The following is a 71,466-nucleotide window of genomic DNA, read 5'->3' as shown; positions in this document are numbered from 1 at the left end:
GATATGTCGTATGCCGACCATGGTGGACTCTGCGAGACTAGCTGGGTGTAGGGTCAGGGATCTGCTGGATTCTGAGGGGAGTCATTGGAGGGTGGGGTTGATCAGGGAGGTGTTTGGTGAGCAGTTGGCGGAGTTGATTTTGGCCTTGCCAATTCCCTCTGGAGGGGTGTCGGATAGGCTGCTTTGGACTCCGACGGGGCGGTCGCGGGTGAGGGCCAGGGATCTTTGTGCGTTGTTCTGCAGGACGCCAGCGCGACAGATCGTGGGAGGGTGGATATGGAGATTACGGATTCACCCACGGGTGGCACTTTTCATCTGGAAGGTGGCTTGGGGATGTCTCCCGACGAGGAGTTTGCTTGCTCGGCGTGGTATGGGGGTATCTCAGTTTTGTGAGACGTGTGGTGATATCGTAGAGGCCATTGAGCATGTTCTCCTACTGTGCCCTAGAGCTCGACAGATATGGCAGTGTTCTTCGGTTCCCTTGATTGATGCGGTAGTCTCGACGCAGGATCTGCTGCGGATGCTGAGAGATTCCATGTGTAGGCCCAGGTTGGCAGCAGAGGGGATTATGAGGGCGTACCTGTCTTATCACATTTGGTTGGATAGGAACGCAGGCATATTTGAGGGGAGGCGGGGGCTTCCGAGGATGGTGGTGGACAGAGCGGCACGACATGCGAGGGAGGTTATGATGACTGCCACTGAGTTTTCTTCTGGGATGGCCAGGGACACCTGGGGTTCTCCTTACGCTGTTTCAGCGCCCCTTTTTGTTACTGTCTCTTGGGTACCCCCACCCCTTGGCTATCTCAAAGTAAACTTCGATGGCAGTAGGTCACTAGACGGTTTGACTGGAGGGGTCGGCTTTGTGATTAGGGATCACGGTGGTAGATTGGTGGTTGCTGGTGGGCGTCGGACACCTGGAATTACAGTTGTTGATGCGGAGCTACGGGCTGCTTGGGAGGGATTATCCTATGCCAGGCAGGTCCTTGGCGCCGAGCGAGTGTTCCTCGAGGGAGACTCTGCGGTGGTGATCGATTGGATCCGGGGGATGGACAGGTACGGCGACGGTCACCCCTCATTCGGGAGACTCGGAGGATGGCTCAGATGATAGTCGGTTTCCAGATTGGTCATGTATTTAGAGAGGCGAACAAGGCCGCAGACTGGGTCGCCTCTTTTGTGGCCCGGCATTCCGGGGATGTTTTGTGGACGTCTACTGTAGACGCTCCTTCTTCTCTGTTGTCTTTTATTTCTATGGACATGGCAGGCTGTACTCATGTTAGATCTATATGAATGAGTAGCCGTTTTTTTACCAAAAAAAAAAAAAAAAAAGAGGAGAGATGGAGAGGGAAAAGTATTCCCTCTTCTTACAAACCGAGCGAGGACGGTTTGAGTCATGTCCGGCACATATAAATAGAGAAAGGAGCACGTGTCATGCACGTGCTTGTTCATTAGAGATGACACCTTGATGAATGGCCATGATCCGTCATAGATTTGATAAATATGCTCCGCAATTTTTTTTTGTATTTTCTTTGTTATTTTTGCATAAATAATATGAAGTACATTTTTAAAAAAAAAAACACATGGATGAAAAGAGAATCATAGATTTCGTTCTAAAATTAAAAAAAGGGCAAGGTCTACCTCGGAGCACAATCTGAATGGTATTATCTATTTTCTACTATCTTATCTATTATATATATATATATATCAAAAATAGAGATTAAACTGTAACAAAATGTTCTATTTACCATATAGATGTCGGTATTAATATGTTCAGCTATTATTAAAGTTTAATGTTTAATAATGTAATATTTATTAATAATGCTAATATTAATACCCTCGGTTACCATTAAAGTTCATTACTTAATATTTAATAAAAATTTAGCTATTAAATCTTTTTGATTATTATAATTTGTTACATTATAATATTGCATTTTAAGAGGGAAAAGGCCATTCTCTATGCATCATAGGGGATTGGTATTAATAATGCTGGTATTAGTGAGAGGAGTTCTTGAGCAGAAGTTCAACTTGTGCAGCATTCTTTGTTCACCATGTGAAGAGTGGTATTGATGATGACAGTTCCTATTTGGCTGTTATTAAAGCTTACACAAAATTGGATATTGATGCCCTCTATTTATAAGCTTTTACATTGCCATATTGTCCTTTAAGAATAACTGTAAAGAGAAAAAAAAAAATCATACTCCAAACTCTTGCATCACACGGGTTATATGCTACCTTAATATACATATATAAAATAAAGGTTTTGCTTGCACAAAGCTCTCGATTTGTCATGTAGATATCCATATTAATAATATTATTATTAATACTTCTTATTTGGATAATAACTAGGGCTCTTATTTAACGGAGTTCATAATAATATGATATCACTAGTCAGAAGCTTATTAGCTTATTAAACCATGTTAAACAACAAACTTTTCACTAATACTACTAAATTAATACAAAATTATTGATACTTTTAATAACCATGTTTGCTTAATATATGTTGATATTAGTAAGAATATTTTTTATTAGTTTTGTACCCTATATATATCCCACACAGGTTGTTTGATTACACTAATGTTTTATTAATGTCTATTACAATTATATGATCATAATTTTACTTAAAACTGAAAGTACAATTACTAATGATTTCACTATATTGTATTTAAAAATCTCCTAGATACAATACTTTTCTATTTCCTATTATATACAATTTCGATCATTATCTTATTATTTTATTATAGATATATACATAAAATGTTAAAATTTTGAATACTGATAGTGTATCGTAATATTAATATCAAATTTTATTTTAGAAAGTAAGTAGGCCCTTACATGTGTTATATTCTTTTCTATTTATTTTATCAGTTCTATTATATTTATTTATTTTATTTTAGAAAATAATTAGGCCATCATTAAAGTTTGTTGCTTAAGATACAACAAATAGTAAGAATATTGTTGTTAATATGCTTGATCATCATTAAAGTTTATTGTTTAATATGGAACAAAAGTTTAGCTATTGAAACCCTCTATTATTGTAATTTATTTTATTGTCATATTACATTTCAAAAATAATTAAAAAAGAGGAAAAAATGTATGCTGCGCAACATGTAAGAGAGTTCATGCATGGAGTCTTAGCTTGTATGTAGTTCTTCATTCGCCATATGAATGTTGGTATTAATGACTAGAGTTTCTACTTGGGATGTTGGAAAATCTTCATATCTACATTACATGCACTCCCTTAAATTTACTTTAAAGATGAAAGCTTTATTTTTTTATAATAAAAAAGGATAAAAGCTTTATGCTTGGTATTACAAATATTCTGAGAGCTAGAGCTTGATAAGCACCAAATAATCTTATTGATATAATTTATTTTATTGTTGTTGATTCATTTGTTTCCTACTACTCCTTAGCGGTTTATTCCCAATTAATGTATTTCAACAATGAAAACAAAACCAGTTGCCTGTCTACATGTTTTGTCCCTGTGGTACAAAACTTCCATATGATTATGCTGCCAAATCAGTGTAGAAGCAGTGACCTCAGTAATGTCATTTGCAGCCATTTTTGCAGTACTTTGTGTGCATATCGATCCCTTTTAGGCATGAACATATATTCAGAAGCAAAACTTTATTTTTTTAATTACTGCTAACATATTTTTTTTCCTTCATAAAATAAACTAGTATCAGGATGCATCTTCCCCTCTAGATTCAACAGTCCCTTGCTCTTCTTCCTCCCCTTTAGCTGTATGATGGATAGACCTTTTTTCTTTCTTTCCGCTACAACGAGCATTCCATACATTACGAGCGCTCTAGGCAACTCTTCTTTTCTAATCCATAGGATGCTTCCGGAGTGGCAGGCCACATAAGAAGCTACTCAATCTGCAATTCTGTTGGCCTCTCTAAATATATGTTTAGCTCAAAAGATCATTCCGTCACTCACCATTATCCAAATATTTCGAAATCGATGGTCTCTTTCTCCCAGCAACAACACCTTCTGGTTGCTGCCAAATTGGATTGGGTTGTACCTTTCACGTGAACTAAAGATTCACTTAATCTTTCTGTAAATCTGCTGTTGGATTGTCCAATAGTTACTTCGAGATATGTGCAGATAGATGAATGGAAATGTTCGGAGTTCCTTGATCTGTGCATGGCGCGATCCGGCGGGCGACGCTACTTGTTTTTTTTTTGCTTAAAACGGGTGCTTCATACAGTGCATGTACGAATACACCCAATAAAGTCAACATATAACACCTCGCGGAGTGTCAGTGGCAGCTCCCCCTCTCCTGACCAAAGGGTGTACCCTGAGTGGTGGGCCGCGTAGGCAGCCACCCAATCGGTCGCCCTATTAGCTTCTCTAAATACATGCTTGACTTAGAAGGCCCCCATCTCTCATCATCATCCTTATGTCGCGGATCAAGAAGTGGTCCGTGCTCTCATCCCTTGACCCCTTTGAATTTATCCGTTAATCATGATCGAGTCGTCTTCCAGAATGATCGAACTGGCTTACAGCACCACCCGCGCATGTTGAAGACCCACCCAGGTAGCTCGCAGCTCTGCCCCTGGAACCGACGTGTCAAATAGCTGGCAGCCACCATCCTAAAGTGCGGGCCCCGTATGATAAAGTCTGCACCGCCCCGCGTACCGCCATTCAACACCGACCCATCGAAATAGTGACCTTGAGGAAGTTCGGGGATGGGGGCTCCCAGGTAAAAGATACCGTCTGAGGAGCTGCCCGGGCAGAGAGAGAACTCCAGGTGTTCCGAGCTATCAAAGGTCTATCTGAGGAGGAGGTGGGCTTAATCTCCATGGTCTGTGCTCGAACAAACTCTGCAACAAATCTTGGTGACACCCTGCGCTCGCCGAAAGTATAAGTATTCCTTGCCAGCAATATCTGATGTGCTGTACAAGCCGATCTGATGGTCTTCTAACAAGTCTGCAAACTGGCCAGCTACTGCCGTATGGAACCCTTGTCACTAATCAGGAACGTCTGACGTTGGGCTCATCAATTGGACGGTGAATATCGATAGATCGGGTGGGCCCCTGGTTGCCGGAGCTGGATAGTTAACTCCAGGGGGCGGATCACGTGGTGAGGGAACAGCGGCGGCCTCTGCGAGCGAACAAAGTAGGGTTAGACCTCGCCGCCCAACCGGAGATATAAGATGGAATCTCTTTACCAAAATTATTGGAGAAAAGGTCGAGAAGAACAGACTTAGAGACGGAGACGAAGCAAGATTCGATTTTTAGGGTTTCTCCTCTCTCGATCGATACCATTGTTGCCATATTTTTCTCCTTTTTTCGGTTGTATTTTGCTTACGATTCTGGTTTGGGAGGTAATGAATCCATTTTTCTGACCTTGGGGAATAGTTTTTCAAAATAAAAGGGTTCTTTCGTAAGATTTGTTGAGGTCCCCAGCTCCGATGCCGTGCTTCTCCCCGTCCCGCCGGAGAGCCCGGTGGGAAGAGAAGGGAGGAATGCCGGGAGTAACATCTTGTCTTATGATCATTGTGGTCTGCTTCAAAGTAACTGTCACAAAGCTTTGACATGGTGTTGCAATGATTTCTGCCGTGATGCCATTATATTTGCAGAAGAGGGGGCTACATGCCTACATCCATGGTGATATATAAAGTCGCAAAGGGACATTGCAGAAGACCTTTTCAGAAGTTTTGCTGCAAAGAAGGGAACATCATTTAATGGAACAAGGTAAAGTATCAACAGCTTGATCAATTCCAGATCATATTCTGTTCTTTGTTTTTGTTAACATCTGATAAGTTGTCATTGAATTCAACTTATCCTTTATTGCTTTTTGTTGATTTGTGAGGACGCTAATTTATGGGAGATAATGCATGTAGCTGTAAATAGTTATGCATGTTCTGAAGTCGTAAACATATCCTGATGAATAGGCAACCATATTTGTATATGGCTCCAAGTATTGCACATGCAGAATTGTATGCTTCAATTGAAAGAAAGGAAGCAAAACCAATTAAGTTTACAGTTAGAATAGTGCTCGGCTCATATGCAACTTATAGATGGACTCGGATCCTGTTGAGGTGATCATTGAACCATAGGAAGCTTTATATGCACTTTGCTGCAGTGCATATAGCTTTGAAAAACTTGTTATGTACATGGTTGAATTCAAAATATTGTTTGTTCTGAAGGGTGCACTTGAGAAGTTATTAGTGCTAGGTACAGGGAAGCTGGCATTGAACTAATATGTATCAAACGATTTGATGACTCCTGTTTAAATCTTGAGGCATTCTGTAAATTATTTAGCTGGTTGTTTGGGTGCTGAGAACAATTGATGGGGACGAATAATCAGATATTGAAAGCCTTTAAGCTGTGACACACTGGACTGATCACCAAAGATATTTTCAAGTCATACTAGATGTGGTGGAGGAAGATTTACAAGAGACAGGACAAGAGGTGCATCAGGATACAGGAAATTGGTAAGATCAAATTCTTTGAAGTATTCTGTGTTTAACAGTTCTAGGTAAAATATAAGTTGCAATTAGTTTGACTGCTGGTATTTTCTTTACTACCTAAAATGTGTTAGAGACATGAAGAAAAAATTGATGTATGATTTTGAAAAGTTGAACTTATGACTACAGGAATCATTATTACACATCCTAAAGTCGTTGAACAATGAAATACTTACTTTTCAGCTAGAGGGTTACAGCTTTATATTCGATCATTTTGGTACTTATCAACGACAGCAATCAACTCATAACAGCTAGGTTAGAGCTAGAATTGTTTTGATTTATGACCATTTTGAAACATGTCAGTAGTCAATACAATGCTGCATGGGCATAGACAATAGAGCTGGACTTGAATGCTTATCCGAGCATTAGTAATGGCCAGATGTGAAAAAATCAGAGATAAGGGACAAGCAAAAACTTATGTTAACAACTAATGTTTAAATTTTTTTAGTATCGTGGAGTTTGAAAATTTTAATTATATAGTATTTGGTAAGGTGTTTGTATACATATCGTGCAAGTTGCAGAGATGATAAAAAATGATGCTACTCAATCCATAAGGGTCAAAAATGTTGCTGGTTGGAATCTATTTTTAAAATAAATAGTTTGAATTATTTGTCATTTTTTATATCAAATCTTCTTATAATAGTTTTTATGTATCTCAGTATCTGTACCCTTAATCTTATAGTCTATGTCCAGTATTTGATAAACATATGCAAGGTATGCTACATGGTATTATCTTTATATATGGTTTCCCAGTAATATATTTTCAATCACAATTTTTGTCTCTATTGTCTTATAGCATGCGTCACGTTTACTTGGTAAGTTAGGAAACCACAATGCATCATCATGGTTGCAACTAAAACTGTTAAAACATGGAAGTATTTCATATAGACTCCGAGATACGTCTCTTCTTTGCATTGGATAACCTTGTACACTTGAAATTTGCATGTATACTCATGCATTACTACTTGATGCAACTATACCCCTACTATTAGTGGCAGCAGAGGCTGTAATGTCTGGAAGATGGTGGTCTTTGTTCAGCAGTAGCTGGGTAGTGAATTAGGACTACTCATTTTTCCTTGACGAAAGCATCTTCATGACTTCATTCCATAGTTTGACATATTAAACAATGATGACTGTACTTATCCCAGTGCATCTTGCATCTGTGTTACAAAGTCAGTCTATCATAATAATGCAAAACCTCTCTTTGAGTTTATATCAATCAGGATGTGTTGGCTAAATTTGCCTTAGTACTACAGCATCTTTTGACTTAATTTGGGAGCATCTGAGGGTTATTCATTGATGTCTCTGCATTTTGCTTAAGGACCTTGGTGCCTATTTTGATATCGCTCCTCGTTTGGGGGCGTAGAAGAATTAGCAAACCTTTCAAACCTCGATATTGATCACATCATACTCCTTCAGCTTCAGGCACTGGCCTAACATTCTTCTATTGAAAGAATAAAGTTTCATGCAACTGCTGAAGGATGCCAGTGAACTGGCAAAATAACTGTCTCATATCAAGAAGCAGTAGCTGTATGTTTTTCGTGTCTAATGGAGATGTTAAAGGGTATAGTATGTGCCCTAATATAACATATAACCAGGGAATAGTGTTTCATTCTATTAATCATTTTGTTTGTTGAATTTCAATTTTGCTGTGAACTTGTACAGGCTTGATAGACTGGTTTTGTGTAAGATTTCTCTTGATTTAAATAATAGATTTGGTCAGATTTTTGTGGTGATGAAGCTCATTGGCAAAGAATATTATTGTGTTTCAATTAAGGAGCCTCCTAGCTCTCTGGATGCAGGGTCTATCTGGTAATGCAAGAATGTAGGATACGCAGGACTTCCGTGTGGATAAGATATCTGGTACTGTTAATTGAAAAGCTTTTCCCAAATTTCTGTTAGTTGCTTCTTGATATTCTATGCTAATGTACCTTCGAACTAGGATGGCGTTACAATTCAATATTTATTTTTCGTTCATGTGTCCTACTGGAAAACGTTTTCCCCCTAAATTTGTTTTATGCTTATGCTGCAAATGGGACAGGCTAAGATTGCAAATTTAGGTCATGTCTCCTGCAAAATCCTGACAATTTTTCCTGGGAAGCCTAATCTGGCAGGTAAGTCTCAATCTTTCCTCCAGAATCTGACAGTGGAGCAAAAATAAAGTTACACATTGTCTATGTAATTTTTTTGTTTGGAGTGTGTGTTATTTGAACAATTCTCTTCTTGTAATTTATTCATTTAGTGTAAAGCTGCTGCTTCATTTTATTATATCCATTTTGGCTTGCTTGTTTGTGGTAACAAGGCAATGCAGGTTGAGACAACACAGATTCAAAGCCTCTCGGCACTGAATCACATTGGCTTGAACAGGCACAAGAACCGAATATTTTGCCGCCACCTATGCTGTAGACCGAGCTGGTGCCACACTTGGTCAAGGAAGTTGGAAGATTTAGTGAGAAATGATACCCTACACAGCATGCACCAATATGGTTGTGCACCACGCCAATCACCCACATCCTTCTTATGGGCTCCATTCATCATGCGCTCCTCTCAGTAATTGGCCCAGAGGAAGAAGATGTGGTGATTGACATGGTGCATGGCCATGTGGTGCATATGGTGTATGATATAATTTCTCGGATTTACTAAAAGAGTCTCATATAAATCTCCTCTCTCTCTCTCTCTCTCTCTGCGCGCGCACGGAGATTTGGAAATCTACTGGTCAGCTGATGGTATGAAGATGGCATTTCAGTTAGGTATTGTTCTTGGATGAGCTGATGTAGCAAAATATGGTAGCGCCATATTAACTGCCTGCATGGTATTTTGGTTTAGAGCAAGGCCTTCTGCCCAAAAAAAATAAAAAAAAGGCTAATCCTGATTATTGGGCACAGAAGGATTTTGAGCTAACAAATGCTGGGTTAGGGAGTCTATATTCAACTTATCCCATGGTAAGAGAAATTTTCTCTTACAAATTGTATCAAAATTTTCTTATGTCACATGGTAAGAGAAATTTTTATGTGCACAAAACATACCCAGCATTTCCCCAGTTAATTTCATGCACTCCCTCTCAGGATGCCTGGATAACATCCTTATTTGTATGGTATTATGAAGATTGCTAAATAGAAAATAATATTAACCGGTAAGAAGTCATAGACATCTTATAATCTTTATGAGATCATAAGTCATCTCTAAATTTTGATATCCTGTATTCCAATGTTGTGGATATTTAGATAACACAAATCATCTTTAGATAAACTAATTTTGGGCGTATGTGGTTGTGGAAAGACATTGATTTGGTATATGATATCTCAAGAACAGTGTAGCTAGCCATCCCAATAGTCCAGTCTTAATATTTAATTTTTGTAAACAAGAAATAAGTATGTATAATCTTATCTTCACTCGAATTTCATTCAAACTATATTTGTGGCAAGAAATATATTTTTTTTATCAATCTTGGCAAGATGAGGGAAACCTCAAATGCTTCCTCCAGTCCTTCTAAAGAACTCAGAAGCAAGAGTTAACATAATTGTGATGTTTATTTTATCATACTTTCCACATAGTTGTCATTATTTATCCTCAACCTCTCTTATAATTATTACTATTATATTTTTTAACCTTTCACAAGCCCTCAAGTTTTGTTTGACTTCAATCCCAAGAAATAAGTTTTAACCCTTCTGCATCCGGTGAGTGGTCCCCCATCCATGGGGCCCAATATGTGTCATGCTTTTATTGATGTTTCCTTTTGGATTTCAATCTTAGTAGACTTTCATTTGAACTCAAATTCTAATAATAATTTGATAAATTATATAAATTAATAAGGGGTAGAAATTTTTTGTGGCCCTCAAGGTTCATTATCTTTTCCTGTGGCCCCTTCTGCTTTCAAATTTGCAATCAAATCGTTCATCTTAGGTTTTTTGATGTAAAACAACCATTAACTAAGAGTTAAAAAATTGTATCACGTGCCGTTAAGTGATAGTTTAAAAATATATAGATTCCAAAAAGGTGCAAGTTGAGAGGTTTGATGTTAAAAAAAATATTCTTCCATCCAACTTGATATACTTTTTTTATCAAGAGTTGACTCAAGAAGAAAGAACGCATTATTTACTATAGATGCATTCACTAGTGATGCGTTTTTACGAGAAATCTTATCTAAAATATAAAAATTAAAATTTTCAATCACCATAAAAATAAAAAATAATTATAAAATTCTAATAATTTGATTGAAAAAGAAAATATTTTGGTTATATATATATATATATATATGTTTTTTTATTCTTCGTCAATTTTTACTTATATCACCGCTCTTTCTATCAAATTTCTCCTTATCTCCCATGATTAGAAGGTATCATTAGAATGAAGGAGAACAAAAACGAGACAACAAAAGAAGTCCAACAAAACCAGACTTTTCATTTTTATCGTATTATCTTCTATAAAAATTTGATAATGTAAAGTTATTTTTAGAAATTAATGAAAAAAATACTATTATCATTTATGAGAGAAGATTTATAAATACAAATAAATAGTTCTTCTAACAGTTATGATGCTCCGGTATCATTTGCCTCTCTATTGCCGCACCTTTCAATAAATAGACTTGCTCTTCTCCGAAAGGGGAAAAAAAACTCTACTTATAAAAACTGAATTGCATCTTAGAAGCCACATAGATTGAAGAAATTTTAATGATTAAAATTATCCGTATATTAATTTCATTGAAATTATCCGTTATTTCAAACTTTTTGGAGTCCGCGCTGGACCCAAACGTTACACCCGTGGGTCACATAACCTCCCGGTAACTTAAGAAACCATCCACGCCTTGACCCCACCCCACCACTACCGATAAAAAAACCAGAACAGCTCGTAGAAGGAGAGGGAACGAATGCAGGACCCCCCCCCCCCCCCCCCCCCCCCAAAAAAAAAGAAAGCAAATCAACACCAAAGCCAACGAAGAAAGCCCTTCAAAACCCTCTCGCCTTTTCTCCTCTCTTCGCTCTCTTCTTCTCCGCTCTTTCCACTTTCCCTCTTTATTGGAGGGATTTGAACCCCCTCTCTCTCCACTAGAAACCCTAACCCTAATTGTTCTGTCTGACTTCTTTATCGCTCTCTTTGCTCCGGTCTACGGGGTTTGTTGGGCGAAATCCCTCATCGTTATCGCCATTAAAGAACTCGCAAGGTCTCTTTGTCTGCTCGAAATGGAAGGGGGCGCGGGGGCGTACAATCCGCGGACGCCGGAGGAGGTCTTCCGGGATTTCCGAGGCCGCCGGGCTGGAATGATTAAAGCTCTCACCACCGGTCCCCCCACCCCTCTCTCACTCTCTCCTTCGATTCTTGGCAGGATTTGGTGTTTTCTTGATTAGCTGATTCTTGTTCTGTATGTTGATTATTGCGAATTTTTGTTTCTTTTTCACGTGTTGCAGACGTTGAGAAGTTCTACCAGCAGTGCGACCCCGGTGAGGTTCCAACTTCTATTTTTGATTCGCTCACGCTAGGGTTTCCGGCTTTTAGGGTTGTGTTGTTCGAGTTGTTCCGTTTTGGCATTTAAAAGGCTTTGCCTGCCTTTTTTTCCCTTTGTATTTGTTTTGTGGAGATTTGTTGGACCGGAAAAGAAAATTAAAGATTTTTTGAAAGCACCGCCAGCATCCCCCTTGGTTGCTTTTGTTCGACGCTTTTTGTTTTTGGATTTCGTTTCGTTTTTGGTGTTCCCATGAATTTCAGAAGGATATTTTTCTATATATTGATGTCTTATGCCTCTGAGTTCTTTACTAGGTAACAGTTGGACAACTTCCAGTATTGTTGATAACTTAGGAGGCTTGCCCTTAAATGGACTACTTTTTTTTTATATAGTTTTAAGCTAAAGACTTCGTTCTTTTTGCGCATCAAGTTTGTTCAAAGCAAACAAATTGAGCGCTCGTTATTTTTTATTCTTTTTGGCAAGCTATTTTTTGCTGTATAATGAACAATTTCATAACTCTTCCCAATTTTTAAGTAATTTGTGAATTCAGAATCTTTTTTTTTGTTGGGGGGTGGGGGGGTGGGGTGGGTGGGCAGGTGGTTGGTTGGTTATACACTAAAAGAAAAGGGTTGTTATATAAATTGTTGAACAAGGTTCAATCTATTGGGTTTCGTGGATAATTATTTGGGATGAATGTTTCATGCTAATGCCATGATAATATTGTGGGTACAGAAAAGGAAAACTTATGCTTATATGGACTTCCAAATGAAACATGGGAAGTAACCTTGCCTGCCGAGGAAGTTCCTCCTGAACTTCCAGAACCAGCATTAGGAATTAATTTTGCTCGAGATGGAATGGATGAGAAGGATTGGTTGTCACTTGTTGCAGTCCACAGTGATTCATGGTTATTGGCTGTTGCCTTCTATTTTGGTGCGCGTTTTGGGTTTGATAAAGAATCCAGGTAATTATTTTGTTTTCATATCTTTTTCTTGTATCTGTTTTGATTGTTTTAAGTTGTTCACTCTTGGAGATAGTACCTTCCTGGTTCTTGCTACATTTATGCATCAATGATTTATGTAAAGGTGCATGAAGTAGGAGAATTTTCTAGTTCTAGGGTACATTCAATAGAGAATTTTAGTAGCTAAACCTAGTTCTCTTGTTTCCAGTACATTGATATGATGCATAAGATCTAGATATTTCAGAATAATTACAAATATTTATCATTTTCCAATAGTTTTCTTGTTTCTTTGTTGATCTGATCATGTTTTCATGTTTTGGATTATGGAATTTTGTATTTGCATTTCTTCATCCTACTTATTTGGATATAGCTGACTTTTGATTAAATGATCTTCATGTTTCATAGAATTGCTTATATATGCAAGTATTACAATAGAGATTGCACTACATTCACCTTGTGCAGCTAATATATTGACTACTGGTTTTGCTACCTACCAATAAGAGACCTTTTTTGGATGAAGTAATAGATATCGTTCATCTAGCTGAAAAAACTTCAGCAGCCAAAACCATGCTTAATTTGATATAGAGTTTTAATTGATACTTTCGTGAGAAATGAACTGTTATAGAAGACCAAAAAAAAAAGATAAGCATCTTGGCAGCCTAGACACCATGCTTAATGTTTTTTTACTGATTTTAAGTAGAAAATGAAGCATTCCTTCATGTGTTCTCTTTGGGTATTCTTGATTTGTTATGTATTTAGTTTTTGATTACATTGTCTTTCCTCTTTGTGGTATACTACTTTTGAAATTTGATTATTTGTAATTATTTGTCATTTTGGTCTGAACTTGCTAAATTGTCTTAACATTGTGTGAAGTTACATTTTTATTGCCTGTTCGCAGCCTCGTTCTCTTTTTATGTTTAGCATATTCAGATGTAGATATTAAATTTCACAACAATTTCTGACCAATAATATATTTGGTTAATTAATTGGCATATTATGAACCACGTGCCAAAGAGGGCTTCATGGTGGAAGTCTAATAATTTGGGTCCCAAAGCATTCTTCTCAGTTATGATTGGGAGCCTACAAATTTTGAATCTAAATTCATTATATATTTAGATTTGAGTTCTGTATATGTTTATATGTTCTTGTACTAAAGATTTAGTTAGATGTTTGAGTCAAAGTAGGAGCCATCTACTTTTTTGATTAGCTGGCAACTGTGATTTGTTGAAGGACTATGACTGGCTTTGTAGAAGGTCTCTTGTTGTTGGAATTATTTGGAGCCTCTTTGAATGTGTCTATTAAGTTTTGCTTTTATGTAGCGTGGCCTCTTGTTTTAGTTACATATTGTGTTTAGAGAGTTCTATAGCCTCATAAATGTTAGGAAGCCTCATTTTAATTTTGGGTTGTTTTTATATATTTTTTGGTAAATTCGGGATAAATATTCTGATAATCCAAGGTCTGGGAATTATATGAAAAGATGGAGTAATTTAGAATCAAGAAATAAGTAAGTTTGGTTAAGTGGTTGATGGGAGAAGGTTTTAGAGAAGGAATAATTAAGGAATTAGACAGCTTTTGCATACAGTGGCTGGATACTACGAAAAATCAGATTGGTTTCCAGTTTAATGGCATGCAAAAAAAGGGCTAGTAGGATGGCTGGATTAGCTGTGAAGTTGTAGACTATGCAGTGAAAAAGGCAAGTTTGCTGTCTTTAAAAGAAGGGAAAATGGTAAAGACAGTAATATCCATGGAATCTGATTGGAAATGTCTATATGACAGAAAATTACAGATTTAAGTTGAAAGGGACTAGGAAAAATTGCAGTTTGAGTGGGATTTGCTTGTCAAGCGATGGGTGAAACTAATACTAATGGTTCTATAATTCTGTGATGCTTAATTGGCATCTGCTGGTGTGCGAGTAGCCATAAGGGAGACAGGGTTCATCCATCAAATCTTTTCTGTAGAGGCTATTTAAGTAATCACTTCTCTTACAATTGTGTCTGTAGAGATGCTCTAGGCATTAACATTTGCCAATCAGATGGGACTCGAATGTGACGGTAACTGTGTGGAAGAAGACCATTTGAAATTGATATAAGCAATGAAATAACGGAGAAACCCTTGGAATCTTCAGTAGTAGGTGAAGGAAATAAGACAGATCAGTGGCAGATGGAAAAATTGCATTTTTTGGACATAATGTTAAGGAGTCCTTGCTTATTGTTTTGTGAGAATCATATGCCTGTTATCCTGATCTACAGGGATGGCTTCTTACTTTTTGGAATAACTTGAAGGAATTCTTCCTTCTAACTCTTAAAAAAAAATGGACCAGATGAGACCGAGAAAGGTTCTCTTCTGAGCAATAAACAGAAACTGGCATTCATTCACTAGCAAGGGAGTATCTTTGTAGAGAAAAAATGATAGACAGATTTCCTTGCATGCAGTAGTTGCTTTAGTGGAATATGGAGATTGATGGATGTTATGGATATCTTAACACATTGGATGTAAAGCAATGGAGCTGTTAAATATGTTGGCTATGGCTGGGTCTTCTAGCAATGACCTTTGGGTTGGAGTATCTATTAATAATTTGTGGCACGTAATGCCTTTCTGTATCCTGTTGGTTTTCAGTCATATGCTTTATATCTCCTTCATTAGCTTCCTTTTTTTTGTGCATTTTGCTTGTCTAGTAGCTTGAAACTTTGCTTAACTTTGATGTGCAAGTGATGGGTGACTTGATCTATGCTGAATAGGGATATCATTTTACTACATCTCTTCAATAATTTATCTTTTATTGACGTCCTGCAAGGTTTTTTCTTCTACTACTTCTAACTTGGAAACTAGTAGGGAAGCATTTTGAACTTACGCGTGAAGAAATTGTTTGACATTTTCATTTGTTGTTGGAATTGATTTTATAGGAAAAATAGTAATTTTCTGTGAGGACTTGGTAACTAGAATTGCCAGTAGTTGATAGCACATTGACATTGGTTAGTTTCACTACTGGTGACTAAAGTTCCTACTTCCTATTGAGTCATGACTAAATTACATCTTCTTTCTTTTCTTTTTTCCTTTGCTTATAAGACCTTATGCTTGATGCAATAGCTTTTGGCTAGGAAATCTCAGTATGTAAATCTTTATGCAATCGCATTTTTTGTTGCCCCTTTAGGCTTAGATTCAATGAGTCATGTTGAACTGTTTATTTGTTTATGCATATGTGCTCTTCTTTCACAGCCAATAATTTCTTCACCTATTAAATGCCTCATTTGATTTTTTTTTTTTCTGTTGTTGATGTATTGAGTATTTAGTTTCTACATGTCACTACTCACCTCATTGATGCTAGCTTGTCTTTAAGAGTCCTCTATCAACATGATCACAGGATGTACTTTTATAAATTTCTTGGCAAATGACACATGAAGTTTGCATGCATGACTATCAACATGATGCTTGTTTGTCTTTAAGAGTCCTCTATCAACATGATCACAGGATGTACTTTTATAAATTTCTTGGCAAATGACGCATGAAGTTTGCATGCATGACTATCAAATATTCTAATATTGACAGGTTTGATGCTTTGTATGTATGGTGTTCATTGTGAAAAAATATTCCTTATGTGTGACAATCTCCATGTTCCGTAAGGATATTTCCAATGTTATGATGCCCCTGATCTCTAGAGATATTGGTCAAGTTTAAGATACTGATCAGGTTTGACGTAATGTGTTTTTGGTATAAATTTCATGTGGCCATTGTATTATTACATATTATAGACACATTTCTTTCAAACTTTCAATCCACACACCTGATATAAATGTTGTTTCGAATCATTGTTTCCAAGAGAAGAACATAAGCCAAATCCGTAATATTGATCCCTTACATATATGTCTTAAATAAATGTTAAAATATCAAGTTCATGTTACCTTCTTTAATCGTATTATATAAAATCTTGCCGTGTCATATCTTTTGTGTGGCATATTTTAGATGTATATACTTGTTATGTTATACTATAAGTTAAAAATATCATTTATGATTGCATGATTTGGATAGACTTGCTAAGTTTCTCTCCTCTTGCTATTGTGTATAAACTATAAAGTGAAAGTACATATAATATATAATGGATGTGTAGTTACCTTTTCATGTAAGTTAATTTAATGGGTTTAGACCATATAATTTCTGTATGCTTCAGTTATGGCTTCTTTTAGATTTATTAAGATGTTAAAATAGGGAGTTTTCATTCTGTGCTTCTAAAGGTTGCATGCTGATCATGAGAGGTTTTTTGTAACTTTATTGTATTAATTCTTGATCTTATTGATAAGTTAGTGAATATGGATTTCTGATGATTTGATTCTGGTGAAGTGGATGGATATGGATTTCTGTAGATTTGATTCTGGAGAAGAGGTTTGACAGCTAATGCTTTAAAAAAAAAACCATGACAGGAAGGTCATCAATTTGTTGATTTTGGGATTTGATATGGGGAAAGGGATGATTATCAGGTGATCATTGGGATAAGTAGGACTTTAAGAAAGAGACTAATATGTCGTTTTTAGGTTTTTTTTAATTTGGATACTTGTAAATTAATAGAGTTTGAACTGTAAAGCAGAAGAAGCCCTAGAAGTTCTGGTAGGGTATGATAGGAGGATGATTAAGGTTTTGAGACATATCTTGGATCAGGTTTTCACTGGCTTTAGGGAAGACTCAAAAAAGTATGTAAAACAAAAAGAATAATATGTAAAACAAAAGAATAGGATTGTGGATATCAGAGGGGTTGCTACTTCTGTCATATCTTGAAAGCCATCACTCAACGGCTCTTATGAGTTATCATTAAGAGAGGAGTAAATCTTCACCTTACTTAGAAAGGTGGAAACCCTTGAGAAATCTGTTTGCAAAATTGATTGTTTCATATGATTCACAATAATGGCCTCATATATGCAGGCCTGCATGGCACCAACCTGTTGGAATCCAATAATAAGTATGTATCCTTTATTTTGAAGAATGAAAAGAAAAAGGTTTGATTGCTTTGGTGACCTCTAGTAAGCTTAGCTGGTGCCTAATCTAGAAAATGTTTTTGGTAGCAGTTTAGATTCCCATGCAACCTTACATGTTGAGGCACTTAAACCACTCTGTAATTGGTCATAATTCTGGGACTTGTAACTGAAATGAACTTTTTGGCATTATACCTAGTCAAAATGGGAGTCATACAATCTAAATAACTTACACGATCATGATCTTATTCCCAATAAGAGTTGCATAATCGCTTGAAAACTCCTGCTGGTTGGCTACTTTATTAACCCTATTAGCCAATGTAAGAAGTACAATAAATAAGAAATTTTACAAAATATGACCTGCTTTTAGATTCTTGAAAACTTGTGCGGGGGTGGAATTATTAGATAGAAATACAGGCATCGATCAAATGATTGAATCATCATGTGATTGATCTTTGTAATTAAATGGATAAGATTCCTCCTTGTAAAATTTTTAGTACTGTGATCTTGGTGAATTACCAATTTCTTTGTTGTATGATCAGGGTAAGGAAAAGGCGCCCTTAAGGTGATAGAACCCATATTGCCTGAGGCACAAGGTGCCCAAAAGGCGCCTGCCTAAAGAAAGTAGCACACCGGTTCATGAAAAGTTAAATAAGTGCACCAGAAGTACCTGCTATTTGTATCCAAAGCAACACAAACATTATTTCAACATCTAAATCATAAGTAACATTGGATATAATGGTCCACATCTTTCAAGACATCACATCAAAAAACCACTTTCCATACCATGCTTTTGAGCGAAAGGTATCAAATATAGATTACCGGAGATCCTAAAATAGCTTAAAAATTCAAATATGACAACAAAATACCACTTCCCAAACCATTTTTGATGTTTTTAAACAAAACATAACCAAAATAAAAAAGTAAACCATAGAGCATCCTAGAGTAACCTTTTATTTATAAGGGCTCTAATAGAAAGAATAGGCAAAAAGGGAAAAGAAGTATAATGCCGGACATTGCATTTGCATCGCCTGGACACCTCTCACTTTGTCCCTTGTGCTCACCTAGGTGTCACCTTACCAAAAATCACCTTGACCAAGGATTGTCGAGGCACTCAAAGGTCTATTTGCCTCCTGCAGCACCTAGGCGATTGCCAAAGTGCCTTTTACGACATTGTTTATGATGTTGCAACTGCTGTACATCTTTTCTAGCAATCTTTGTTTCACTATGATGCACAACGGCTTGGGTTTAGGATAATAGATAATGACATGTGCAATGCACGTGGAGAGCTATGATCAAAATTCTTTTATTTATTTTTGAAAATACATATTTTATGAGAGGGTAAGAGAGGAAGTGGCTGCTGAGATTTGACTTCTAACCCGTATGGGGATTTGGGAGATGCATGCAGTAACTTTTTTTCCCCAAAAATAAAAAATGCCCATTAGGCTTCAGCATGCAGTAACTTTTGTTGCTAACTTGGTCCTCTAAGAAAGAAATTGAAGAGAGAATTTTTCTTCCTCATGCTTATCACTTGAGGAAACCGTGGAATGTCCAACGGACGACTGATGGTTGCTTAAGAGTTCCCAGTATACAGTAAGAAATTTTTGTGATGGAAGGTGTGGAGGGCATTATTTGGAATATGATGATGTAGGAGTTACTGATAATCTCAGTATGGAAGCAATTTGCTTCCTCTATTACCTTCAAAAAAAAAAGACAATTCCAGTATAGCTACTTTGATGGCTGGAGCTATAATTGCTTGAGACAGGCTTTTGAAAATAGATGTTGCAACTGTCTGCGTTGAGCTTTGGCACTAGGGCACTGGATAAGATGCAGCCTACCACAATGTGAGGAAGTTTGGATTGTTGGGATCCTTGTAGCATAATATTTGTGTATGGAAAAGAGTTGGTAAGAGAGATGATGAGATCTTACATACCAGCAGAAGTAGAAGTTAGGAGATGAGACTTTTCCAGTGGATATTAGATACAACTTCATAGTATGCTTATGCAAATTTAGGCTTGGATGAACGCTAGAAGGTTCCAGTGAAAGTCTATGGATTATATTAGAAATGTTGAGGCATTTAAAGTGTTGCAGGGCGCAAGACTTTGGATTCTGCAAAGCAAATAAATCTGCTTTCCTGATCAATCTATCAAAGTTATGGATGATGCTGAGTCTATATAGTAAATCATGGTCAATGAATCTGGTGGTAATGTGGTGCTTAATACAGTCTTTGATTTTTAATGTGTTTGTAGATTTTATGGGGCTGCAGAGGATTGGATTTTTTATTTATTTGATTGTGCATACAGTGAAAGGGTTAGGTTTGAATGAATGTGTGATATGAGAACTAAAAGCTTAATCTAATTAGATTTTAAAACACTGGTGGGGTCGTGGGAGGTTGCAGCGCTCATGACAAACTCTTGTGTGACTTGCCATGCTTAACCCTCTGCTTGTATAAAATCTATCTTCATATCTTATGTGCCTTCTTGAATCTTATGAGAAATCTGACATGCAAACTATATGTCTTCCTTCCAAGCTAAAATTTTATTAGAGGGCTCATTTTCTATTTTAAGATCTTTCATACAATCAATGTTTTGGAAATGTAAAACATTTGATTAACATCTATTCCTTAATATTTGACTAAACATTGTCAGATTTTTCAATACAAAAGGTGGTTATGATGTTGAGAACCAAATTGGCTTTATAAGACTAATATATTTTGTATGCATCCCCCATAAACGTACATATGTACGTTATATGTACATATATATTTGCATGTGTTTGTGTATTTCTGTGCCAGATAAGAAGTCTACACGACTTTTAAGACACATGGTCATGAAATTGGCTTCTTATATGACTTTTTATGGAATGAGGCTTTTGTGTCCTACGTTCCACTGTCCTTATGGTACACTACAGAAACCATTTTTCTTCTATGGATGTCAAATTCCCTAATAGAATTTCTCCATATCATCAAGTCTTCCTCTACACCAAACTATTAAAGATCTTTCTGATAAGTTTTCTTACTTTTTACCTCCATGATTCACATTCCGTATACACAGTTTCCTTCTCAAGGAGTAATCTGCCATTCCTTACCTTTTTATTATCTTCTTTTTCTCCGAAATACCGTGCCCTCAGTCAACCTTTGTCTCTGTTTAATATGCTGATCGCTTTCATCATGCATCCTCTCCAATTGAATCTTGATTTCATTATGGTACTACGAGACAGGATATGGTGGGCTTCTCAAAGAGCTCTTTACTAGAGGGAAGGAGGCAGCTACGTAGTGTCATACTTAGGATTGTTGTAATTTGAAAATGAGATCGCAAGATTCTTATAGGAGCAAAACATGAAAGGACTTTTCAGTAATTTGAAGGATTACTAATTACTCTTTTGCAGAGCATACTTGAAGTGGTGGAGGATTTAAGTGCCTTATTTATCGTTAGTATACCTAAAGGAGAAGGAAGAAGTGATTCCAGATTTGCTGTCTCATTATTTAGGTCATATATTTTTTAGGGCTCAATTCCACCTGTCCGTACAAAAAATGAGGAAAGGAAAAAGGAAAGAGAGAGTTAAGGAAGCAACTGCTTTGTTTTCCTTTCTGTTTCTGTTATTGCTCAAATATTTGGCGCAATAATCCGATGTTTGAGAGTGCTGTCTAAGCACAGGAACCTCGAAGCTTAGCTATGTGATGTAAAATCAAATTTTATATATGTTGCAGAACAGCAAACATTGAAACCTTTCATCTGCCCTTAACCCAAAGTTCTCAATGCCCTAGATGCCCTATAATCCTTCAGTTTCATTTCAAGGGCCACCTAAGTTGCACCACTCTGGACTTCAAGTGCAAGGCCAGGTTAATTGAATTACACATTTCATGGGTTAAAAAATGTTTTGGATGAAATTGTCTATACAGTTCCATCTGCTAATTAGATTGGTAAGTTTCTTGTCTCCTTGACTCCCGCATTTCTGAGATTTATTATAAAGGTGTCTGATCTGACAAATGATGCCCCTTTTTTGTATTTCCCAATTGCTTTTTTGCCCACCTTCATTCTCAATTGCAACATGCTCACAAGATGGGAAAATTAAATCAAAGTTTCCGAGATGTGATATTCATTTTCCTTCCAAAAAAAGATTCTAGGTTGTCTCTAGTTGGAGATTGATAGGTGCAAATTTATGGCATGTTAGGTATCCTTGTACTTTCTACACCCTATCCTCCTTACCATGCTAGTGGACCCACTTCCTATTGTTGCTCCAAGCATAAATCGCCATGTGGATTATACCTTTTAAATCTTGCTATAGTCCTTTTACCTTTTTGTTCATCTTTTATCTTGAAGTAGTCTTCAGCTTCCCACACTGACTTTTATGTTGGCGAACAGCATTTATAATTTCTTGGTCTTCTTATATAATCTAATTCTTTTTTTTATACCCTGTTATTTTGCTTGTCATGTCTTGGTGCATTTTATTTGTTTATATCATTAGGGTGGACTGATGAAATTCTGTTTTAACTGTTGCATCTAATAGTATTGCTTCACGGTATATGAACTACTAGAGGAGTTCTCTGTTACGACTTGCATAGGATATAGTTGGTTTCTAATATATATTAGACTGCTGGACAACTAAGCTATATAGACAGGTATATAGAAGTCTCTATGAAGGTGTTGGATTTTCCCTCCACACTGACCTCCAAACAGCCATTTTGCCCATGGCCTCGCATCATTCTAATTTCTAGGTGTTACTTTTCTTAAAGTCTGACTATTCATAAGCTCATGGAATGAGTGCACAAGGGCTCTGCTGATAGGAGATTTAGATCTCGTATAGAAAGTACTATGCTTGCGTCTAGAAGATAGCATTGTCTGCTGAAGGAAATTCTGTTATACCCAGCTTCATGTGATGATATTAAATAAAAAAACGGTGTATCTATTCTAAACACTTCTACTCCAAATTATGATGGAAACTGCTGGTAGTTGATATATTTTTCTTTCGGGGCTGAAATTACAGGAAGCGACTCTTCCAAATGATAAATGGTCTCCCCACTATATATGAGGTTGTGACAGGAACTGCCAAGAAGCAATCAAAAGAAAAGCCCAACAGCAGCAGCAAGAGCAAGTCTGGCTCAAAGGTGAATATGAATGTCTCGCATCATTGTTGTCCATTTCTCAAAACCATCACAATTTATTTTTCCTCCTTTTTGGCATATTGGTTCTTTATTCTACTTTCAGCCATCACGTCAGTCTGAGCCCCATACAAAGGCCCCAAAGATGCCTCCACCAAAAGACGAGGACGAGAGTGAAGGAGAAGATGAGGAGGATGAAGAAGAGCATGGGAACACGTTGTGTGGTGCATGTGGGGACAACTATGCCAATGATGAATTCTGGATTTGCTGTGACATTTGCGAGAGATGGTTTCATGGCAAGTGTGTCAGGATCACTCCTGCTAGGGCTGAACACATCAAGCAGTACAAATGCCCTGCTTGTAGCAATAAGAGGGCCAGAGCATGATGGAACTGGAAAGCTTGTGGTTGTTTTAGAGATAGGGGCGGTAAAAATACAAAGGGGGGGAACCATTTTGGATGCAGCAGTGAACAAACCTGCGTGCTTGAGTCTTGATCTCAGTTTAGACTTGATTTAGTCATATTGGACATGTTCTTGTTGATAATTGGTGTCTATTTAGTGTCAACAGCCGGTAATTGGTGATGTTTCTTTTATGACCGAACACTTTCTTAGCTAATCTAGTAGAGTGCTTCCTTTGGCAGACCTTTTCTACTGCTTCAGGACCTCTGATTTCTTTCTTGGCTATTTGATCAGTAGTCTTTTGCATGCTTTTTTGGAAGGAAAATCATCAGTTATCAGGAGTTCCAAGGAATGCATCCTAGTCAATGTGGTGGGACAGCCTCCGAGTTGGCCAGCTTAAATCTGTAAAGTTTGTATAAATGATCGCTCCTTTACTATGATTCTTTAAACTATTAGAGTATTTCAAAAGTTGTTTCTTTTCTTCTCATCGTTGAGTACGACTAATCACCTCCAGGTATTGCAAGATTTGTTTACAATGAAATTCATTGTGGACGAATTTTAAGACTGGTTCTATTGCCTTTTAAGCCAGTTTTTATCAGCATGCACAACTTTATGAGGCTTTTCCTTTCATAAGCTTCATGCAAGCCAATAAAATAGGTGACAAATTATGAAAAGCAAATTTGCTACTTAATTAATTGCAAAATGTTCTAGGATGGCATGCGTATGGCACATGATGGAGGAAGGCATCCGGATGCAACTGTGACAGATTGAAATTTTTGAGAATGTAATTTTCGATGTAGGATATAGTATTCGCTTTTGCTTCTCTAGATGTTGACTTCTGTTCGAGTTTTATCAATGCTATGTCGCGGCTGATTAACGATCTATTTAACGTGCATGGAATGTGTTTCTTCAAATTGATTGAAGGTGCTTTTTTCTTTAAAGGTAGAAAGAAGCCACAAGACCACCATCAAAATAATGAGAACCTTGAAAAGTAGGTCTTTAATTCAAAGAGCAATGTATGTATGGTTAGTACTTTTATTGCATATGGCTTTCAAGATTCTCCTCAGATTAGTTACTTTACCCAATTGGTTCCCCTTTCTACATCCCCTCCGCTCACCTGCTCGCTGAGAGTTACTTAGCATGTTTGCAGCATCAGGCCACCCCTCCTTTGCGCAATTATATTGTAATAAATTCTTGCAGTTTTAGAATTTCCAATCCGCCATGAATGCTCCAGTGGTTGCCATCTGAGACGCTGCTGCGCAAGCATTTGTTTGACTCTCGAGCTAATTCGGGTTGGACCAGGTATATTAATTTGGCCTCTTTATCCATCTACTAGACTCAATTACCAACAGGAAATTTAACGATGAAGGAACATCTTTTATTAACCTTTTGAGATCGATTGAGTGGAAGGTTGAACAGAAAAATTGATCCATCTAGCAGTTGTTTGCGTATTCTTGCAGAAATATTCTGCACAAACCGGATCTGCAAGCCTACTTAGCCTGCAATCTTCCAAAGACCATCCATCCTCAGATCACAATCTAAATCTCAGTTCGGTGGACCAAGTCTGCAGGAGGAATCATTACTCCCACAAGATTCAACATGCGCCACATCCAAATAGGCTTCTCGATGTTTGAATTCAGTAGGAAATCCAGTCTAATTCTGTTAGATTATCCGAATAGACTCCGAGTAGGATTTCTTTTTCCCTCGTTTCTTGGATAATGTAGAATTGAGTTTTATTTGTACATGTGGAAGAGACCCAACCCTCAGCATGCTATTTATTTAGATTTTAGAGTCCCCTCTTAAAGCATGGAATATGGCCTCGCATGGCCTAGCCCTGCCAAAATGGTTGGACAAAGCTTTACAGTTGGAGTGTTTTCTGTCCTGGTTCTTACCTTCATCTAATTCTATCATCTGTCCCTGAGTTACCACCAAGAATAATTTAATTAATTTGATGGATGGTCTGGCCCCTGCTCAAGTCACCAAAAGAAGAGATTAGGAACCATTCTTACTTGGGTAGGGCCGAAGTACAATCAAATTCAAGTATGGTTTGAGCCCTTGGAATTAGAATGTTGGCTCGCACAAAGTAGGCTCTTTGCTTCCCGGAAAATTTGTACCACCAGAGGAAATGAGTTCTCGCCAATGGGGCTAAACAATCTGCTAATTGGTGGATGCATGATGGAAGTCAGAAGATGGTTCAGACTTTTGAAACGAAGCTTAACTGATTTCAGCACGAGGTGGGATTTAGTTCATAGATAAGCTTCATTCCAAGCTCTTTTTCCTTTTTTTTTTTAATGAGGCGAATGTATCATATATGCCTAGTATAAATACATCCAATAAAATTGGAAAACAAAATATCGAGCAGTGCAGTAGGAATGGCTAGGGTACAATGCAATATAAATGATTTCAGCATAAGGTGCGATTCTGTTCATAACTAAGCTTCATTCCAAGCTCTTTGATGTGCATCTAGTCAAGGACAATTGTCCCTGTTATCTCTCCTCAAAACAAAGAAGCTTAGATCCCCAATGTCGACCTCCTTGAATCCCTTTAGCTTAAAACCTACTGCTGAAGGCAGTGGCAAATAAGGCTCCTGAAAACAGCCTAGTCTATTAGTACAATGCTTGTTTGAAGAAATGTTTCTACTCTTTGGGTCCTACTTACATCCTTTGTGTGTGAGCCGCCGATTTACCAAAAAAAAAAAAAAAAGTTTCTAGCAGCTCTGGTGGAAACTTTTCCAGCAATTGACACAGACAGCATAACATAAATCTTGATCTCTCCTGGTCTCTCACTAGTCACTTCGCATGACTCATTCTGGTGACTTTATCTTACTATAAAACTGCACCACTCCTTGTTTACATTATTGTCCTCATTAGAAGCATTAACCAACTAGATTAGTAGGTCATTAGCCAAGTTTCAAGTGTCCTCATCTGTTTTAATCAAAAGTTCCCAATTTACAGACAGGTGAAGAAACAAGTTGTACTCACTAACCATCCAAACTGAAGCTAGTAGTTCCTTAGCTATGTTAAAATGAAAATTAATAACAGCAACAATAACAATATCAGTTAAACAAAAGCCACCTTTCCACTCGCAAGACACAATAGCCCATTAACCAAACATGCTAAAGAGGAACAGGAAACCATTTTTAGGTATCCATTTACATAATTTCCTACTCCTCATGAAATAGCCGTGTTTAGACCAAGAATCCAATAAGGTTAATTATAGTAGATGCATGGCTTTCCTGTTGTCGAACTCTCCCCTTCAGTTGGCAAATCATCAGCGACAGTTGCTGACCGGTTGTCAGGCCCCACAAAGGAGAAGGTAGAAGAAGCTTGCGAGTCTTCTTCGTCGAATTCGACCCACACCGTGCTTATCTTTGTTTCTAGTTTTTGAGAAAATAGAGGCAACTTAGTTTCTTGCACTGCGCACTCTTCTTCTCTGCTCCTTCCCGTCAACTTAGCATCCTCAAATGCAACCGAAACTGTTTTATTGTGCTTGGCGGGCAAGAACTCTTCCATTGATGAAATCTGCGCGGCCGTAATAATTCGAACAGAAGGGTAGTCCAAGTTCTTGCCCACTATGGCTCTCTTGCAGTTATCGTAGAATTCATGAAGTTGGGGGGTTTGGCTGCAAGCTTTCTTAAGGATGTCAAGAGCTAAGACTCTTACGGATTCCTCAAGATCAAAGAAGGAGCTCACCACAATCTGTACCCCCTCACAGAAGCTGTCATAGACTCGGAAGCTCTCTCTCAAGATTATGCAGACAGCTGACTGCGTCACACGGCTCATGCATGAAATGTCCACCGGCAAACAGGCCATGACCCGGTCGAGAAACACTTGGCATTTCATCAATCTACGCAAGACCGATTCAGCTGCCTCCTCCTCATAAGACTGGAAGCTGGAGCGTGATGGTCTAACTGGCTCCAGCATACCAGCTTGGTTTATGATCCATCCCAACCTTTCTTCAAGAAACAACGAGTAGTTAAGGAGAAAGGTGTGAGAGAAGTCTGGAGCTCCTGCACACCATGATAAATCCAGTCGGAGGTCTCTGGAAGACCATGAGCTGCGTAAATCTTGCTCGAAGTAGCGGTCACCCCCGCGAAGGAGACGATGGAGTAGAACAAGGGTCTTGAGAGCTTCCACTGGGTCTCGCGCAGTCTCGAGCTTCATAGACATCCTTCTTGCAAGGAAGGTGATCGACCCAGGAGCATTTGAGACTATGAAGAGAATCTCATGTACATACTTCTCATCGATGGGTACGTCGTGGTGGTCGGTGCACCGTACAATGGCAGCCTCTATGTCGGAGAGAATCTTCTGATTAGAGATCACAGCTCTATTACTGGTGCAATGGTCTCTGAGTGACCCGAGAACTGCCCAAAGCTTGTCCTTCACTTTCATCACTATCTTGCCAGTGTCCAGAGGTGGGAAGAAGTTGCAGGAGATTTATACATACATGCACTCATAGGGGAGAGAGAGTTTACAGGGATGGAGAAGGAGAGATTTTGACAGGAAGACTTGGATATCACCCATATATACCACAAAGGCCTTTGATGCTCGCTTGACTCTATGGAGTAAACACTCATGTCGTCCTCACAGGAAATTTGAATGAATTCTTTCTCCTGACGAAGAAATCTATGGTGGTGTCTTATGACTAGAGAAAAGATGGCGCCGAGCCGAAAAGTATCCAATTAGCTATTTGTTATATATTCCTGGGTCAACGCTTTTGTGACCTTGGTGGGAGAATCCCATCCTCTGCGAATAGGATTCCCATGCATCAAACCCTTGCCCGATTGGCAACCTCACAATGGGTTTGACTTATTGCCCTTTCTCTCCCTGGATTCCTACATCAACATCGACAGCATCTTGTAGGGAACGAAAAGAGAATAAACTTGATGTTGTTTAGTTCCCACTTGAATAGAAGTAGAAACAAAGGTGGTCATGGTATTCCATACCACAATATCCTTAACTAGCTCTCTCCCTTTCTCTCTCTCTCTCTCTCTCTCTCTTCCCTCCATCCCTCCCCCTCTCTTCCTCCCTCTCTCTCTCATTGACACACAAACACATGCACACATACGCACACAGACATCTGCCATGGGAGCTTCTATAACACTATGACCCGTAGAACTTGTCAAACTTTATCCCCTGACAGCTTAAGAAGAGCATTTGAGGGGGATACGATCGAGCTTGATAACTAGCTTAGAATGCATCATGTCGACATATTCTAACAAGATGCTTAAGAATAACTAATGCATTTTCTCTTTCTTCTTTTCCATTGTCTCATGGTGCCATAACAAAGTCCATTATATATGGATGGATGAACCAATTGAATTGCGAAAACTGGGACTTCTTTTTTGTTTTTTGTTGAATGGAGCGAAAAGTGGGATATGAATATAAATATTGAACAGTCTGAGCAAATGATTCAATTAAAAAGGTGTTGGGATGAAAAGGAGGAAGTTGTAGGATGCCTGCCATTAAACAACACCTTTGCAGCTTGTGCGGTTGCTCCTCATATTAAGACTGACATGCTCTTCACAATGTGTTATGTGCTAGGTAAAGGATAACGGGTGTTGATTGATATGGAACCTGAAGGAGTCTGAGAGAGATTAAGTTTGTATGAAGGACCGAATGCATTCAACACATTAGTATGCAAGCAAAAACAACTTTTGCACTTATAATGTAGCTTATCGTTCAAGTAAAATTCCTTCTTTTCTTGTCCTCTTGACAGATTCTTCTTCTATGTACTTCACTTGTTTTTCTCCCTGAAGCCTGCTGTCTATCCTTGAGTTGTCAAGTGGAGAATGTGTGAGTTCATGAGAAGTCAAGAAGGACCGTTGAGAAGAGAAAAATATGAAAAATGTAAGAGAAATATCAAAAATAAACTGTAGGGAGGTGCAAGGCGTGCGGACCATGCGGGCGTGTGTTTTGTCCTATATATCGGTTATTCGTTGAGAAATTTTTAGGTACTTATACATGATCAAGAAATTCAAATAATACCTTCCGGCTAGCCTTTTTGAGTGAGGTCTTACGTTGTAACAAATGGTATCAGAACGAACTCGACCCATAGCCCATGTGAACTACAAGAATACGAGTTCATAGATCAAGGAACCCAAATAATACCTTCCGGTTAGGCTTTTTAGATGAGATCTTGAGTTATGACACAAGATATAAGAATAAAAGCCATTGCAACATTAAATTTCCAGTGGATTGCTCCACAAAAAAAAAAAAAAATGAATAGTGATTTGAAATGTCACACTTTCAGTCACCTTTGCTAACCTAAGGGAAAAAAAATTACAGAAAGAAAAATGTGTTTATCCTCAGCCTTTTTAAATCTCCATGGTGATCTTTGATTCATCTCTTGAGGCCAAAAAAGGGACATACTTCTTTTCTTAATAGCTCAAAGGGATTTTGTAAAACTTCAGCTATCTTTGAATCAGATGCTCGAGAAAAGTGGCATCAACCTGAAGTATTATACCCATGAGAAGCTAGGTTGCATCAATTGAGACGTGTAGATGGGTCCTGATGATAGAATTTGTTCTTCCTTGTGGGTAATTGTATATACATCAAGGTAATGGAGAGGGGATATTAAGTGGAATGGAGGATGGTGTTAAAAATGGCTTCAATGCCAATGATGCTCTAGAATTCTCGCATACATAGAAACTTCCTGCTTTTGGTCGTGTCAATCATATTTCTTGTAACTGCTTCGAATGTTCTTGGAGCATTAGACATGACATCTAAACGCATGCTATCCACCAAAAGAGCATAGGACAACGTTCGAGGCTGAGAACGCTCTGAGGGCCCACTCAAATGAGCACTGAGGTGAATCCATAGAAGTTGAGGGACACCCACTTCGTCACTATACCACATCATATTAATATGTTGAAGGTCTCTTTGGGGTTTAAATGTACTAAGAGTCACCAAAGCTAATTGAGTAACAAACATTATATATGCTGGTTGTATAAAGGTTGGGTTGGTCATCTGATGTATTTCAAGAAGGCCCCTAGTAATAGAAAAATAAGCACACTGTCCTTAGATCAATCTCCTTGAGAGTATTTGTGATGTCAAATTGTTAAAAGACATAAGTTTCTTATCATTCAACATAGTGCATCCCCACTATTGGTCCACTTAGCCTATGGTTCACCTCCTTTTTTTCCCCCCCTAAATTACTATAAGTGGATAGACATCAAATAAGATGTCCTAAGAATTTATCACACATGATTGTTTGTGTCACAACCAAGGACCCCATCCAAAATGGCTAGTTGAAAGATATATTTTCAGTTTCTTAGTCTTGCAAAAGTATGCAAAATATCTCTAGCAAATAACCGATATAGGACTAAATATAGGCCCGCATGGATCCTCACATACCCCTTTTTTTAAGCCATGGCGTCTTCGTCAGACTAAGGGTCCAAATCCATTTAAATCTAATCATAAGTAACGTGATCGGCCCATGGCCAACTTTAATGAGTCTGTATTGCAGTGTCCTCTAGTCTACATGGACCATGGGCCGAGTCTGCTCTAATATCATTATCACAAAATCCAAAATCTTACTCTATAAGGCTAGAGTAAGATATTTCTAGCGAACAATCGATGTTCGACTAAACATACATCCGTACAGATCCTCACAGTTTGGCTAGATAAATAATGCAAATCATACTTAAGTTGGCATATGATCACCTGCAAACAGCGGAAATTCAGATGGATAAAACCCATTAACCATATTGCAATTCTATCTTTGAGATACTCACAGCAAAGTTAAGCATCATCAATACTAGATTAGGCTTCATTAGAGGGCCTCACATGCTTCTCCAAAGGCTATTATTGCCTTTTGGATTAAACCCAAAGGCCCTTGTCTTCTTCCCAATTTCCATAGGCGATGGGAGGAATGGGGCCCGCCCCCTCAAGTTTCTATGGACAAGAAGCTGTAGTCTTTGCTGTTGCCCATTTGAAATGCCACCACTAGTCTTGGTTTTGCTCTCACATGGCAGGTGAAATCATGAAGTCAAAGATGTCCCCAATAATTGTACCAAAAAGAAAAAAAAATCCCCAAGACCATAATTGTCTTCTCCCACCTTTAACCTTTATTCAGTCTCATTTCATCCCAATTGCGAAGGTACCATCAATCAAGGAGAAGCAGAGACGGGGGTATTAAAAATGGATGAGTTGAAGGAAGCAGTGGATTAAAGAGCAATTGAGCTCCTTCAAACCAGTGATAGGATGACAGCACCTAGGCTAACCAAGAGAATTTGTTGAAAGTTAGGTTGATAATGGTGCATTTTTAATCACTAACAGGACTTTCTTTTAAACATCCATCTTAATCACTAAAAATAATCATAGTCATAGTTCAACAGTTTGATCTTACTTTGTTAATCAACTGAATGCCGTCAAGATGCTCTCATTCTGAAAAATTATATACTTGCAAGGAATGAAATTTCTGACTGGAAGAACAGGCAAAAGACGGTCTCAATCAAGTTATCCAATTGAAACCGGTTTATTAAGGTCAATTGCCGAGAGATAGTCAATTCGAGATAGGAAAGGAAAGAGATAGAAACTGGTTTGGCAAAAGATGCAAAATACAATACGGTTTTTCATTTCATTCCCAAACAAAAGAAACTTGAAAATCTCAAATAGGCCATTTTCCAAATAAATTTAAACTTGGAACAACTTGAAGACTTTGTTTAATACAACACTAAGCAACCATGCAGTATAATTTGGTAATTAGCGCAAACGTTATCATCTAAAATAGCATGAAAGAATCTTATATAATGATAAGATAGATAGGATGTCTTAAGAGTTGTAGATGGATCCATGACTTCGTTTCATAGACAGCCATCTTTTACGGTTGTATTTGATGGTGATGGTCACATATAACAAAATTAAGGGCCTACAGTTCAGGAACAAATCCTACACAAGTGGGATAGGGATGGATCCGTATCAGGTGGGTCCTTTTTGGGTGATGTTCAAATGGCTAGGGGGAAGTTTGCAAGGGAGTATTTTGCAGTTAGAACCCTATCATCTAGTACTGACAAAAATTTTACCTGAAAAATGGAAAAAGGTGGGGATGGCTCTGCCTTGGTTTGAACATAGGAGAGCACTATATAGTGCTCATTTCAAAATCTCATTCTAATATTTTTGAATTCCTTAAAAATGATTAAGAAGCTAAATATTGCAAAGCTCCCTCTTCTCAGTCTCCTTTTCTCTTTCTCTCTCTCTCTCTCTCTCAAAAAAAAAAAAAATAAAATTGCATATAATCCTACAACACTCACAATGGCATTCACTTAACAGGTTTTTGTGCTTTATATTTGTTTTCATTGTCCATCATACGCAGTAAATTTGTGATTCTGCCAGGCTAATGAGAGGTTCAAAGTTCGGCTTTGGATGGTGGCAACCCCCATGGCCCCACCATGTTTCTGGAGGAAGAAAAAAAGTTTATTTGATGCATGAGGGGGTGTTGTGGAGGGCAGCAGCCCTCTTAGAGGATTATTACTAGATAAATCTCATCAATTATACTCTGATTCTTAACTTGCGAAGGTGAAAATTAATTTTGATATCAAATAGACTTACTCTCACTTATTAATCATATTAAATAGTCTCATATTTTGTAAATATATCTAGAGAATGGCCTGTACAATTGTGCAACGATAACAAGCGTAATTAGGTGATCACCAAAGTCCCTTTGATAAGTCTTTTAACACTATAATAAACACAAATAGTTATTATAAATTATAAAAAAATTAGCCAAATTGTCGATACTTCTTTCTAGCGTCGGCAGGTTAGAGTCGCCATATCCTATTTTTTCTGTAGTGACATGTACCATATTAGAATAACAAGCATATAGTATCACAGAGAATATCTACTTAATGTTTTAATTGTGATTGTTTCCTGTTTTCTGGACTCTAATTATGGGTTAGAGTTTGGACTTTTGAGTGTAAGAATCCTCCAAGGCTCCAATCTTATCTTAAGCATTTTTTGTTTTTGGTGATTTTTTGAAATAGATAATGGTTGTAAGCATACGACAGAGGAAGATTACACTTAATAGTTGGGTGAGAGCAAAATCTCCACTTTCTGTTCTATGTTAGCAACAAAAAAGAAAAAAAATAAGAAAGAAAAGAATGAGAACCTCGCTGAAAATGGGGATGTACCATAGCTCTTCAAAATATCTCCTTTGTATTAAATTACTCATAAATGATACAATTGCAATCATTAATCAAATTCTAATCTCTCGTACTAGTTCTGCATGCTTAATATACTTTTATCTTATTGGTTCTATTGAATTTATAAGTTGCATGGCTTATGACACATATCTGTCCCTTGATTGATAGGATTAGCTTCATGCATCAATTATCTTCATTGAATTAGCTGTGTGTACAAAATAGACCTAGGGTCCAGTGGTTGCACCTCTCCGCCATTGGAAAAAATATTGAGAGCTATTTTCTTCACTATATGAAATGGGTTTAATTCAGCCTTATTTTTGTAAAACAATGAAAAATTTTGTACGTACAAAAAGCTCTTAAAGGTTCACATATGTAACAATCTATGACCACACCTAAAAAGACCAGTCAAAAAATATTATTTGAGTTACTTAGCCTTATATACGTATCTAAGATCTACTCAATGTATAGCCAATATGAGATTAGATACATGTATGCCCGAATCCTTACATACTTCCTCCATTTAAGACATAATATATTTTTCAGGAGCTAGTCCATTTAAATTTTAAATTCCATCATAGATAATATATTTCAATTACAAACACTACAATTAGCTCGTGTTCAGCCTAAGTAGGATGATTATACTCGCCGTTATTCTAAACCTTCAATGTTTTCTTGCTCAATAGTCGATAGAATCATGGTGCATACCATGTAACATTTTTTGTCAGTTGAGGAATCATAACCATCCATCAGCAGACATATCCTTCTTACCCAAAATTGACGGACGGCTACGATCACTCCAAGAATGTATCGGGTCGCTCCTAACTTTTTCTATTTTGTTACCCGCCCACGATGCGCGCTGGCCTTCGTGCGTCTTCGCCGAATAAAGAAGATTTAAACAAATGCGGAAAGAAACACCGAAGGGGGAAATCTCGGCGGGTTTTTGGGGTAAGTTTTTGATTTCGGCGTGTCCGATAGGGGGTACTCAGTGGGGCGCCAGCTCAAACCCTAGAGCTCGTGACAGGATTCTCTGCTGCATCAAATCCCCAAAGATCCCAAGATCTCCTCTCCTTTGATTATTTGATCGCTGGCCATCGAAACCTCCTTTTTCTCCTCGTTTCTTTGCTGCATTCCTTTCTCCGGATCCGGAATTTAGGTACATTTCTTGCTCCAAGATCGCTTTTTTGTCTTCTTGGGTTGGCGACTGAAGTCGCGGTGAGCTAATAGGATTAAATGTTGCTTTTAATGTGCCATCGTAGGTGATTCATGGGTGGATTTTTTGCTGAATCATGAGAAAAAGATCGTTTTTTTTACGGGTCAAAAGATTGGAGATCTTCTTTACGTTAATGCGTGTTTTTGGTGGTGGTGATAGTCATTGGACTACTGAGGATGCTCTGATCCGCAGCTACAATGTCTTCATAATTACCGGTAAGAAATTCTTTTATCCTTAAATCTCGCCTGTGCATTTTTTTTTTTGTTTTAATCATTCTGCTTGTTTGATTGGTTTATGATTTTTCGGGTGGGGGTATAATTTGATGATCAAGTATGAAGCCCGAAAAATCCTGGGTTTTGGATGACTATTTTCTCTTCTCTTTTCTATTTAGATGGAAGCGGGACGCGTGCAGCTTTTGGTTTTTCTTAAGGTAGACTTTGGCACACTCACAGTACAGAGTTTTCTCCTTCACCTCAAGTAGGAGAATTGTTTTAGTTCAAGGATAAGCGTTCCACAAGATATTTTTTGATGTTTCCAGAAAGTTGCATTTGATTTTGCTGCGTTCATGTAGTGCCAGTGTCCTGATGCCCAATCATCTGTGTGATCTTCTGTTTCATTTCGTCCTCAAAAGTCTCATTGGAATGCCACTTGTCTCATTCCTTATAAGCCAATTTATATAATAAAAAAATCATTAATCAAAATAATTCTACCTCATAAACATGTTGTAGGTGTACGCAGGCAATTTTTTCTTTTACATTGCCTTTTGTATTCATTTAGTCTCTTATTTACCCGATTTCATACCAGTATCATTTTATTATCATCATCTCCTTACTATTACTGTTACAATTATGATCTTCCTATCATAGCTGCTGTCATAATAGTTATGCTTCTTTTCATCATCCGTTGCTTTAGCATTTGGAAGGCTGTAATTTCTGATGCCACATTATTACTATTTCTGTTATCATTATTTTATTTATTGTTATTGCTATTAATTTTATATGTATGGTTAGCATGGTTAGTATTGTTTTTTCCAGTTGATAATTATGGTTATAGTCATACTTTTTATTTGTTTCCTAACCTTTATATTTAGTAATAACTCTTCTTAAAGACCTTTTATTCTTGCATATCAAGATCTTCCTTTTTTTTAAATTTGATGCTGTGGCAATATTCTTGATGTTTTAAATCGAAGGATTAAGAAATAGTAGGTCATAAAAGCCTATTATCCAATTTTTAGCTGTTCTAATCAGTTTGTTGTGGAACTTCAATTTGAAAGTTGGCAATCACAATAAATCTTGTTCCTGGACTGCTGCTGCGCTTGGACTTATATGGTGATGATCATGGAGATGCCATTTTCGACTTGATCCTCTTCACTTGGTTGTTAAGGCTATCTGGTAGAGTCATTATATTTGTGAAAGATTGTTCACATAATTCTTTTTATCAGTTAGGAAAGCTAAGAGTGACTAGCAAATCATGCTTCTCAATAATGGTGAATCATTGGCCTTCAAAAACCATTTTGCATTTATTTGTTTCACTGCTGTATTTTCTGTAGACGTTGGAGATATTTTTACTCTTTTATGTTCCCAACATTTGCAGCTGTATGAACTCTTCATGACTTGGAAAATGATTCTATAAGCTATAAACATGTCATATATTCTTCAAGCTACAAAAAAATTTCCAGCCCCTTCTGTGTCTAGAATGTTATAATATCTTCACATATAATGAATTTCCTGAAAATCCTTTTATTACGCTTTTGTGATGGAAAGGTATTGAGAAAGCTTAAGGTAGACGGAGTAACATGATTCCAAGTGTGGTGATGTGGAGAATAATCAAAGAGCCAAAAAGGTTGATTGTGGATTTGAATCCAAGTTGTTCAAACCTTTTAACAAAGACGATCAACAGACTATTACACTATTTTGCCCTTTCACAAAATTATATGAGCATTGTTGGATTGTTTTTAGTATTTTATATATATCGTAGGAAATTCACAACTTGATCCTTATGTCGGATATAGAGAAGTTAGAACTACAAACCTCTTTGGATCAGGAAACATCTTACAACTGGTGTGGACTATGATTGAATTCTTTTGTTAATGTGTTTTTAGAATGTCACAATGTTAAGCTAAGAAAGAAGTTAAACGAAATACGATCCCCATGCCAGTGATGCAGGGGATATGAAACAAGCATTAATGATGACTGTGTTTGAGGTGTATACAGGTATCTGACACTTTCATAGAAATGATTTTGACTTGATTATAGGATGTGATTTAATGGCAAAACCTTGATGTACCGAGTTATTCTAGTGTCTATGGTATTTCTAGAGATGATTTTAAGTTACTTTTCTTGTAGTTGAAGAATACATTCAATTGAATTGAAACCCGTGTCCTTAAAGAATCTATGAAGTGTACGATAATGCTCCTGAAGCAATGAATACGTCCGGTTATGAACTTCACTTCGTATTCATCACATAATAAAACAAGATATAGAGCTCTTGACAAATCTTGAAGTTTTGAACCATTTCACTAGGGGTGCAAGGCCCACCTAGAACAAACCTGACTAAGAAAACACCTAACCAAACCCACCCAACTCCAAAATTTTCAACTTGAATACAATTTGGTTTGGTCAGGTTTACTTGGGTTGAGTTGGGATTGTTCTTGTGGAAATGCAGGTTAAAAGTTTGGTTGGATCTGATGGGAGCCCTACACAAAAAAAGGGTGTGAATTTAGGTTACGTTGGACTGGGAGCCCTATTGTAGAAATTTAGGTTGGATCAGTTGGGTTGGGTTACTCAAGCTTTCAACACAGATCCAACTCAAGCCTGACCAAGGTTATGTACATTTTGGCCAACCCACAACCAAATTGCATGTTGGGTTTGGGTCAACCCAGCATACCTTTCAACCTACCTGTTAAGGAAAACCCATTATCAAATTCTCTCTAAAATCCAGTTTTGACAACGTTCTCAAAACCCATCGAACATCTATTTTCACTCACATTCATAACTGTACTCTGGATATCCTTCAGCACCTTCTCCTTTACGGAGATTATTAGTAGAAGTTAAGGGATAGAGCATGTATATTTCCACCTCATGCTGATATGTGATATTTGGTAGTGAAATTTAACTTCCCACATACCCTTCTTACTCCCACCACCTTAGAGTTTCGAGTGAGAGGGATGGTTTGCACAACCCCACAACAAAAGTAAAGAAAAAGGAAATATGAATGAGCTCAGTCTGAGGCGTGGTATGTTGGTCACTTTCCTTGAAGTAGATTTCGCCGCCTTACAGTGCACTAGGCTTAGATGGCGTTCTACTCCTGAGATACAACAGCCTCTCGCACTGTTCCTTCTGCCTCAATGATTTGCACGGATCAAAGAAGCCTTCGAACCCAGAATCAGTATGCAGCAAGCCCGTTGATTGAAAGAAAAACAGCAAACAGTCATTTTGATATTTTATGTTAAATTAAGTTGGAATATGAATGAGCTCAGTCTGGTTCAGAAGTATTTAGGTTTCATCCATCATATTCAATCCTGTCTAATTTAATTTTGAGTATGTCAAAACCTAATTTTGGTCAATTTGGCACCAGTTTATGTGTAGGATGGTTGATTCAATTCTTCTCCCTTACAGATAGCATGGTTGTAAGGCCAGAAACTACTTTTCCTAGTAAGGGGTCTAAACAGATGTTTGAATCTGTAACATCTGCTTAAATTCAGTATTGGTCAAACATACTCTTCTTAAAACAACTAAGGGAGAGAGAGGGAGAGAGAGGGAGTGACTTGGGATGCGCGCCTAGGGGCGCCAATTTTCGTGCGGCGGGTGGGGACTTCTCCCAAATGCCTGGTGTGAGTGAGGGGGGGCTCCATGCCTGGGGGGTGCACCGGCACTCGTGCCGCCAGTGGAGCATTTCATCAAACAGTGGGTCGCACTGAGAATGGCGGCGCAGGGGATACCTAAACTGGAGAAGACGGAGGCAGGAGTGACAAGGGGGTGCGGCCTCAGCTAAGAGCAGGCGAGAAGGGCCGGTCGTGGGCGGATGTGGCGAAAGGCCCTTCGAAGGTGCCGACCTGGACCAACCATCAGATTTCGCCCGTGGAGCTGGAAGCCCTGAAGCGGCGGTTTACGGACGTGGTGGAGATCCCGCCGGAGAAGATGGAGCTGGCTAGGGCGGCGTGGCGAGACTGCGGTGATCATGCGCAGCCTGGGCCGCCGAGTTTCGGTGAAATGGATCTGCTGGGAGCTGCGGGTGGCCGGAAAACTCGACTACGACGTCGAGGATTTCACGATGGCGGATGAGACTTTCGTCTTCCGATTTCGGAGTGAGAGGGATCGGGAGGCTGCCATGGAGGCCGGACCCTAGCTGGTGGCAGCTCAACTCCTGACTATGGAGCGCTGGCAGCCAAACTTCGTTCCGGGGACCAACCGGCTGAGTCGGACGGTCATTTGGCTATGGCTTCCGAGTCTGCCGATGGAGTACCGGACGAAGGAGCTAATTTGGAATATAGCGGCGAAGGCAGGCCGTCCTCTGGTGCAGGACAAGGTCACCGACCAAGGTCGGAAATTGGGATTCGCCCGTGTCAAGGTCGAGATGGATGCGTGCGAACCGATTCGGCCGGAGACCTTCATCCAGGTTGGTGCTGACCTACACTGGCGGGCTTTTCGTTACGAGAACTTGCCTGGCTTTTGCTACAGGTGCGCTTGGCTGGGGCACGGAGAGGGAGCCTGCCCGTTTTCTTCCACAACCCCGGCGATGTCCGGAGAACCGGGAGATCTTCATACCCAGGTGCCTGGGATGGAGTTCAAGGAGGGGGACGGGTTGGGAAGCCGGCTGCCCTTTGGTCCGTGGCTGACAACTACCAAGCTTTGGCAGCTGAAGGGGAATAAGCTAGGGAAGCAAACCACCGTGTCGAAGGTGGATCATACGCCGGTGTAGGAGCCCTCTAGGTTGGGGCCGAGGTCCCCTAAAGCCACGACGACCCTCCCCGAGTCGCCCACGGACACGGATGGATGGCAGAAGCCAACCAAGTTAGCCAGGAGGAGGTCGCCGGAGAAGGAAGCGGCGGGTGCAGTGGTGATGGACACTGAGTTGACCAAACTCGGAGTGGGGTCGGGGTTGAACTTGGAGTCCGTCGGAGGGTTGGGTCAACTGGGTCGAGCTGAATTGGGGCGGGCCGAGGTGGTCGGGCCGCATCTAGGCCCATTATCGAGCCTACTACCCAATGATGGACCGGGCCAGGTGGGAACGGGCCAGGCTGCTGTTACCGGGCTGGCTCGTGGATAGGGCCCAAGCCCAATGAAGCGGGCTCGTAGCCCAGCCAAGGCAACCAAGGACCCGAGGGCGAGACGCACTGAGCCGACTCAGCTTCCCCGGTCGATGTCGTCGTCTTCCTTCGACGATCCGCGACTACGACGGAGGGAGGAAGGAAGAAGGCACTTCCGGAGCGCCTCTCTGCCGCCGACGAGGGCCCCTAGCTAGCCGGTGATGGGGGGAGCCCCAATAGTTGATGGAGCCGCGGGGACTACGCAAGCGGCGGACGGCACATTTGCGTCGAGCGGACCGACGGTGGTAGATGTGGCCCCACAGTCGCGGGCGGCCGTGGTTGGAGGCGGTGGGAAGCCTCTGGCCACAGGGACGACCCTGGAAGATGCGCCGATGGAGGGGTCCCCGGCACCAATTGTGCAGCGAGGGGTGACATCCGTAGGTCTGCGAAAGGGGGGGAGGCCTGTGACGGGAGCTGTGGAGGATGATCCTAGCTCACTGGCTCCGGCAAATTCTTTCCCTGGTGCATCAGCGACGGTGGTGATGAAGGGCATCCTAGGTAGCTCGGGATAGGGGTCAAACTCTCCCATTCAAACTCACGGGAAGGTGGTGCATCTGCTGCATGCGGCGATTCAGGAGGGTGCAGTGGAGTCTGGGGAAGACACAAGGACAATTATACAGGGACCAATCAGCCCAAGTTGTCAGGGGCGAGCCTCATCCTCATCCCACAGTGTTAAATGAAGATTCTAGCATGGAATTGTAGGGGGGCGGCCAAGCCTTCATTTTTGCGGACGTTCAAGAGATTAGTCCAAATAATTGCCCCGATGTTTGTTTTCTTTGTGAAACACGGATGTCCGGAGAAGGGTTGCGTCGGGTGTTGCGACATTTGGCAGTTGATTGGGAGTCCTTTGTAATAGAGTCTCAGGGCCTGTCTAAAGGTATTGTGATGTTGTGGAGGCGAGGGGTGGCCTCTATAGATGTTTTTTGTAACTGTTCTTAGCAGGTTGTGATGGTCATCTCGGAACCGAATGAACCCCCATGGGTCCTGTGCGGGGTTTATGCTAGCACTGATTACCGGACTAGGAGAGTCCTCTGGGGTGAGCTGACATGATTGTTGACTCAGAGGGTGCCAACTATGGTGGTGGGAGACTTTAATTGCATCCTTAGTCCCAATGAGAAACGAGGAGGCAGAGTCTATTCTGATTCAGTGGACAGGAGGGAGTTTCGGGAGCTTCTGGATGCGACTGGCTTAGTGGACCTTGGCTTCTCCTGACCGAGATTTACCTAGTGTAACAATCAGTCTGGACGAGCGAGAGTGTGGGAGCGGCTTGACAGGGCCATTGCCTCTCTGGATTGGATTCAGCGATTTTTCTCCTACCAGGTTAGTCATCTTGCTTGAATTGCTTCGGATCACTGTCCTATTTTGATTTCTACAGCTTCGAGCTCCAGCCATCATAGCCGATTTCGTTTTGAGAAGCTGTAGTTGTCATATCCCCAATCTTGGGGAGTAGGTCAGAGAGGCTTGGGGCATGCCAGTGCAGGAAGATGCCATGCAGAGGGTGTCGCGAAGATTGGAGCTCACTAAGCGCCGCCTTCGTAGATGGAATCGGGAGGTAGTGGGCAACATATTCCGGAGACTAGAGGAGGTGGAAGGTTTGATTGCGGATCTTCAGGGGAGGAAGGACCGAGAGGGGCAGCTGGAGGAGGATGAGATGGCTGACTTGCGACGTTACTTGGCATCACATCACTCTTTGCTGCATCAACTGGAGACCTTTTGGAGGCAGAAGTTGAGGGCACAGTTAGGGCTGGAAGTGGGCCGGGCCGGGTCGGGCCAAACCCCTACCCGAGCCCGGCCCGAATTTTTTTTCCGGGCTTCGGGCCGGGCCGGGGCCCGAAAAATTTTTAAGGAACAAGGCCCGAGCCCGGCCCGAGCCCATTTGGGCCGGCCCAGTTGGGCCCTAACCTGGGCCGGCCCGTTTGGAATGTTTTGTTACCTTGATGTAGTAGGCCTTCTTTATCTCAGCAGCAGATGCATCAACATTCACACCCAAAGTATCATAATACTCGGTTTCTTTCACCATGGCTTTAAAATCTATCTACCTAACAAGAATCCAGAAAACAGCTTTACTTACCAGTCTCTACCTAACAAGAATCCAGAAAAAAACCATGTGAATATATGCAAATACCTAAAAGTATGAATTACAAACACCCACCTGGAAGGGGGAGTGGAAGAGGGAGAATAAAATCCCGCAATTTTAACAGAAAGCTTTGAATATCAGCTTAAACGTGTTCATATAGATCTTTTCTTTCATCTTTTCTATGCACATAGTACATCAAATAACAATATCACACAAAGATATGTACAGATTCAAACCCCGACACATTAAGAAAAGGAAAGCCTAAAAAATTTCCCAAAAATATCTGAATAAGCTAAAGATAAGCATCCTAAGTGGAATTAAAAAGTAGCCAATGTCAATGCTCGAACATAAATGAAAATCGCTGAATAGCATAAGATAACCCAAAAAATTTAAAAAAAAAAACTTGAGACCTAATGTTAGAAGATACAAACAGTGCGGAATAAATTTACAAATAACATAAAAGAAGAACAAATAAAAAGAAAACGACACGAAGAACAATTCTTGGTTTTCCCCGAACAATGAAAAAGGAAAATAGGGCACGGACAACTTAATTGAATAGGAGAGGAGAAAAACGGAGGGGGAAGACCACATCTCCAAAAAGGATAGGAAAATCGCAACGATTAGAAAATAAAGATCAAATCACGGCTTATTTATGCGATTTGTTTTTTCAAAAATAGAAAGAGGAGACAATACCTCAACAACAGGCAGGCAAATCTTGTGAAGCTTCCCAAATCTTTAGAATTTTTGGATCCTTTTCTCGTTTCCTCCCGAGTCCGTAAACAAGATCTTGACGGGAGCAACCGCGGGGGGGGGGGGGGGGGGGGACTTGGACCCTTGGTTGTGAAGGAGCGGAGGGAGAAGAGGAGGCCGAACATGAGTTTCTGGTCCTGCTGTGCGTCGAGGGTGTGAAGCGGAGAGAAGAGGACACGCCGGAGAGAGTGGGGGTGGGGGGAAAGGGGGTGTATGAGTATGAGGCGTTGGCGGGAGAGAAGAGCACACGCCGGAGCCGACGACGACGAGCCTCCCCCGCTCTCGTCTTGCCTCTGCGCTCGACGAGCCGACGACGACGCCTCCACCGGACCCTAGACGACGACGACGACGAGCCTCCACGCCTCCACCGGACCCTAGACGAAGAAGACGATGGTCGACGAGCTCTGGCGGACTGGCCCTCTGCAAATCGCGCACGGCTAGGGCTAGGGCTGGAGCAGTGGAGGCTCTGGCGGCGGCTCTAGGCGGCGGCTCTGGTGGACGGCTAGGGCTGGAGCCTAGAGACGATGGTCGAGTGTCGACGAGCTCTGGCGGACGGCTAGGGCTGGAGCAGTGGAGTTGGAAGTCGGCACGGGCGCACGGCAACCTTGAATCCTTGATAAAATCCCCAAATCCCGTAACCCCTAAACCGGCTAGTCCCACTCCCAAATGCAATTCGGGCCGTGAATTTGGGCTTGGTTCGGGCTGTCATTGGGCTCGGGCTTGGTCCGGGCCAGGGCCGGGCCAGGGCCGGGCCAATGGAAAACCCGAGCCCGGCCCGAAATAAAATTGGGCTTAAGTTTGCAGCCCGAGCCTGGCCCGAAATTCATTGGGTCGAGCCCATAGCCCGGCCCGCAGGCGGCCCAGCCCGATGGGCTTCGGGCCGGCCCGAGCCCACTTCCAGCCCTAGGCACAGTAGGTCAAAGAGGGGGACCAGAACACTAGCTTCTTTCATCGATCGACGGTCATCAGAAGGCCAAGGAATATGATTCGATTACTGAGAGTTGGGGCGGGCCAGCGGGTGGAGGAGGACACTGCAGTGAGACAGGCGTTGTTTGATTTTTTTAGAACTAGGTGGACGGAGGTAGAGGGGCCCTATGTGCTGGTCAGCTCCCCAGGCCGGCAGTCCGACTTGAGGAGGCAGATAATGTAGCATTGATCCAGCCAGTGTCAGACAGAGAAGTGCAGGAGGCAGTATGGGCTTTGGCGGAGGACAAGGCACCAGGACCGGACGGATTTCCGCCCTTCTTTTTTTTGGAGGTATTGGAGTATCATTCGGAGGTCAGCGGTGGAGGCAGTGCAGCTATACTTCAGTCGGACGGTGATGGCAGATGACTGGCAGGTCACTTATATTACCTTGGTCCCGAAACGTCAGGATGCGTCGGAGCCGGGCCACTATAGGCCCATTAGTTTGTGTATCACTTTGTACAAGGTAGTGGCGAGGCTCATGGTTGGGAGAATGAGGGCTTTGTTGCCCAGCATGATTAGTATGGAGCAAAGGGCGTTTGTGGGGGGCAGGAGTATATCAGATAATATCTTTCTAGCTCAGGAGATGATGAGAGACTTGCAGCGAGCCTCGAGGAGGCGATGTTTGATGGCAGTGAAACTGGATATGGAGCGTGCTTATGACCAGATCCGTTGGGACTTCCTCAGACGTGCATTGGAGAGCTTTGGATTCCATCATATCTGAATTGACTGGGTTCTTGGCTGTGTGTAAGGGCCTAGCTTTTCTATTTTGGTTAATGGTACGCCATCTCCCTTCTTCGAGCCACTATGGGGCTTCGCCAGGGATGTCCTCTGTCCCCATATCTGTTTATTATTTGCTCTGATGTGCTCTCTTATGCCCTATATATAGCTTGCGAGGACCAGGGGTTGGCTGCCTATAGTCCAGCCCCTGGCGCCTGCCCTATTTCTTATTTGTTGTTTGCAGACAATTGCCTGCTGCTTGCCAGGGCGAGAGCGAGGGATGCATGAGCCTTTCAGAGAGTGCTGGCTGAGTACTGTGCGGCGTCCAGGCAAAGGATTAATTTTCAGAAATCATCTATACATTTCAATCCAAGCACGGAGAGGAGGGTGCGACGGGAGATCAGGGCGTTACTGGGGATGCAGGAGCAGGAGGGGGCTCTGGACTATCTTGGAGTCCCCATCACCGGAAGGAGGCTGCGGGTGGCGGAGTGTTCCACATTGGTGCAGAGAGTGCAGAGTAGGCTTAAGGGTTGGAGGGCCTCATCGCTCTCTATGATGGGCAGGTTGACGCTGGTCAGATCAGTGCTTTGTTCCATGCCTGTTTACATTATGGCCCATACTGTTGTGCCGAAGATGGTGTTGGTGGGGATAGAGCGGCTTATGCGTAGCTTCCTGTGGGGCTCCTTGGGGAGGGGTCATGGGACGCATCTGGTGGCCTGGGAGAGAGTTTGTTTGCCTCTGAGTGAGGGTGGTTTGGGGGTACAGTCACTCCTGGCGAGGTGGGCAGTGCAGATTGTTCTGGAGCCACATGGACACTGGAGTCAGATCATGATAGCGAGATATAGTCGGGCAGGCTTAGTGGGCCAGGTTGTGGGCAGCCGGAGGAGCTCTTTCATGTGGCGGGAGGTTGGGAGGTATCTGCCTATGGCCCGAGCACACTCTAGGTGGTTAATTGGCGACGGCCAGACCATTGACGTGATGAAGGACCCATGGGTGGATGCACTTCCGCTGAGCTTGTGGCCGACGATGATTAGTGGTGAGGGGGCTGTGGGACTCCGGGTATGCGATCTCCTCGTGCCAGGGGTTATGGAGTGGAATGATGACAGACTGGGCCAGTTGTTTGGGGAGCACTTAGCGGAGCGGGTGCGGGCTCTTTTCGTCCCGGGATCAGCAGGTCCTGATGTTAGGGTATGGAGCACCACCTGCAGGGCTAGAGTCAGAGTTGGTGATGTTTCTCGGGTTCTTCAGCAGGAGTCCGAGTTGGGCAGGGACTGTGGTTGGGTATGAAGGTTCGGCCTACAATAGAGGATTGCACTATTCCTCTGGAAGGTGGCCTGGGATCGCCTGCTGACTAGCTCGGCGTTGAGCCGACGGAGAGTTAGCATTTCTCCCTTGTGCACGTATTGTAAGGTGGAGGAGTCAGTGGATCATGCACTTTTTCAGTATGTTTGGGCGAGGACTTGGAGGCTGTCAGGGCTCTCGGAGGGTACTTGGAGCCAGAGGGATAGCTTTCTGGAGGTGGTTCGGCGTTGGTCTAGCTCCCCTCAGATGCGTTTTGTGGCTATTAGGGCGTCATGCATAGCTTATCAGGTGTGGATGGCCAGGAACGTCCGAGTTTTTGGCAAGACCAGTCTGTCCCCGCGGTTTGTGATGGAGCGGGCACGGGCACAGGCAGCAGAGTTCTTTCATGCAGATACGGACTATGGACCTTTGACAGCTTGGGACACCTGGAGCCCCCATCCTGCTTCGGCAGCTTCTCATATGGTGTTTTTCACCTGGGATCCCCAACCCCCGAGTTTTCTCAAGATCAATTTTGATGGCTCAGTCCAGGATGGAGGCAGGAGGGGAGGGGCCGGGTTTGTCATCAAAGGCCTGGATTCCAGCACGGTGGCAGCAGAGGGCTGTCAGATCTTCGACATCTCGATCCCAGGGGCTGAGCTGCGAGCGACTTGGATGGGATTGTGGTATGCGCGATGTGTACTTCGGGCGAGTTCCATCCTCTTGAAGGGAGACTCGGCCACAGTGATCAGCTGGGTTCAAAAGGGCCCTCCCAGCGATGGAGGAGTTCATCTTTTGCTCCGTGACATATGGTTGATGGTGAGGGAGGGGGTGCTTTTTCGAGCTATGCATGTATATCGTGAGGCCAACGGAGCAGTGGACTGGGTGGCGGCGTATGTTGCGAGCCACTCAGGAGACACCCTATAGGTTGGTGAGGACGATTTGCCTGGTGCTTTCCGGGATCTTTTGTATGCAGACTCTTCTAGGTGTATTCGTACCCGTATAGTATGAAACGCCTGATTTAGCAAAAAAAAAACATACTCTTCTTTTTTTGGTGGTTTGGGGGGGGGGTGCAGGAGGTTTAAATATTGCTTTAAAGAGACAAATCCAGCATTTCTTTCAAATTCTTCTTTTGAGTTCCTGCATTAGTGCTCTAGTGCATAATGTGCTATAGCCTGGTGGCTGTCCTCCAACTGGACAACGTTCTTGCTTGGAACCTTTGGAGGTTCTTTCCCAAGGTTATGATAAAGGTAATTCTTGCAATCATTTTTTAATTGGTGACACTCCCACAATTTTTCAAAAAAAAAGCCTTTTGTTTCCTCTTCATGCAAATATCAATGTACCGGAACAAAGTTATTGAATTGTATTGTTTGAAATTTATGAACAAAACCTCAATAAGATGACCTCTCTGTAATCTTTTCTGCAGAGATTTTTGTATTTCATTTCTGTAATTTAATTTCTAGGAAATTATTTGCCCAATTTATTTTGGAATATATGAAGTATTAACAAAAAAAAAATGGAGGAAGGAGATGGAGGGGTATGGAAAAGTATAAAGAGTGAAAGAAATGAAATGCAGCGGATGAGAAGATTAATTTCTTTTCATTTTTTTCATTTGCGATAGCAAATTTCAGATAGGTTAAATTAAGGCTTGAGCTTGATTAGGCCAAGCACTTGTCTTCATTGGCTTAACATCTTTATCAGTTCTCTAAGTAATGTTTTCTGAGTGAACAAGAGTTGCAGCTTGACTCATATCGGATGATTTATCAAATGAGTAAGTTTTTAAGAGAGACAATCTACATCTTTGTATTATTTTTCCTAATTTAAATAGCACAAGCCAAACAAACAGATGAAATGATCTATTAAGTATCAAGAGACATCCTCCACTTGTAATGTCATCAGAAGTGCTTGTTATCATAGCTAAAGATTAACTTTGTTACAAACTGAAGGCTTATGAAACTTGGATATCATTGAAGATTTGGATGTAAGGCAAAGTTCAAAGATATGACATGACACCATCCAAAATTTTGGACATGGGATTATGGATATGAGTTCTACAATTTAACACATTGATGCATTAGTATATGAGGTTGCATATGCTTGCTCACATCATCCGTTCAACCAAAATGAGCATGATCCTCTTGGATGCTTTGTCTCTCTTCTCATGCTCTACTTCTATGGAAGAGGCAGACCGTGTACTTTAGTTGAATCCGTCTAATCCTCTTGCATCTAAATTCATCTCTTCCTCTCCCCCAACCCACAGAAAAAGAAACCTCTCCTTGCACTCTTTATTGTAGTCTTTTCGCAAGATTGAACCCTAGGTGATTGGTTCTCTCTCTCTCACCTTCTCTCATGTGGATACAATCTGAAGGATCAGATCCACAAAAAATTGCTGAAGTTATTTAAATTAAAATTTTTGATACAAATTCCAAATTAAATTTGGATCTTATGCACCATAAAAAGATGAGAAAATTATATTTAGGGATCAATTATGATCTAAAAGCCTAGGAAAGACTATATTTATGCACAAACATGCCCCAGACAGGCAAAAACTAGGCTTGGGTCCACCATACATGATCAAGAAGGACAATGCTTAAAATTTCTTTACTCTTCTACAATATCTCAGGGATGCCCTTACCCCTACATATGTAGGCTTTACTCCTAGGATTAAACCAAGTCATGTAGTAAATAAATTTATCCTGAACATTGAACTAAACTTGTGACAAACCAAAACAAGAAAATGGCATCTGTGTCTCCAAAGCTGTCATAGTAATTTCTTTCCATGACAACTTGGTTAGAATGAGCATTTTGGTGCATCCAACATATCTAAAGGATGTCCCGTCGAGGCATACTAAAATCATAGTATTTTGCATGAAATTGGCATTTGAATCTTAAGGCAGGGACCCTTGAAGTTTGGATATAATTAAATCCAAGAAAATAGAGAAAAATAAAATTACTTTGAAGAAGAAGACTCATCTAAGTCTAGATCATATCATTTCTCCTCTCTACATCGTATGATGCTCGTTTTCCTTGTGGTTGCTGTCACTAGTTGGCAACAAGGAATGTCCGGCCATCCATCCTGGCAATTTGCGTAGGCATGGAAGCAAACATTGTAGCTAGGGTGCGAGGGAAAATAGGATTTTGCTTTGATATTGAGGGGGAAAAATATCCTGAATCTAACTTCCAACCTCACAATTTTAGGTTTCTCATGGGTTTGATTTTCCCAAGTGTGGCAAAACTTGGCCTAGACTCTCCAACTTGCCCAAGTCTAGCTGAAAATTTGGTTTGGGTAGGCCTTTTAAAACCCTGGACAAATTCCAGTTACCCTGAACACAATCAGCCAAAGTACAGGTCTTGTTTGGGTCATGTATCAGTTTGATTAAAGGGTACTGGGAACTTAGTTACAATTGTCTTAATCTGGTTTAGGAAGCTAAGTCCCAACTCCTGAGTTATCTATACTAGGTCTCTACCAGCTGATTTTGTTGTTTTGCAAAGATGAGATTGGGCTTTTATTCTAGTAGAATGGATATTTTCTGAGTATTGAGGATGAATATTTTATGTTGTCTTACTTTTCTCTACTTTTGTAGTAGTTTTTTCTTATATAAACAGAATATTATGTTTTAAACTGGGTGGACTTGAACTTGGCTCAAATTAGAGAGGGTTCGGTATGACTTTACAGCATACCAACACATTGAATCTACATATGGTTAAATTTTGCATGTTTGACCCAACTCAAATTTGATATGACCTGAACCTGACCAGGCCCACCGGATTTGCCACCTGTAGTTTTCCTCCTTTGATGCATTCATCTTCCCATGTAAATGTGCCATTTGTCAGAGGTGCTTGATCTTCCTTTTCTCATGACAAGCCTTTTCTTTTCCTTTTTTGTGTGCTTGATCCTCCTTTTCTATTTTCTCCTTGATATTCTTCTTTTAGGTTTCTCCTATGGCAACAGTAAGTTTGTATCTTTGATTTAAAAGTGTCATTTGACCTGATCTTTTACTATTGCCTCAAGGAAATATTGGGAAATTTCAGACAGCACAGATGAGAAATTTTGCTTGTTGAAAAGTGAGAACTTTTTATTGGGTGTGGGCGTATTCGTACACGCATTGTATGAAGAACCCGCCAAAGCAAAAAAGCAAAAAAAAAAAAAAAGTGAGAACTTTTTGCTCTTTTGAAATCTTGAACTCTTCCTAACTTTAAAAAGCGCTTGAATTTTTAAAATTAAGAATCACAACAATTTTTTGGATCTTGTTTGCAAGCCATGTGAAGTTGATGATTTGATTCTAGAAGTCATCATGTAACTTCGTATTATACACTGTATGGTTACAATTGTTGTATAACAGCTTAGTTTGATAGTTTTGGCAAATCTTGTTTCCAGATCGCAAAATTAGAAAAAACAATCTTTAGGCAGTGCCAAGTGACTTTATTAAATTTACAATTTGAGAGCCAATAATCAGTCCTTTTAGTAATTTCTAATTTAATAAATTGTAAGGATTATGTTTTCTCAAGAGATAAACATACATGATACCTAGGAGACTTTCATTTACACCTCAAGGTCTTACAATGCCGAATAGTGAGGGTAATTTTTTATTGGAAGTGGAAATAGTAGTTCAAAGGTGAGTTAATACATCAAAAATTTTTGTAGGATAAGAACATCTTTCTATGTTTTAGACTAAATCTTTTATCTAGAATATTAATTATTTCTGTCATCAATTGATCATTTGGTTGCATGCAAATAACTTTTTTTTTTGTAGTATTTTTCTCCTTTTTGTTTCATATCATCCATATGGGGATTTATGGTCTAAAACTATGCATGTATTCTATGAGTGCATAAATGAATCTTAATCTGAATAAAATTTCTTTTTATCATTCATTCTTTGTAGAATTAGTAAGTTTGTTTTAGTTGCCTTTTACTTGCAGTCTTTTTGTGTATGACTCCTGAAAGATCACTTTTTTTGCCTTTTTTTTCTTTTTAAATTTCAACGTCATAGTTCAGCTATCCGGCATCGCTTGTTCTTTAATAGTACAGAACTATTATCATATGCAGGTTAGCGAGTTCTGGACTGCTACTATGTGTTGGATTTGTAGTCTAAAGTCACGTTCTGGTTTGTGAGAGAAAATGGTGGATATACGTGTTGGTCCAAGTGAACTTCACCTGAAGAAGGAGCTTACTGCACTTCAAAAGGCACGGTATTTACGTGACCCTGAAACTTGTTCATCTTGGAGGTCCCCCTTAAGTTCCAAATTGTTTGCAGTGACTTCTAGTTTGAACAATGAAAATGGGATCAGGAGGAACCTAACAGGAAAAAATAATTGTGGTGCATCACTGGAACCACCTTCAAGAAGTGAAAACAGAAGGAAAAATGTCTACCTTTATAATTGGAGGCATCATTCTAGTAAAGCTAGTGGCAGTGGAATTAAATTGGATGATGATGACAGGCAAGAATCAGTTGAAGGGAGTCCAGAGGACAGCTTGAGCTATCCTTATGATTTAGATTCTAAGAGTGATACTTATCTTCAAGCTCCTGTAAACGTTTATAGGTTTGCAGGAGCAAATTCAGAGACTCCAGTTAGAAGAACTGTGAAACAGGCGAGAAAAAGTTCTATTTCAAAAAAGGGGGTAATTAAGCATTCAGCAGTTTCAAAGCTTCTAGATCTTCCATCCAGCTTGTTAGGAATTCTTGACTCAGTTGAGCAGTCCGATGATACTGAGAACTGCAATTCTGAGGATTTATGGCAGTTAACAAATGGGCTAACACAGAAAACTGGCTACCTGTCTCGCACTGACTCACCTTTGTTCTCTGGATCTGGATGTGGGAATTGGTCATGTTCGTCCAAAATCCGAAGAAGTACTAGAAGGGAAGGTTCATCTCATTCTTATACTCCTGCCTCAACTAGCTCTTACTGCAGACATTATGGAGCTCGAAACCCCAGTACTGTTGGGTCATGGGATGGAAGTGCTGCTTCTTATGATGGGGATGAATTGGACCAACCAGACTTACCAAGGCACCAAGGCTGTGGCATTCCATGCTATTGGCCAAAGAGAGCTAAAGACACAGGCTGTGGAGGTTTTTATTCTCCTTCACTTTCTGATACTTTAAGGCGAAAAGGTAGTAGTATTCTTTGTGGGAGTCAGACATTGTATAATAAGAAGAGATCATCTGGTTCCCACAAGCAAAAATACCTTTCAAAGACTTCCCAAGGTTTGCCACTAATGACTAACAGTTGTGATGGAGGTGGTTCATCCTTAGATACAGCTAGTGATGAACTGTCCACTAACTATGGAGAGCTTGATTTGGAGGCAATGAGCCGGTTGGATGGAAGGAGATGGTCTAGCTGTAAAACCCAAGAGGGAGTGGAATTAGGCCGAACTGAAGAGGCCGAGTTGGACATCACAGAGCAAAGAAGCTTGAGCCAGAAGTATCGGCCAAGGTCTTTTGATGAAGTAATTGGCCAAAATATTGTCGTTCAGTCACTTAATAATGCCATCTTTAGGGGTAGAATAGCCCCTGCTTATCTGTTTCAAGGCCCACGTGGGACAGGAAAAACATCAATTGCAAGAATATTTGCTGCAGCCTTGAACTGCCTATCTACTGAAGATAACAAACCATGTGGCTTCTGTTGTGAGTGCACCACTTTTTCTGGTGGAAGTGGAACAAATTTCAGAGAAGTGGATGCCACCAATAAGAAGGTTATAGACGGAATTAGGTTATTGGTAAAATATTTGGCCATGGCTAAAACATTTTCACGATACAAAGTCTTTGTCATTGATGAATGCCACATGTTATCTTCCAAAATGTGGTCAGCCTTTACGAAATTTCTTGAGGAACCACCACCTCGTGTTGTCTTCATATTCATAACTATCGAGCCAGACAACTTGCCCCAAGCTATTGCATCACGGTGTCAGAAGTACATTTTTTCGAAGGTTAAAGATGCTGATATAATCCTCCGGTTGAGAAAGCTTTCTGCTGCAGAAAACCTTGATATTGAATTGGAGGCTCTAGATTTGATTGCATTAAACTCAGATGGTTCACTTCGGGATGCAGAAACAATGCTAGATCAACTGAGTTTGCTAGGAAGAAAAATAACCACTTCTCTTGTTAACGATCTAGTGAGTTTGCTTCCGAATATCTCTGTTCATTACAGTTTCCTTGCATTTTATCTTTCTGATATTAGTTTTGACAAACTGATACTGATCTGATTTATCGAATGCTGGTGAAGGTGATCATTATCTGGGAAGGTATTAATGACAACAAAACATGGGTTCACTCTGTAGAGTCTAAAACGTACCAAGTGATATTGTTAGAAGATTTCTGAGCATTTGGTTAGCTTTTGATTTCGGGAGTCAATAATCTGAAAACAGGATTAATCTTTGCACTTTTTCCAGGATATGTTTATTTAGCATTTGTGAGTTTCGGTGTTTGTTTTTTGATGAAGTTTTTAAATCTCTATATTAGAATTATCAGTTTTTGGGTTTTGATTTCACTGATGCTGTCAATAATAGCAACTGTCATAGTCAAACAGGCATTATAAATTTTTTAGTGAAACTAAAGATTGTTAAATATTGGCTTGGACTTTTCCTTTATCTTGAATTTTGTAGTAGGATTGACTTCTTTTATATCAGAAGCAACTTATTGTGTAAACTTCCAGGTTGGGGTTGTCTCAGATGAGAAATTACTTGATCTTTTGGAGATAGCCATGTCATCAAACACTGCAGAAACTGTCGAAAGGTCCAGAGAGCTGATGGATTCTGGTGTTGATCCGATGGCCCTGATGTCTCAATTAGCTGGGCTCATAATGGACATTATTGCTGGAACTTACCGGTTGGCCAACTCGCAATGTGGTAGTACAACTCTTGGCAGGCGAAGTTGTGAGTATACAAAGTTCAACTAGTACTCCTTTCTGTCACCTAAATCAGTACCTTTTAGTAAAATGAACACATAGTGAGCTCAATATCTTTATGCATAGTATGTGATACCCTTTATTCTTGAGGCAAACTGCTCAATCAATATGCTAATTTCAAATTGGGCCTTTGTCATTCAAACATGGAGCAGATTCATTTCATAAATGCTGCTCAGATGGTTTCAGGCTGTCAAATTGATGGGTCATGCACATGTAAATCCATATGAAGTTTTCGGAGAAAAGTATCATTTTGGTTTGAATCAAGTCCTGAAGGTGGTGTTATATTCAACATGAACTCAGAAAAATTCATGTTACCTGATTAATATTTCTTGTTACCAATGTACTGTCAACATTTGACTGTATTAATATCAGTTTACTGTGGCATTCTTATATCTTTGCATAAGTTGCAACTTTTTTTTTAATTTAATTTCATTATCATCATTGATTGTACCATTTTGGCATAATTCTTTGGTTTCTCTTCTGTCATTTGCTACTATCAACAAGTGATGCTAAAGTCCTGCAAGATTCATGGATCAGGTTCCCATTCAAGCATGGCTCTATCAGCTAAACACCTCCAGTACAAATCCTATGAGAAGGAAAAAAGACCTTCATTTGTCTTTTTTTTTTCTTTCTGCAGCCCAAAGGCTGGATAATGGACAGGCCCTTAAAAAATGCAAGCTACATGGACCAACAGGTCCGATTCTTGCAGGATTGTTAGCCATATCTAAATAGGCCCCAAATGTTTTGCTTCTGCCCCTTTCACATTTCTTTACAGCAGTACTATTTTCTAAATTTAAAATGTCACATCAACTATATTTGCATGTGTTAATTTTTGTCCACATAAACTGTATCTGATAATGGTGGTGTATGTTGTTCTGCAATTAACTCAGATTGACTCAAAGGTCTGATTCTTATATTCCTTTGCCCCTGGATTATTCTCCAGTAACTGAAGCTGAATTAGAGAGGTTGCAACAAGCATTGAAGATTCTTTCAGATGCCGAAAAGCAGTTAAGGCTTTCAAGCGAACGCTCAACATGGTTCACTGCAGCTCTTCTACAGCTTGGCTCTGGCCATAATTTGGAAACTAATCAATCAAGCAGCATCTGCAAACACAGTGCTAAAAAATTTAATGATAATGCATCTGAAATGGTCAAAGACATCCCACTTTGCAAGAACAAGTCTCATCCTTCACTTATGCCTCAGGAACCAAATGTAGGTTTGATTCCTAGATCGACCAATGGACATCCAAGCCTTAATGGCTCATCATCATCATATAGAATGACAATGAATGAGAACTTAATCTGTGATGTGTTGCCTTCACATAGTAGATTTGTCGATAGAAGCTTACTGGATTCCACACAGACAAATGATGCCCCAGGAAAAAGAGTTGTAAGGTGTGTAAGCCCTGACAAGTTGGCTGAGATTTGGAGAAGGTGCATCCAAAGATGTCATTCGAAGACATTGAGAGAATTACTTGGAGTTCATGGAAAGCTAGTATCAATCACTGAACATGAAGGTAGGCCATAATTTTATCCCAGACTATTATCTGACTAAATAGTTGATTGACATGCTCTAGACCGACATAGGGAAGCTTTCTCTGCTTGACTACTCATTTACTTCTCTTAAGCATTTATTACATGTCTGTGCACTTGTTTGTGATCATATTAGTAAGGATTGAATTAATTGTGCCAGTGGCATTCTGGCCTGGAGCTAGCCAGGTACATATAAAGGTCATGCCTGACATGCTGTTTCATGCTGGTGCTTTGTATGCTTGGCATGCACTAGCATGCACAGGCACTGTAGCATGCCCAATACTGGGATGCAGCTGGTATCATGCCAGTGCAGTGTGCCAGCAAAGCGCTGATACTGTATTTATCATGTGATGCCATGCCGTGGTATGCTGATCAGCTCTGCAATCCTTCCATGTATGTAGATGATGCTTATGTTGTTATGTGGAATGTATGACCTTGGCCACCAGCCAGAAGTCAAGACCAGATTGGTGCTCCTTGGAACTAATAAATAATAGTCCTTTAGTCTGCTTCCATTTAATTAAACTTTTCGCACTTTTGTTTTTGATACCTTGCTACAACTCAGTAAGGGTTCTACTGTGTGGAGATCCTTGAGGCAGTAGCACTCAACAATTGAAATCAGCAGCCAAAATGTACCAAAAAAAAAACAGCAGCTAATTAGCCTGTTGTACATTTTAGGTTCTTGAGGGAAAGCATTAAAATCAAGTAAATGTCAAACTCTTGGTGACTTATATATTTCCATGATTTTCTATTTCTATGGAAGCTTTAGCCTTATATATTATCACACAATGCTCCATAGCTTATGATATATGTGAAATTATATATGTCTAGAGGTGTATGTACGGGCAGATTTCAAGTATTAACATATCTTGAACACTTCTGAAAAAGTTTAGAGATAAAAAATAATTTTATGTAATTTTTGGAACTTCGCATATTTAAGGCAATTAAATTTCATAGCATGTTCCTGAGAATTCTGATATTTCGGGACCTCTGAGATAGCTGTTGCCTGGCTGTTAAATTTTTCTTATGGGCTGCTGCACCCAGCCCTTCAATGTTTATCCTTGACCTCATGCACCATGTCTGCAGGGTTATAAAAATTTTGTTATTGTGTTTCACATAAAACACAAGTTTATCAACGCTTTCCATTTATAGTGGATATTATATTCAAAGCTGTTTCTTTATATTTTGTTACATACCCTTTTTTAAGCTAATATTTTTTGTATCTACAAAAGGCAAATAGCTGGTCAGTCATTCGTATTGCAATGAAGTTGCTTGCATGTAAGTTAATGTGCTACTGCTTTGCAGGCATTTTGGTTGCTTTCATAGCATTTGAGGATAAGAATATAAAACCCAGAGCTGAGAGATTCTTGAGAAGTATCACAAACTCAATGGAGATTGTGCTGAGACAGAATGTAGAGGTCAGATTAGGACTTTTGACTGAAACTTTCATGTCAAACTCTCCAATCAACAACCTGACAGAAGTAATCACAAACCTGGATAAGGAAAGGAAGGTAGAATCTGATATTTTAAACAAATCTTCTGATAAAGATGGACTCAAAGGGAACCCCAACATGACTAGGAAAAATTTGGATCATTCTGATGGAAGGATGCAGAGAACACAAGAGAATAGCTCTCAGGTGGCAGACAAAGACTTGCAAGTGGCAATTTTTCCCACGTTTTCTTCAGAAGGAAATAATGGAGCTAGCAACACCAAAGAGACAGCCCAGGAGTTTTTAATGCAAAGGACACACATGACACCTACTGATGAGCGAAGGTTGGAGAATGCATGGCTTCAAGCTGCAGAAAAGTATAGGCCTGGATTTGCTAGTCTTCCAAAACCTGAGAAGAACCAAGTTCTGCCACAAAATGGTGTCAGTTGTCAGAACCAAAATCAGTCTTCTGCTGCACAAGATATGTCACTAAAACAATGGGAAAATGAATTGAATAATGAGATTAGAACTTTAAAAATCAGCTATACTCAAGGGCACCAAGAGGAACAATTTGTTGGGAGCGTCAATCACTATGCCATTTCTCCTAGTTTGTTACACAGTAACGGCTACAATACCAATTTTGACAGAGAAAACCTGTGAGTTATAATTTCTTTCAATATATTGTTGAAAAAAAAAAAAAAAACTTAAATGCGCACGCGGCCAAAATCTCGGGCCGCGTGCGCGTTTGAGAAAAGGTAACGCCCAGCGGGCGTTACGCATTTGAAAACGGACGCGTTTGAAAACGCGTCCGCAAATGACCAAACGGCCCCTGTAAAAACTCCTATTTAAACCCCTTGATTTCATCTCTTTGAAAGCACGAAAAATTTCAGAAAAATAGTGAAAAAATTCTGGAAAAATTCTTCTCCCTCTTAGCCACTTCCAAATTTTATTTTTATATTTTTATTCAGTTTATTTAGTTCTTTTCATTCCGTTCTTTGCTGGATCTGCAAGTTCGATCGGGTTCGCTTTGACTTCTTCCGAGACGTGCCGAAGAAGAAGTTGTAGGGTCGTCGTATCTCCGAGAAGGATTGCCGGGTGACCCGTACGTGGGGGCAAATACTTCTTTGGGACAGCGTCTACGCGCTTCGACCTGCTTTCAATCAGGCTACTTTCTTCTACCTTTATTTTTAATTTAATATTAGTAGATTGGTAGGATTTGAAATTCTATGATATAAACTTATTAAATGCATAGATTTACTTTGTGCTAGAATAGATTTATTTTGTATTAAAATAGAATTATTTGGATGCCGAATGATATGCATGTATATTATTTCCTTTAAGATTTTTTTTTTATTAATTGAATTTATAGATTTATTTATTTAGTTAGGAGATATATTGCTAACAATCCAAAGAAGTAATTATTTTTGTTAGTAATATATAATTAATTAAATTCTTTATTACAATTGTGGCATATTAGATTTTAATTGCAATAATTGTTTTTGCTAGCACATCATCAATAATAAATTATTCTAAAGAGTTAATAATTTGGTTAACCTCCAAGAGGTTTATTATACCTCCATTTGGACTTCTCAAGGAGTAATTTCCAGATCCCATTCAAACGGGAAATTCGGAAATTGGTTGATACATAATAGTTAATCTATTGAATTGACTTATTAGATCTCAATAAATTATTCTAATAAAGGAATAAATATTTTAATTCGCTGAATTGACATTTTAGATCTTAATTACAATAATTGATTTGCCATAAAATTAGTAATCAATTATTTCAATAAGGCAATAATTCAAATCTAACATATAATTCATTAAATTGATATTTTAGATCTCAATTAAAATAATTGATTTGCTACTACTAAATTAGTAATCAATCATTGCTAATTCGGAAAATTCAAACGAAAAATTTTGAAATTAGTTAATCCACAATATCTAATTTAAATTTGCATTTAGGTTATTTTAAATATTGAATTTGTGTGATTTCTAGTGATTATATCCACTAACTAATAGTGTCTAAGAAAAGCTTGTCAAAAAGGCATACGTGCCTAAGAAAGGCTGGTACTTAAGTGAGCCTAGTGCTCCACCACCGATCTGGAGCTGATCTGGCTATTAGTTTTTTGGATATATCAATTAGACATCCAAAGTTCAATATAAATATTACTGCAATCTTTTGACATAGATTTTTTTGATTTCAATCAGGTTTCTGTCACTATTCTGTAACCCTGATCCTATGGCCTCAAACACTAGTGACCATCTTAGTGCCAAACCTGAAAAATTTGATGGCCATAACTTTAGGAGGTGGCAGAACCAAATGCGGTTCTGGCTCACCACATTAGGGTTAATCTCAGCCATAGGTGAAAGTACGATCGAAGTTGATAACGGGTCCAACCCAACTACCTCTTCCAACACTGAACATTCTGCCTCCACTAGCACACCCTCTAGGACACCTGATGAGATAGATTATCATTGTATCCATAGAATTCTAGGCGCTCTTTCTGAGAGGCTGTATGATATCTATTACACAGCCAAGAGTGCCAAAGAACTCTGGGACACCCTAGATAGCAAATATGGTCTTGATGATGCTGGGGTAAAGAGGTTCAAGGCCTCCGATTTCAATAAGTTTAGGATGGTGGACTCAAAGCCTATGAATGACCAAATTCATGAATTTGAAACCCTGATCCACCAGCTTAGGGCTAATGGAACCAATTTGGATGAATCATTCCAGGTAGCCTGTTTGATAGATAAACTACCTACTTCCTGGTCTGATTTTGCTAAGACCCTGAGCCATACCCAAGGAATTCTCACCCTAACCCAAGTCTTAAACTCCATTAGGATTGAAGAGCAGCATAGGCTCAGAAATAATACCTCTACTGGATCTAAAAATAATGCATATAATGTAGAAGCTCCTCCTAAGAAAAATCAGAACCGACCCTTCCGTAAGAATTTCAAGAAGAAACCCTACAACCCTAGAAACCCTAACCACCACTACAATGGGAAGCCTATTCAATCCCAGGAGCAGAAGAAGAAGAAGAAAGAGGAAGGTGGTGCTCGTTTCTGTTATGTGTGTGGTCGGACCAACCATTTGTCTCCACAGTGCTTCTATAAGAAGACTGCACCTCTTCAATCTAAGAAGAAGGGTCCACACACATCCAGTGCTCAAGTCAACATGGTGACTTCCGGCGCTGGCTCCTCTGAGACAGCTTTCAGGTCTGTTTCCTTCACTCCTGAAGTTAACATGACTTTACAAGCACTAGATTGGTGGATTGATACCGGAGCTGGTATTCATATTTGTTCGGATCGTTCCTGGTTTTCTTCTTACCAGATCTCAAGTGGAGGAGCTGTGATCATGGCAAACAGCTCGGAGGCACGTGTGTTAGGAGTAGGACGTGTGGACTTAAAGCTTACCTCTGGAAAAGTCCTGTCACTGCACGGCGTCCAACATGTTCCAGTTGTTAGGAGAAACCTCATTAGTGGTTCTTTGCTTGTCCAGCAAGGCTTTCGTCTTGTCTTTGAGTCCAATAAGGTTGTAATTTCTCATGGTGTTATGTTTATTGGAAAAGGATTCCTTAGTGAAGGATTGTTCAAATTGAATGTAATAGCTCCTTCAATAAATGAAAATCCTTTGATTATGAATATAGAGCCTCCTTCTATTTGGCATGGTAGATTAGGTCATGTAAATTATAATTCAATTAAGCAACTTATGAACCTAAATCTAATACCAAAAAGTGATCTCAAGAACCATGAGAAATGTCAAACTTGTGTAGAAGCCAAACTCCCTAGGAAGCCTTTTAAATCTGTTAATAGGGATTCTGATCTATTAGAGTTGATTCATAGTGATGTTTGTGACTCTGGTAGAACTTCTAGGGGAGGTAACAGATACTTTGTAACATTTATAGATGATCTATCGAAGTTCTGTTACATCTACCTAATTAAAACCAAGGATGAGGTGCTCAGCAAATTTAAAATTTTTAAGATTGAAGCTGAGAACCAACAGGAAAAGAAAATTAAAATTCTTAGATCAGATCGGGGAGGTGAATATACATCAAATGACATAACTCAATTCTGTGAAGATCATGGAATCATTCATGAAGTGACTGCACCCTATTCTCCCCAATCAAATGGAGTAGCAGAAAGGAAGAATAGGACTTTAATGGATATGGTGAACTCCATGCTTATAAGCTCAGGAGTACCAGAAAATTTGTGGGGGGAAGCTCTTGTTTCAGCCTGTTATATCCTTAATAGAATTCCCTCTAAAAATAATGATCTAACCCCATATGAAGTTTGGAAACATAGAAAACCTAATCTTAGCTATTTAAAAGTGTGGGGGTGCTTGGCAAAAGTAAAAATACCTGATTTTAAGAGAAAGAAAATAGGCCCTAAAACAGTGGATGCCATATTCATAGGTTATGCAGCCAATAGTAATGCCAATAGATTTCTGGTAATAAGTTCAGAAATAAATGATATTAGTAACAACACTATCATAGAAGCCAGAGATGCAACATATTTTGAAGACACCTTTCCACTTAAGACTAGAGTAGATAGCGGTATAGCTAGTAGCTCTAGTAGAATAAGGACAAGAACAATAGAAGTAGAAGCAGAACCTAGGAGGAGTAAAAGATCCAGGATAGAGAAAACATTTGGAGATGATTTTTATACCTTCCTAATAGAAGACTCTCCAACTACCTTTGAGGACGCAATGAAATCTTTGGATTCACCTTTTTGGAGAGAAGCTGTGGACAATGAGATGCAATCAATTATCCAAAACCATACTTGGGAATTGACTGATCTTCCTCCTGGTTGTAAAACAATAGGATGCAAATGGATCTTTAAGAAGAAACTTAGGCCTGATGGCTCTGTAGATAAATTTAAGGCTAGATTAGTTGCCAAGGGCTTTACTCAGAGACCTGGGGTAGATTTCTTTGATGTTTATGCACCTGTAGCTAGGATAACTACTATTAGGGTCCTTATAGCATTAGCCTCCATTCATAGATTAGTGATTCATCAGATGGATGTTAAGACAGCTTTTCTAAATGGAGACTTAAATGAAGAAATTTATATGGACCAACCAGAGGGATTTAAAACCCCAGGCCAAGAAAATAAAGTTTGCAGACTAGTCAGATCTCTTTATGGTCTTAAACAAGCACCTAAGCAATGGCATTTGAAATTTGATGAAACCATAATGACATTTGGATTTGAAATCAATAGCACAGACGAATGTGTATATCATAAGAGAGTTGGACACAAATTTGTGATCTTGTGCCTTTATGTAGATGATATACTGATCTTTGGGACAAATCTTCAGATAATTGATGAAGTAAAACAATTTTTAAGTCATAAGTTTGATATGAAAGACTTGGGACAAGCTGACTTAATTTTAAATACCAAAATAATTAGAAGTGCAAATGGAATTGAGTTATTCCAAAGTCATTATGTTGACAAGATACTCAATAAATTTAATTATTCGGATTGTCAGCCTGTCTCTACTCCCTTTGATCCCTCTACACATCTTAAGAAGAACTTAGGAACTCCTATCCTTCAAAGCCTATATGCTCAAATCATAGGCTCACTAGGATTCCTAACAAACTACACTAGGCCAGACATAGCATATGCTGTAAATAGACTTAGTAGATATACTGTTAATCCAAATAGAGATCATTGGACAGCATTAGAGAGAATTCTTAGGTATCTTAAGGGTACCAAGTCCTATAGTTTGCACTTTAGTGGGTTTCCTGCTGTTCTAGAAGGCTATAGTGATGCCAACTGGATCAGCGATACCTTAGATGTTAAATCCACCACAGGATACGTCTTTCTCCTAGGAGGTGCTGCTGTGTCTTGGAAATCCACCAAACAAACCTTAATATCTAGGAGTACCATGGAGTCTGAACTGATAGCTTTAGACACTACTAGCACTGAGGCTGAGTGGCTCAGAGATCTACTTATAGACCTTCCTGTAGATGAGTCACCTTTACCACCTGTCTCCTTACATTGTGACTGTAAATCTGCAATAGATAAGTGCAACCAAGAAAATGCCAATGTAAAAATGAACAGGCACTTAAAAGTACGTCATAAATCATTGAGATATAAATTGAAAAATAATGTTATTGCCTTGAATTTTGTAAAATCAGAAAATAATTTGGCTGATCAGCTTACAAAAGGTTTATCTAGAACAGTGGTTCTAGAGTCGTCGAGGGGGATGGGGCTTAGCCCATAAAGATAGATCACCACGGTGGGAACCCAACCTTAAAAGGTTCAATGGGTAGAAACAAACCGAAGTGTGACTAAGAGGAGCACTATTTCATGTTTTCCTCATCCCTATGGCGCTAGTGCTCATAAAAGCAAGCGGTAGGATGAGTTCGTTTGTATAACTCTTAATGAGTCCGAGACCCAAGAGGCAGGAGCTTCCTTGCTAGCTTCCTTATTAGGACTCACCTATATGTGTAGTCGTGAGGCCGCGATTATGGAAAATGGGCGATTCCCTAAAAAGCACATGATAGATATCTGCGCATGGCCATAACAGCGCAACCCGCTTAGAACCCAGATCGGGCTATATTATGTGTGTTGTTGATTTAATCTGAGCCATGGACCGAGGTTCAAGGTTAAGACCACCTTGGCTCCACAGATGTAATCAATTGTCACTAAGTGAAGGTTCAAACCGAAAGGTACCTACACCTATTACATAATATAAGATATCCAGCATTTTATTTTGATTTTAAAATTATTTAAGTTTTTTTTTGTGGGGGATTGTTGAAAAAAAAAAAAACTTAAATGCGCACGCGGCCAAAATCTCGGGCCGCGTGCGCGTTTGAGAAAAGGTAACGCCCAGCGGGCGTTACGCATTTGAAAACGGACGCGTTTGAAAACGCGTCCGCAAATGACCAAACGGCCCCTGTAAAAACTCCTATTTAAACCCCTTGATTTCATCTCTTTGAAAGCACGAAAAATTTCAGAAAAATAGTGAAAAAATTCTGGAAAAATTCTTCTCCCTCTTAGCCACTTCCAAATTTTATTTTTATATTTTTATTCAGTTTATTTAGTTCTTTTCATTCCGTTCTTTGCTGGATCTGCAAGTTCGATCGGGTTCGCTTTGACTTCTTCCGAGACGTGCCGAAGAAGAAGTTGTAGGGTCGTCGTATCTCCGAGAAGGATTGCCGGGTGACCCGTACGTGGGGACAAATACTTCTTTGGGACAGCGTCTACGCGCTTCGACCTGCTTTCAATCAGGCTACTTTCTTCTACCTTTATTTTTAATTTAATATTAGTAGATTGGTAGGATTTGAAATTCTATGATATAAACTTATTAAATGCATAGATTTACTTTGTGCTAGAATAGATTTATTTTGTATTAAAATAGAATTATTTGGATGCCGAATGATATGCATGTATATTATTTCCTTTAAGATTTTTTTTTTATTAATTGAATTTATAGATTTATTTATTTAGTTAGGAGATATATTGCTAACATATATTTTGAAGCAGACAAGTGTATTTATCAAATTCTCTTCGTCTGCTATTGCCATTTTTTTATTCTTTAAAATTCGTCTTATGCAATCTAGAACTGAATCTTAATGATCTAAGTTAAAGGTACATCATATTTTGTAAAAATTGTTGTAAACATGTCACACAAAATGATTTTCAATCTTTTCTTGTACAGCAAGAATAATGTTTATTATTTACTGCTGTTGACGTACTCATGTTTGTTATTCAAGTTTTCATCTTAAATTTGTATTTTCAGTTTAAATTTTCTACGATGGAAACTGGTAATACATTATAGAACAATTAATCAGCTAGCTGATACAGTGTTGGCTGGTTGTTACTTTGTTTTGACATTAGTTTTATAGTGTGACTAAAGATGGGTGAAATAAAACAGCAAATACTGTAGAGTACTTTTTGTTGTTAAGACCAATATCTTTCCAATGTTTTCTTGAGTTGACGTTCGTTACAGTTCATCACAGCATGGGGTTATAATATCAATAACTTATGATATGTTGATAATGGTGGATATGTTAATATACCAATATCTAGTGTGTAGAATTGAAGCTTCTTTCCAATTTTATTTTGGAGATTTGATTTCCTGTATTTACAAATCACATTCAGGCTAGATTTTTTTTTTTGGACATGGTCAGGTGTTTAACATTTGTCTAATAAGGCAAAGTATTGCAAATTTTGGTTTTGATATGTTTCTTTTCTTTTTTCTTGAGTCTCAACATTCAAACCATTTTAATTTTGTTGCTTTTTGATTTGAAACCCAACAATAGATTTTATAATACCTTGATTCAATCCACGTTGATGTTATTCAATCATTTTCATTTTTTTGTTGGCTATACTAATTATCGCCATACTGCAGGGGGTATGAATCCGGACCTGGTTGTAATGGGCTCTTTTGTTGGAAAACTCGCACACCTCAGGGAGGAAAGGTAACAGTTCTCATTTACACTGTTCTTCAGGAGGTTTAGACACCCAAAGTGACCAAGACTATTTTTATTATCAGGTGAGACAAGGAACTCGTGTACGGTCACAAAAGACTTGTCGCCTTTCATTGTATGGGCTCTGTGGGAAGTCGACATCGATTGAAAGCAGATTCAGGAAATGATTAAACAAAATCAGAAATATAAAACCTCTGAAATGCATTTCTTCTTGCACCTTGTATATTTTCATAGAGCCATTCATTCTTCACATATAGAAGGTAATTTGATGAGTCTGCCATCTCTTCAGATTTTGCTAGCTCGAGTCATTTTCCATAGGGAACAGAATAAAAAGGATGGAAAACCAAGACAAATTCCTTCCAATATATTCGCTTCAGAACAGGTGGCTGATCGAGTTGGTTATTCTGAGGAGAATGCATTTACTCTTCATGCTGGAGGCAGATGCTGTAGTACAACATTGATGAATTGTGTCATTCAAATTTCTAGTTTTTTTTGTACCTGCATGGTGTTAAATTACCATGCATGTACTATGATGGTGCTTGCATCACGGAATGAATCATCAATTAAAATGTATTCTCCCACTTATATGGAAAATGGATGAACAGAGCACTTGCACAGGGTTAAAATGAATAAATGATGGCCCTCTTTAACATTAATGTGTTCTGCTGATTGATCCCATTCTGCAAGTAGTTCATATATTTGGTGAAGCTTTTTGAGTTGAGAATTTATGCAATGCAGAAGATGGGTTCCCAATCACTAGGACACAGTTGATGGATACTAAATCTATTGTTTCTTGGACTTATCAAGCAATTTGGCAAATCAATATACATTATACTGTATAGAGACAGCCTTCACACTCTTATCCAGCATAAATTGTGGCCACTCTAAGTTCTAATGTACTTAAAAGTAGCATTCTCCAACAAACTGCAACTATTCTGAGGAAATGAATGAGCATATCAGTCTAGAACATACTAATATACGAATTCTTTTCAAGTTCATCACTTCTCAAAAATAGAAGAGTAGCTAAGTTTAGCAGAAATTATTGCAATTGCTGCAGGGGAGTCTGGGGTAACTGAAGTCAAGGATATTTAATTATGTAAGAATCGAGAGGATCGCTAACCATGGTTGTTCTGAATTATCCCATGCAGGTTGAAGCAGTAACTTGAATGATGGTGCAGTGGCAACAAAATTTCAAGCAATCAGGGAGAGCTTGGATGTTAAAATATTACATGAATGGTTTGTGATGGTATGACTTAATTTTGTGCAACGATGGTCTTCCCTCTCAGGAATTTATGGAGAAGGATAAGACAGAATTCTAAATTAACGATGTGAATATGGAGACTTGTTCTAGAATTGCACTGCTAGCATAAAGCAATACTGTTGAGAATGATGTTAACAAAAGAAGCGAGCACAAAAATAGAGGCTTTCAAGCAAGTGCCTAAAACAAGGTTTTCTTCTTCTAAAATAATTAATATAAGGGAAATAACACGAATTCTACTGCACTAGGTTATTGCAACTTCGACAACCCTTTATACCTTCCCTATAAGTAGGAATGGCAGTCGGGTCGGATCAGGCATAAACAGGTCGGGTCAAATACAGGTCGGGTCAGAAAACTATAAATCTGAATCCGACCTGTTTATTAAACGGGTCAGGAATTACAAACCTGAACCTGACCTGTTTATTAAACAGATAACCCGACCCGACCCGTTTAACCTGTTTAATAAACAGGTAACCTGTTTACCCAACCCGATCGGACCTGTTTAACCTGTTTGCACAACCTGACCCGTTTAACCTGTTTAGACCTGTTTAATCTGTCCAACCCAATCTGTTTAACCTGCCCAACCCGACCTGTTTAGACCTGTTTAGACCCGTTTAACCTGTTTAGACCTGTTTAACCTGTTTAACCCGTTTAACCTGTTTAGACCTGTTTAACCTGCCCAACAGTTAAACGGGTTAAACGGTTTAAACGGGTCAGACATCTAAAACCCATATCCGACCCAATTAATAAACAGGTTAAACGGGTCGACCTGTTTACGATCCGAACCTGTTTAGGCCAAACCCAAACCTATTTATGGCGGGTCGAACACGGGTCGGATTGGCGGGTCGGGTCATATTTTGCCACCCCTACCTATAAGGAGATTTTCCATTCTTTTATGCTTCATTGGAAGAAAAACTTAATCCTTTGATTTGTGACATTGCTAGTGGATTACAATAATGTTAAATACTTTTGGCTGTGTTGCCATTTTTCAGTTGGTTATATAAGTTTGGAATATGGATGTATCCATCTCTCAACTCATTTGCTGCATCATTTATATAATTTAAGCTCAAGTTTCACATAAATATTTTTTTCTCTTGCAACCTACTTGTCAATTAAAGGTTGGAAGGTTAAGGGTAGATTAAGGAATCCTTAAGAGCTTTTTAAATGAGAACAAAAGTTTAAGCAATTATGAGAAAACTAAAAAATAGAAAGAGATTAGAAGGTGTAGGATGATAGTAAAAATGAAGGGTTGTGATACAAGCAAGTCAACCGAGCAAGAAGCTATGAATTATGAAAACTAGGGGTTGTCTATACTATTCTCTATGAATTTTCTTCATTCTCCCAACTCGAACTTGATAGAAAATAACGAACCCGACGGATCTCTTGCTACATGCCTCATTGCTCCAGAATCTACAATCCAATTAGAAGCAGAATAAGCAACGGGCACCGTTGTGTAAACATTGTTAGCCTAGATGCACAAATATAATTAAATATTTCTAATATTCAAAAACAATAAATAAGAAGAATAAACTAGCAAATAACTAACTTGACAATATAATAATAAAATGAAGAAAGAGAGAGAAGATGGCTTGTGGATCGAAGCACGCTGATGCGCTGTCCCAGGAAAGTTTATGCCCCCCACGCACGGGTCTGCTGGCACAGATCTCCTACAGATACGACGACCCAATACAGAACCACGTCTTCCCCGTCAGTGCGCCTCCAGGGAAGAAAGAAGAGCACGTTCACGCTTGCAGATAGCTCAAAAGAAACTTAGAAAAATTATGAGGAGAAGAAAAATTTTCTTTATTTCTTTTCTCCCCAATGATCCCTAGAGCCTTTTTTTATCTAGACTCTTGGAATAGGGAGAAGAGAAAATTTTGATTGTCCTTTGAAATGATCCCTAGAGCCCTTTATATAGGCTCAGACACGTCAAAAGAAGAAGATTCCCCTCCCGCGGATTGATGACGTGTCTTCTTGTGCTCCTTTGATTCTTCGGCTTATTGCATCTTGGCCGTTCATGCTTCCTTTTTTCTTCGAGGGGCCTTTCCATGTTTGCTCCTGCGCTGGATACATGACACTTGTCATGGTTTGCTTTCATTAGAAATTCTTCCATGTTTGCTCCCTTGCTTGTGCACGGATGCTTGCCACTTGGCCGTTAACCAATTTTGGTTTTCAAATTTTAAATTATTTGATTTAATTCAACAATCCCCCACATAAATTAAATATTTAAAAAATTTAAAATCAAAATAAAATTTAAAAAAAATCAAAATAAAATGCTGAGTATCTTATATTATGTAATAGGTGTAGGTACCTTTCGGTTTGAACCTTCACTTAGTGACAATTGATTACCTCTGTGGAGCCAAGGTGGACTATGCCTTGAACCTTGGTCCATGGCTCAGATTTCATCAACAGCACACATAATATAGCGTGAACATGCTCGAAGCGGGTTTGCGCTTTACGGCCATGCGCAGGTATCTCTTCATGTGTGTTATTAGGGAACAGCCCACTTCCCACAGTCGAGGCCTCACGACTACACGCATATAGGTGAATCCTGAAAAAGGGTACGAGCAAGTAGGTACCCTGCCTCATGGGTCTCGGATTCATTAAGAGTAAAAACTCAACCTAACCCTTGCTTTTTATGAGCACTGTTGCCCTAGGGATGGGAAAAACAAATAGTGCTCCTCATTAGTCACCTATCTAGCTTGTTTTGTACCCATTGAACCTTTTCAGGTTGGGTTACCACCGTGGTGACTTTACTTATGGGCTTAGCCCCATCCCCCTCGACAACTCTAGAACCACTGTTCTAGATAATCCTTTGGTAAGCTGATCAGCTAGATTCCTTTCGGATCTTACAAAATTTAGTGCAATCAAGTTATTCTTTAATTTGTATCTCAATGATTTATGGCGCACTTTCAAGTGCCTATTCATTTTCACATTTGCATTTTCTTGATTGCATTTATCTATAGCAGATCTGCAGTCACAATGAATAGATATAGAAGGTAATGGTGAAGTCTCAATAGGCAAATCTATCAGTAGATCTCTAAGCCACTCGGCTTCAATGCTAGTAGTATCTAGGGCAATCATTTCAGATTCCATGGTGCTCCTATCCACTACAGTTTGTTTGGTAGACTTCCATGATACAGCTGCACCTCCTAAAAGAAAGACAAAACCAGTGGTGGATTTGGTGTCAACTGTATCACTGATCCAGTTGGCATCACTATAGCCTTCCAGAACAGCAGGATAACCACAATAGTGTAATCCTAGAAATATGGTACCCTTAAGGTACCTGAGAATTCTTTCTAGAGCAGTCCAATGATCATTATTAGGATTGTGAGTATATCTACTTAGTCGGTTCACAGAGTATGCAATATCAGGTCTGGTATAATTTGCAAGAAATCCTAAAGAACCAATGATCTGGGCATACAAGCTTTGATTGACTGGATCACCTAAGTTCTTCTTTAGATGAAGAGATGGATTATAGGGAGTAGATACAGGATGACAATCAGAGTAGTGAAACTTTTTAAGAATTTTCTCCACATAGTGGCTTTGGGACAAAGTTATTCCATTTTCATTCCTTATGATTTTAGTATTAAGGATTAGGTCTGCTTGTCCTAATTCTTTCATGTCAAATTTTAGAGATAAAAATTGTTTTACTTCATTAATAATTTCTAAGTCTGATCCAAAAATTAGGATATCATCTACATATAAACATAAAATTATAATTTTGTTATTCTTCTTTTTATAATATACACATTCATCTGTGTTATTAATTTTAAATCCATTAGTTAGAATTATTTCATCAAATTTAAGGTGCCATTGTTTGGGGGCTTGTTTTAGACCATAAAGAGATCTAATCAACCTACATACCTTTTTCTCTTGACCTGGGACAATGAAACATTCGGGTTGGTTCATGTAGATCTCTTCATCTAGGTGTCACGACCCCCGCCCCGTTCCCGGCGGGCCGCCGCGACGGTCCTAGGGTGCGGGTAGGCATAAGGCCACCAGCCACCGCGTAGAACCCTACTACCTATCAATCATCAATAAATCTTGAAAATTTTGGCATGATACATGCACAAAATGATCACCTTTCCTATGGTGACCTGTCAGGATTATCTCATTACATACAACAATGCTACCTGTCAGAGCAGCAATCACATAATCTGTCACATAATGAACCTGGACAATATATATCAATACATCATCTCAGGCATATAACTCATCTATATAAAAATCTGGTTCCCATTTCATCCATGGTCAAACCCATATCCACAACAGGATCTATAACTGTAACTATACACTAAATACAACAGAAGGTTTATAATACACCAAAAGGGGATAAATCTCTATCTACATTATACTATGCTACACTATGGAGCGGCACAGCTAGCAAGCAATCTCTAACCCTGCTCTTCTCTATACAATACCTGCCCTGCAATCAAAAACACAAAACTGGGGAGTGAGTATATAAATACTCAGTGAGTGGAGTAGAGAGTACTATGCATATGAGACAGAATATAATCATGGCTCGAGATGAAATCTCAAGATCAATAACAAGATGAACATGATCTCAACATAGAGAATATGGAGTAAATCATCAATATCACCACAATCAATATCAACTCATCTGAAGCATATATGGAATAATCAAGTAAACATATATGCTACTCATGAATATGCTCAACAGATCATAATGCTGGAACATACAAATCAGGTGTCAATATGCTGAAATCATCACTAGACAGCTATCGGGAGGTGGGTTTTACGCCCCAGGCGAACCAGCAACAACTCCCTACTGCCATATGCATATATCGAATATGACACCACACCAATATGTAAATCATCACTAGACAGCTGTCGGGAGGTGGGTTTTACGCCCCAGGCGAACCAGCAACAACTCCCCACTGTCACATGCATATGCAGGATAAGACACCATATCGATAATGTAAATGCTAGACAGCTATCGGGAGGTGGGTTTTACGCCCCAGGCGAACCAGCAACAACTCCCTACTGTCACATGCATATGCAGGATAAGATACCACACTGATCATGTAAATGCTGGCCAGTATCCAGAACAGAAATCCATCTCACATCTACATACTAAACGGCACCTCGCGGGAATTCTACATCCGCGGAAAGCCA

At 39.5% G+C, this 71,466-nt stretch overlaps 4 protein-coding genes and 1 long non-coding RNA gene across 11 annotated transcripts; 4 read left to right on the top strand and 1 right to left on the bottom strand.

The window, feature by feature from the left end:
- The first annotated feature begins 4,931 nt into the window (after window positions 1-4,931).
- Window positions 4,932-8,739, top strand: LOC120106689. Of its 3 annotated transcripts, XR_005508768.1 has the most exons (4): window positions 4,932-5,693; window positions 6,310-6,436; window positions 8,272-8,332; window positions 8,511-8,739. It is a non-coding gene; the product is annotated as an uncharacterized LOC120106689 (long non-coding RNA). The 3 variants fall into 3 exon arrangements; XR_005508767.1 differs by lacking the exon at window positions 6,310-6,436 and having other exon boundaries at window positions 4,962-5,693; XR_005508766.1 differs by lacking the exon at window positions 4,932-5,693 and having other exon boundaries at window positions 5,700-6,436.
- A 2,613-nt stretch (window positions 8,740-11,352) lies between these two features.
- LOC120106688 (PHD finger protein ALFIN-LIKE 8-like) lies at window positions 11,353-23,611 on the top strand. The gene is made up of 5 exons (XM_039119726.1): window positions 11,353-11,749; window positions 11,875-11,907; window positions 12,642-12,870; window positions 22,815-22,935; window positions 23,036-23,611. Exons 1-5 carry the CDS (start codon window positions 11,650-11,652, stop codon window positions 23,312-23,314), a joined length of 762 nt encoding a protein of 253 aa, XP_038975654.1. The 5' UTR covers window positions 11,353-11,649; the 3' UTR covers window positions 23,315-23,611.
- Window positions 23,612-26,535: 2,924 nt separating this feature from the next.
- On the bottom strand, window positions 26,536-27,717 carry LOC103701707 (putative clathrin assembly protein At1g33340). The gene has a single exon (XM_008783872.2). The coding sequence runs from the start codon at window positions 27,715-27,717 to the stop codon at window positions 26,536-26,538; it is 1,182 nt and encodes a 393-aa protein (XP_008782094.2).
- A 6,784-nt stretch (window positions 27,718-34,501) lies between these two features.
- Window positions 34,502-66,422, top strand: LOC120106687 (protein STICHEL-like). 5 transcript variants are annotated; one of them, XR_005508764.1, is made up of 9 exons: window positions 34,502-34,620; window positions 34,724-34,892; window positions 50,821-52,884; window positions 53,424-53,643; window positions 54,619-55,191; window positions 56,510-57,290; window positions 64,991-65,060; window positions 65,135-65,329; window positions 66,218-66,422. XR_005508764.1 is itself a non-coding variant. In XM_039119723.1 (9 exons), exons 4-9 carry the CDS (start codon window positions 50,893-50,895, stop codon window positions 65,234-65,236), a joined length of 3,738 nt encoding a protein of 1,245 aa, XP_038975651.1. In that variant the 5' UTR covers window positions 34,502-34,620; window positions 34,724-34,892; window positions 35,069-35,107; window positions 50,821-50,892; the 3' UTR covers window positions 65,237-65,725. The 5 variants fall into 5 exon arrangements, 4 of the variants coding, with proteins under 4 accessions (XP_038975651.1, XP_038975650.1, XP_038975653.1 ...); XM_039119723.1 differs by lacking the exon at window positions 66,218-66,422 and adding an exon at window positions 35,069-35,107 and having other exon boundaries at window positions 65,135-65,725; XM_039119722.1 differs by lacking the exon at window positions 66,218-66,422 and having other exon boundaries at window positions 65,135-65,725.
- On the top strand, window positions 44,913-46,700 carry LOC120106690. Its single transcript, XM_039119727.1, has 2 exons — window positions 44,913-45,776; window positions 45,906-46,700. The coding sequence occupies exons 1-2, from the start codon at window positions 44,913-44,915 to the stop codon at window positions 46,698-46,700; spliced, it is 1,659 nt and encodes a 552-aa protein (XP_038975655.1).
- Window positions 66,423-71,466: the final 5,044 nt, after the last annotated feature.

Source organism: Phoenix dactylifera, unplaced genomic scaffold (genome assembly GCF_009389715.1).
Source record: "Phoenix dactylifera cultivar Barhee BC4 unplaced genomic scaffold, palm_55x_up_171113_PBpolish2nd_filt_p 000605F, whole genome shotgun sequence".
Classification (NCBI taxonomy): Eukaryota; Viridiplantae; Streptophyta; class Magnoliopsida; order Arecales; family Arecaceae; genus Phoenix; species Phoenix dactylifera.
This window is presented reverse-complemented; position numbering and strand designations above follow the sequence as displayed.

What these genes read in the sequence shown, in the direction of transcription:
- LOC120106688 (XM_039119726.1), top strand. Translation starts at nt 11,650, where the DNA reads ATGGAAGGGGGCGCGGGGGCGTACAATCCGCGGACGCCGGAGGAGGTC. An exon ending in GATTAAAGCTCTCACCACCG is followed by an intron (nt 11,750 to 11,874) that starts GTCCCCCCACCC and finishes CACGTGTTGCAG; the next exon opens with ACGTTGAGAAGTTCTACCAG. An exon ending in AGAGCAAGTCTGGCTCAAAG is followed by an intron (nt 22,936 to 23,035) that starts GTGAATATGAAT and finishes TTCTACTTTCAG; the next exon opens with CCATCACGTCAGTCTGAGCC.
- LOC103701707 (XM_008783872.2), bottom strand. Translation starts at nt 27,717, where the DNA reads ATGAAAGTGAAGGACAAGCTTTGGGCAGTTCTCGGGTCACTCAGAGAC.
- LOC120106690 (XM_039119727.1), top strand. Translation starts at nt 44,913, where the DNA reads ATGCAGGAGCAGGAGGGGGCTCTGGACTATCTTGGAGTCCCCATCACC. An exon ending in TGGGCAGGGACTGTGGTTGG is followed by an intron (nt 45,777 to 45,905) that starts GTATGAAGGTTC and finishes ACGTATTGTAAG; the next exon opens with GTGGAGGAGTCAGTGGATCA.
- LOC120106687 (XM_039119722.1), top strand. Translation starts at nt 50,893, where the DNA reads ATGGTGGATATACGTGTTGGTCCAAGTGAACTTCACCTGAAGAAGGAG. An exon ending in CTTCTCTTGTTAACGATCTA is followed by an intron (nt 52,885 to 53,423) that starts GTGAGTTTGCTT and finishes GTAAACTTCCAG; the next exon opens with GTTGGGGTTGTCTCAGATGA. An exon ending in AATTTTGACAGAGAAAACCT is followed by an intron (nt 57,291 to 64,990) that starts GTGAGTTATAAT and finishes GCCATACTGCAG; the next exon opens with GGGGTATGAATCCGGACCTG.